Below are 68741 nucleotides of genomic sequence, written 5' to 3' on the forward strand. Positions count from 1 at the left end.
TATCAATTTATTTCTGATTGCTTCTCTAATGGGGCATTTTTTTCTTCGGTAGGACGTCTCCGTAGATGTTTTTCCATGTACAGTATTGTCCAAAATAATCCGAACACCATGGTCTCTTTCTTTATTTTTTAAAAATATTTCGAAATTTTTTTCTTAATTCTAAAAAATGAACTTTGTAAAACAATTAATTCTACACATAATATGAAGGCTTGAATGTTTAAAACAAAAGATATACATTAAACTGGGCTTTTGAAAAAGAGGTGCGTTCGGATTTTTTTGGACGATACTGTACCTCTGAAAAACCCTGTCAACAAGTATTATAAAATGAAAACATAGTTTACAATGTTTTGGAATAAAATCTTTGCTCTGCTCACTAATAATTTCGTTGAGATTATCTTCTGGGAGACCAGGTTTGTTTAGCTCAGTGTTTGAAGCATCATTCTTTGATTTTTTATTGCATCCACCTGACAAGGACCGACTTCCCAAAAACGTCTTAGAGTAAATGGATTCCAAGAGTTTGTTGATCATTAAATTAAAATTATCTTTCGTTTCCCTGCCAACGACCAGCACTTTATCGATTTCTGTTCTTTCAAGTTTTAATGTGAACTCGCTAATAAAGGAACCTGAAATATAAATCGAGTAAAATTGGTAAAAATAATGAGAAATTATTGTTACGATAGACGTTGACTTATTATTACCATGACTTTCAGCTCGTTACTCGTCGTCCTTTTTCTTTTCCCCTGGCTACTTTTACCAGTAGCATTTTTTTGCCTCAATTCTTGTTTCAAATCATTAATCTCTTTATTCAATTCTTTGATTGTAGTGTACTATAAACCATTTTCAATCTCTAATTCGTCATTTCGTTTGGTAAGTGACTCAATCTAATGGTAGAAACACTTTTCACACATTTATGCTTGTTTTTTTTTGTTTAAAAAATTTACCTGATGATTGACAGCTTGGTTCTGGGATGATGATGAATCACTTTCTGGTTGGACTCTGTTGCAGCTGTGAGAAGATGGATCGACTTCAGATTGATGTTCAATATTGTCCTAGTCTTTTGTGAACATAAGATTAGGCAACATGAGATTAAAATAACTATACTTATAAATTGATTTTCTTTGAATCATCTGCTTCCTGAAAGGTGACAATTGAACCATTTATCCATCTCCAAGTTTACTGGGCACTAATCTAATTTTTGTATTGTGGTGTCTTTAACAGCCGTCTTTAATGCCATCTCAACTTTTGCTATTTTTGATTTGTGAATGTAATTGTTGAATTGATTTGTTTTAATTAGTTATGAATTGAAACGTCTGATTTCTCACGAGTTAACTTACTTGGGAAAATGTTATGGAATTCAGTTCAAAATGAAAAGAAGAAAAAAGGATGTCTGCTGAAAATGACAAACAATATATCTCTTTATTACTCAAATTTTACGGAAATCGCTAGCTCTTGGTGACTGCTATCCATTTCCGTACAATTCAGAAATAGGAAAAAAGTCGCAAATCTCAGATCTCAGATTTTGCGATCCAGATCCGTAGTCGATCCAATCAACAAAGCAAGCCAAAACTTTTGCTCCCGAATTTTTTCCTTTTAGCAATTTGCATTTGAATTTTACGCATTGATAGCATTGATAGCTTTCATCGAGAGCTAAAGATTGCCGTAAATTTTGATTTATTCAGAGTTATAGTCTGGTCGCTAATTAATATTAAATTTTGAAACGGGCCAGTAAATTGCTAACTAGTTCGCTGCTTCATCTTTTCCTCATTTGTACGAACTGGAAACACTGTTTTGTTTATTCAAAAAAAGTTTTCTTCAGTCATTGTTCCCATTTCACTTTGAAGAGTGATCAGTAAGTGTTGTGTTTAAATCGTGTTCGCAGTGGAAATGAATTAATTTATAAACATGGTTAATTATCTTTTCACAGCCAAATCAGTTTATTTGAAAATCAGTCACAGAACTATTCTTTGTGGAAAAATTGCATTGATATGTTGTGTGTGATCAGCCACTTGTTGAGTTGCAGTCCTCACCGTTGAGCCTGTCACAGCAATCATTATCTTCCACAAAAGCCCACCATTTCAAATTACGCCTTTTACGTTTACTGCATGATTTGTTAACGAAAAGAGCAAAACATCGAAATTTTTCAGCCATAGTTATACAATAACGTAGCATGGTCATGATTATATGATTATCATGGTTATATAAGCCATGGCATGGTTATATTTTTCAGCCAATAAATAAATTATACAATAACGTAGTATAATACGCCCCCAAGTTAAGTAACATTTTACAGTACAGTTAAGTAAATAAGTTACTCTAATTAATTAAATTAAAGTTTGCTTTTCAAATATACTTTACTTTATTGCTCTACTTTATTTTACAAAATAAAGTAAAGTAATAAAGTAAAGTATAGTGTTTTCATAGTACTATGAACATTACTATACAGTAAAGTAAAATAAATGCAATTACTTTGTATTTAAAGATTTAAGTAAAATAAAGTAAAATTTGTATTCCTGATGTGCTAAACAGTCACCATAATACTTAACCGATACCAGAGTTGAACCATTATCCATGGAGTCCGTCTGCTTATACGATACCACTACGCTATTCCAACAGTTATGAAATCAAAATTTTAAAATACTATTTTTATAAAATTTAGATATTACTTGACTGGATTTGAACCACAAACCATTATGTCAGTAATCTAGTGCTATGCCACAGCGCTAATCGACACAACCTTGTTACGCAAAATGATTTAATAATATTTACAGTAATATTATAATAAAGTAAAGTAAAAAATTTTGGAATAAAGCTGTATATTCATGGTACAATGAACTTCATAATATAGTAGGATAACATAATATACATTAAAATAAAAAGTAAAGTAAATCTTGATAGACCCATACTTTAAAATAAAATGGCATTATTTTTTTATGAATTTCACCTGATTTCGGATTTGAACCACTGACCAATTTACTAGAAATCCAGTGCTATACCAAAGTGCTAATCGACATTGCAGCGATGTGAAAATAAATAAAATAAATAAAATTTCACTATTATGTATTAACGAGCAACCTGAGCCCCGTTCAAATCCGGGGAACTTTTGTCTAGCGTAAAGTCGGACTGTTTTGCTATTCGCTTTTCTGTAGCTTAATCATCTGCCCGTAATAGATTTTATCGTGGGAAATCTGCCCAGTACCTTACTTGAAGAGATTTCGTCATCACGGCGAGACATCTGGTGATGATGCTGGTTGTTGCGTCATCAAAGATTGCGTCATCACGGCGACGACATCTGTTGGTGATTTGTTTGGGCATGTTTGGGCGTATTCCATATAAAAAATAAAAGCTTTTGGGGGAGGAGCCTGTGTTGACACATTGTTGACACAGACACAGGCTCCTCCCCCAAAAATGTCCGTGACATGAATAAGCCCCTCCCCCCAAAAGCTTGTTCTTTTATTATATATGGATTATGAATTTTTGGAAACAGTGTTTTAATAATATTGACAGTATGCCAGTCTGCTACACGGTAGGGAACAGAAAGGTTGTACGTGATAAATCTCTTATTTAAGTAAAATGAAGAAAAGTGAAGTAAAGTGAGAGTGTAGTAATAATTGAGAATTAAGTAAAAAATAAAGTAGAATTAAGTAAAAATAAAATAGAATTAAGTATAGTTTTGGTCGGCTAAAATAGACTTTAACCAAAAAAATTATTTACCGATACTTTTCATTTTTTATCTTGAATCTCATTTGAAGCATGTGTGCTTCGCCCTTTAAGTCAAGCTGTAGTTTCCCTAGCTCCCACGACGAAGATGATCTTTTGTCTATTACAAATTAGGAAAGGATTTAAAAACAAATTTTCAAAGACAACTTTACAGTTAACTCACTTCGTACTTGACGGGCTAGGTCTTTTAACGATAAGAGAACAGAGAAGGAAAATCTTTAAGAGTAAGTTTTCTTTTTGCCATCATGACTTCCAGTTTTTCCTGTATTAAGTGGAAAATGTTCATGTTCATCAGTCATTCAGACCGGACCTCGGACGTTATTTTCATTTAAATTAAGATACCGTATGTTAACACTTTACAAGGTATTCCGTGAGTTTTAAATCTTTTTTTTCATTGTGGTAGAACAAAGATGCTGACATATCGTCCCTTCTTCCTATTGTAATAATGGTTTTCAAAATTATAGCTAAACAAAATCTTCCCGAGGAATCTAAGGGTATAGTGGCACGACTCATGTGCTTTTTATGTGTTTGCTCTTGGACCCTGAGTGGAAAAAACACTGGTTAGTCAGTGTCCGAAATGCAAGACCTAACCGCGAAATTTAAATAAGACAGAAATACCAAAAATTCATTGTATTATCATCTTCACACGACAATCCCAGCTGTGGGCCCTCCCGTGAAAACGGGACAAGAACCATTGTTGCTTTTGTAACAGCATCAGTAAACTCAGGCCTTTCTGAAAACTTCTTTGCCACGTTTAAAGCGAACGGCCAGTATTTAAAAATCACGTCATTGAAAAAAAAATTAGCCCCCAGTCTTAGATATCCAAGGTGTTGATCGTGCGTATGCTTGTAGGTTTCTTCTTTGAAGAGGTGGCACAACGTAAGTTCACTCTTTTTAACGCACATTTCTTGCAAATCTTACATGAGACTACACGCGAACACGTAACACATAGAATGAACTAACCCCAAATGCTTTGTTCTTTTCATGAAAAAGTGCAAAATATCTAAATTATCTACAGAAAAGCTTCTTGACTTTTGGTTCGTTTTCGTCAAAACGGGATGTTTGGATTTTAATATTTTTCAAAAATTCCCTCCAAATCTTAAAGCGCTTATAATGTAGGAATATGAAAACGCAACAAATCTGCTCGGGAGGGGAGAGTAAGGGAAAGAGGCTGAATTGATAAAGTAGATTCTCAAATTTAAATTCGTTTTAAATTCCAAGGAAAAAATCGAAATATTGACATAGTTCTATTTTTGCATCTTTTCCCGTCTTTTAATCACAAAAAATTCCCTAATAATAGGTTGCGATATTAACCAGATCTCCATAAGGCTTTCTCGTGTGTAACGACAATTGGAACTCGAATTATAAACCCCGTGATCCCGTGTTCCCGTGATTAAAAAATAAACTTAAAACACCTAGAATTTGACCCATATAACTCCCTACAAAAGACAATTGGTCACTTTCCGACGAAAACAAAAAAAAATGTATTTGGGAACTCCGAGTAAATCACCTTTTCCCATAAGGATATCTCGCGCGTCCCCGTACTACGGTAGGCACTAGTAGTTAGAAGCCAAAAGTAGTAGCCAAAAAAACCGTCAGTTTCACACGTTTGAGGCACTTGGAAATTCCGAGATGAAATTCGTGGGTCTGTAGCAAAACTTCTAATTGCAGAACCGTTGGAACAAAGACTTGCTCTCCTTTAAGCAGAAGACCGCCACTTTCACTCAAATCACGACGATGCATCCAAAAGGGATGACAATTCCTCTTGTGTTCGGGTCAACTTTTTCGAGCCAATTCTTTTACCATAGCCAAAGTTGGATGGTGCTGCCGTTGCGAATGCAAACTTTTCGTGAGACGTACCACGCCAGTGATAAGACCACCATCTTGACATACTGGTCGCTCAGTTAGGAGTCTTTAATACATTGTGGTTTTTCTGGCGCTCGGCTGTGAGCGTCCGCCACATAAAGATCTTTTTCAGGTTTGTATAACTACTTCAAACTCATAAAAGTCGCCTTCGATGGATTTCTGGATGCCGGGTCTGCATGATAGGCTTTTGGAGAATACCAAGTAATGGTTTATTATCCGAATCAATTAGTACCATATCTATCCGTAGAATTATTGGTGGAAAGTTGGAGACCAAATTCTAAAGCTGAGTATCAGTCAAGGTTCTGGGCGGGAATTCTAGGAGTTGGTTCAATTTCACAAGAACTGAACCAAAACCTATCGGCGAGGCTTCAACAGAAAAATCCACTGGAATTGATGAATCGAACAATTAGAGAACAGGCAAACTAGTCACTGCTGCTTTAATACTTTTAGAAAATACTTTCAAAGTATTGTTGTCCACTGCCATTCAGTGTCTGCTTTTAGCAAAGCTCGAAAGGGAGCAAATTTTTTAGATAGGGTATCACAAACTTATCAAAATAGTTAATCATTCCCAGGAATCTCGGAAGTTTATTTTTACGCTGTTTAAACAACGTAATCGACAAATTGCCAACACCTTCTCTGTATCTGGCTTCAAAACTTTGTTGCCAATGGCTGTCCTTGTTGAGTTTTAAATTAACTGCCACAAAAAAATCAAATAGGGACTCCAATCTAGAGAATTAAGTTCTCCAAGGGTCTACCCCACCCACCCAAAAAAATCGTCGAAATAGACTTTTTCTTCCGCATGTCACCAAATAATTCGAACATCGTTTGTTGATATGATTCGGGACTAGACGATAACCCCAAAGGCTAATCTAATCAAAAGACTAATAAAAAACGAGGCCTACCTCCTAAATAGAGTAGCCACGGTGGTTAAAACAAGTCAACTAAACCTGGAGGAATCCGGAAGTCCCATCTAATGTACTGACTGTACATTTACTGTACATGTACTGAAGTACTGAGCTCTTCCAATCCTCGAAAATATCTCTTAGACCGACGGAACTTGAAAACGTTGGTGCTTTTCTGCCTTGTTTAGATCATAAGTGTCAAGACATATTCTAATTTCCCCATCCGATTTTCGCTCCACTACCATCAGGCTCACTCATTCTTTTTTTTTGGTTTCTCACTTTTTCAATTAATTTAAGGTCCATTTAATTTCCATTCAAGTTCTAATTTTAAAAGGTATACGTCGTAGATCATCTAATTAAGATAATACCCAGAATCCACGATTAGGAATGAACGGTTAACCAGAGGTGCCAATATAAGAGGACATTCACATACTACAAGGTAGGGTTTTTACTGAATGTTGACCCCCTCCCTCCTCCCTGTAGTTGATTGAAGTACTATGCTGACCCCTCAACCCTAGTACTACGTAATATTTTACCCCCTCCGAATAAAAAATGGAGTTAAAGTTTCGTTTTTGACGACTGGAAATCAAGTAATTCGACGACAAAGACCAAGTTGGTCTTCCGCAATCCATTCAACGTTTTCTGGCCCACTTCACTTTAGCCAAAATTATCACCATTTCTCGTTGACGCTTGTGATTTTTCGAGTTCGGATTTTGACTGGGACATCATTTTGATCTTTTTTGTGGATGCGCATGTGGTTTTTGCTCACGGCCTATTTGCCGAGATATTTACTGCTAAAAAACAAAATAAAACCCTCCATTTTCTGTCATTTTCTGGCTTGTTGAAGTGATGAAAAGCAGCCTCGATTAAAATACCAATTTCATTCCGAATAAAATCAAAATGGCCGGGTTTAACCGAATTCTCTGTTTTGGTTAGCGAATCGAACTCGAATGAGGAATGCAACAGGAACTTTTCAAAATCCATTCCATTGGCCAATGCTGTCGAGAAGTTATGTTTCCCAGGGTGAACTACAATATACGTCTGTCCAGAATAGCCGAAAGCATCCGGTTTTCCAAGACCATTTGCACCAATCGTAATTGGCAATAACAATTCCGGCATACACTGAAGGAATTAGTTTGTGCCCCGATGTCACAACCCAGTTATGATCTAGAAGATGAATGTGGTACTCTAGATGCATGAGTATCAGGACTTGCTTATTTGGTGCAACAATTCCAATATCCACTCTATATAGCGTAAAATATAAATTATGATAAAAGATGAGAATAATGTAGTTTCATTGATATTCCGTAAACAATACCTTGTCTTGTCATCTTGAGAAAGGAAAATCACTTCAGAAGGTCCAAGAAGCAAGGCGAGCTGTTCCAAATTATTGATTGTAGCCTTGCAAAACCGTTGATCAGGATTACTTTTGTAATGATCATTTTGGTATGTATAAGTTGCACTGGAAATGCCGTTTCCTTCTGAACTATTGAACCGCTTTGGTTTTAATTGAAGGTAAACTGAACTTCGATTGACATCAAAACCGTCTCTGTTGAATTGGGCAATTAAGTCGTCTGTGTCAAGATGCACCGAAAAATTCAATTTCTTCTCTTTTCTTGGCCGGCAGATCCATGCATTGTGATATTGACGATAGCCTCATAAAGTACGGTTGAACAGTTTCAATTCTTGGTTTGCCAACTTCATTACGGAGTTTCAATTTCGATTTGAATTCGGAAGTGGCATATTTCAGAACAACAGCTAGATTGTCACGCTTTTTCTGATTTCTTTGGCGATTATGCCATTCCATCAATTTACTTTCAAGCATGGAGTTTCAAGTCTTCTCCCCTTTTTTTCTTTTTGAAAACAATTTCTTCGTCAGGAGTCAGCATGTCTGCATCTCGACGCTTATACAATCTAACCATAATTCATTGTTCACTTCTTCTAGTTTAGTTTTGATTGCATCTTGCGTAGGAGTCTTTGCACTTTTACTAGCCGATGGATTACTGTTGTTTAAAGAATTGGGAATTGTTTTTTACTCTGATTCAATCGATGACGTTTCTACAAATTGAGAAGAACCTGGTGGAAATTCATCTTTTGGATAGATGCAGGAGATGTGTCAGGAGGAATTTAGTTATATTTATAATTTGGTATATATATAACATGTTGGTAAGAGCAATTTGGGATTTGCAAGAGGAATTACGTTTCCAGGTAGGGATATTACGAGAAATGTGAACATTCAGAGTGAATGACTACCAACAAAAAACCTCAACTCAATGTCGACATTGATGTCAATTTTAGAATTATATTTGTTATTCAAAATTGGTTATGGGAAGAAAAGCTCTAAATAAATATGACGATATAATTTAGATGTGAATGCATGTTTTATTAAATTTTTAGCAGTCACAGCATGATAATCAGACTCAACTAATAACCTAAGAATCAAATCTCAGACCTTAGTTGTACCAAACTAAGGTTCCACCATCTGAACTATAGAACTATTTTTTCTGTTGCTGCAAGTTGAATGTGTTTTTTGCGATGAAAGCTGCAAATGCAACGAATGCTCAAGTGAAACCGCCATGGTTTCAAAAACATAACCTAAGATAATTAGCCTCAATGAATTATTTTCGACGGAACTTTTGTGATCTATTATGGGTTTTGATGCTGTTTAACGATATAGTATTGAAACTTTTGATGCAACCCTAATCAACGATAGTGAAAGTTCTCACATTCATCAACCTTCTTGCAGACCAGTATTAAGTAGAATATTTTCTTTTATTTTTAAAAAATCGGTTCATAAATTTACTCAATTTTATTACAAAAGCTTAACTGGGAGAACCGTTTCCAAAAAGCTCCAAGAGATGCATCGACGTTTATTTCTCTTGGTGGAACTGATTTTAAAATCATAGAACCATCAGACAGACCCTAAATGGGGGTCTCACAAATTCAATGGTCCTGGCTTGCGATATGATGTTGAAATTTATACCCACATATTGTTTGGGCTCACGGAGGTGTTCCGAGCGGCGAATGGCCAGACCTTCGCCTTGGAATCCAATTGTTGAAGACCTTTAACCACGAGAGAAATTTATAACCGATCGGCGATACAATGAACAGCGTTATTTTGATCTGCCCAGATCAGCAAAAATAACAAATATTGGCGAGGCATGAGACTGTAAATCGCCAAATGAAACAGTTTTGTTGCGTTTATTATAGATTTTTTCATGCTTTATATTCACACCATCGTTTTTTTCATGCTTCAACTTATAAAATAAATAAATCGCCAATTCTGATTTTCCTGCTGTAAATTTTCTGTGTTTTCGGAAAAATATTGTTGCTTTCATATTAGTTTATAACTTAATGAACACCGTAGCTCCCTGACAAACTAGGATTGATTTCCGATCAGCTGATAATTGAGCCACACTGCCGACGTGTGAAATCTACTATTAGAAAGTATAAACATCCAATCAAATTTATACAAGACGTATAAAACTAAGTGTGATTTTTTGTTGGAACAATCTTCAATAAATTTTAAAACCTGATCCATGTTTGTCACATTATTTGCTACTGATTTTGTCTAATTGGCTTACATTTTAGGAGGCTCGAGTGAAGAATTCTCGTTCGTAGGAGACCTCTATGGCTTGTTCTTGGTAATCGATGTCTCCACTTACGAGATGTTTCCAAAGCGTTGGTGTGTGACTGGACTTGTACGTGTCCGCTTCTATCAGGGCATCTGGCTTTCCATACAGTAAGAGTTTGACTGATACGGTATAGTTTGCTTTTTTTTATTTGGTTGGCGATATGTGCGCGAGCGTTGCCCATAATCGATATAAAGATAGTCCAGAAGTTATGTACAAATCACCGCTGCTATAATAGTCAGACGGAGAGCCCTACTTTTACTGCCTGCACCGACAGCCACAGTCCGCTCCGCAACAACGTCCCTTACGCAATTAACTTGTCAGAACAGTTACTACCCTGCAATCACACTCGTAAAGGATCTGACACGATCTTTTTGCTTCCTAAATTCTAACTGACTGATCTTTTTCTCTTCTCACTTGTACCCGTTCAATGATGAAACGTTTCAAATCGTCCGGTCAACGCTGTAATTGAGAATTTCAGAAGAGTAATTGAAAGAATTAGAACCAGAAAATGGGGAAAAATTAGATAACGAGTGCTCTGAAAGTAATGCAGTTGTTATTTGGAGTTCTCCCAAGATTTTTGAGAATGACTTTAATTGTGTTCAAGGGTCTTTTTATTGTTGCACATATTGGTGTTTACAACGTTTTATGATGACATTTCTATCTTGCATATTGACTAGGTCTGTCTTGGACGTCAATGGTATGGAGTCTTTGGTATAATAAGCGTTAGACGCATTTCCTTGTTGCTTTCATATTACTTTTCGCTGCATGTGTGTTGACTAGGTCTCTGCTTCATTGAGATTTCTTTTTGACGTAACTGGTATGAAGTCACTGGTATGGAGTCTCTAGTAAGATAACTGTCGGACATGTTTACTTGTTGCGTGAATCTAACTTTTACCTCTTTATGTGTGTTGACTAGGTCTCTGCTTCATTTGGATTTCTTTTGATGGCAATGGCCCAAGTTCTGCAAGTACCATGTATAATTACTTCTGACTATTTTAATCAGGTATTCCAGTTGCCTGGTTTACATCTTTCATAGTTAGCATGTTGTTTGCAACGTCTTGCATACAGCACAGACACACTCTTTGCGAAATTAGGCAAGTTAACGCATCCGTTAACACATCCGATCATAAAAAGTAATTCTTGTGAAACGGACAATAACTGTTGAAATTGTTGGTAGCTTTCACTTGTTTTTATTCACTTTACCCTTATAGTAGGAAATCTCACCGCTGATTTTTTTTTGTTTGGAGTTTGTTTATTTCGGTGCGAATGTCATTTTCAGATGGCAGGCAAAATTCGTTCGGATATCGCGACTCCAAAATGTCAAGCATTTGCGCAGGACTCTTTTTGTTCTTCTTGTCGGCTTCTCCGCAATTGTAGAGGCTTTTAATGTCACTCTGATAATCTTCCACGTACTTTGTACCGTACATTTGACCTACTTTTGGTCTCTTTCCCCAGCAACAACGGAATACAGGATCGAGATAATCTTCTTGAGTCGTGATATAGGAATCTGTAGAAACATCTGCGCTATCTGATATTGAGCGAAAGACAATATCACCAGCATCTTGTAACTTTAATGCTCTTTTCATAGCATAAGTTTTCATGTCTTTATGACGATTTAGGAAGTCGACAGTTGTAACCGCAGATGAAATAGTTTTTTTTTTTCCATTTCGCTGATCTTTTTGCAAGGGCGTTGTCAGTGAAGACAGTTATACCGGTTACTTTTCCTTCAACTTTTTGGGGTTCTACGGGGGGATTTAGTTCTGTTCCTTCAGCTTCAACATCGCTGTCGTCTGAAATAGATTGATCCGTGTCGTCTATTGATTCTGCGTTATCCAGTTCTGTGGTACACAGAACAACACAGACTATACTTACAAACACAGTTATGTAAGAAAAAAAAATTCTGAGTGAGTGACAACAAGGGGAGGAATGTTGTAAAGTATGTTATGCTGACTGGGAAAACTTTACCCGAGTGTTGAAAGATAAGCAAGAAAATTTAGGAAGGCTGCTAAAGTTTTCGTGCATGGTTTGTGTTGAAATAGGATGTTCAGTTACATTATCCTGAAAGCAACATAGCACATCGTTTGCTCTACCAACATATTTCTTTAGTTGCACATCTAGCACAGAAAATTCAACTGCAATTTTTTGCAGCCTTTCTCTGTTCAGCGTGACAGTGCAGTTATGCAATCCACCATTCGCTTTGAGATTAACAACAATTAACTTGAGCAGGAGAGACGCAATTGTGACCTTTCAGACAAAATAATGTTATTTGGTTTCAGAATTAGGCCGCGCATTACGTAATTACCTTCTTTACACCATGATATTATACGTTGCATAGAACTTTCTGAAAAACAACGAATTTTCAATGGATGGACCAAAAAAACCAATAAGTTTCATAATAATGTAGGGGAGACCGGACCCATGTTGGACACCGTCCATGTTGGAAAGGGAAAATAGTAAGAAACAATCTAAAATCTTAATTTTTACTACAATATTATCTTAGATGTAAATCTACTTCTTACAAAGTTTGATTGATCTCAGACAAAAACTACCGGAGCTATTGAAGTAAGAAAAAAACACTACAATAATTTGCAAATTTGTTCTCCGCTTTTACTCTTATTAGACAAAAAAAAACTTTAAGACTAAAATGTTTATACCACTGCATAGATAATTCAATCGCCTCTAATACTGTAAAAAAATTATTCCGTACGGTTGAGACGTACCATTTATTTCAACGATGGTAGTAGTTTGAAGTCACTTTGGAAAAATACGTGGGGTCATATTTTGCCAGTAGAGGGTATCTATAAATTTTTGTCTGTTGTTGCCTTGGGCAAACTTCGTCCCTCCAATATACAAGGCCTACCTTAAATTTGAATTCCTTTCCCTATAAGCAAACTTTCACATTTTTCCACTTATAGTCTCTAAACTTTCAACATGACATCATCATGTAACTCCCTAATTTTTTTATTTAAAAAAATATACTTGATTTTGTCCCCTTTTTTAGACCCTGTCTAACCTGATACAGGCGGCTGACTTATTTTACCCCAGCCAGAACATGGAAAAATTGAAATCGCTGTATTTTTTTTTTTAATTTTGAAGCTACAAATACAAAAAATTCAAGGGGGTGTGGGTAACAATTTCGCGTATTTTTTGGGGAAAATATTTAATTTTGCGTAAGGGGATGGAAGATTTGGGGTAAAAACCGGGACTGTCCAAGATGGGTCCGGTCTGTGTATGATAACAAACGGTTCAATCGTTGTTTGCGTCAATGTTTTTGAGTACCCACAAGATCTTGAAACTATATCACTGTAGGAAGAAAATTTGTCTCTTGCAGTATCAGCATTTAACCACCCATACTTCTCAAAAGATTACAAACATATATTGTTTCTAAACTTATTCGTCGCATCGATGAGTGGGATTTTGATTTGATAGACGGAAAAATGTTTCTGGTACCTTTCATGAAAACCAGAAGAATAATAATCCAATGAGGTTGAAAGTCAACAAACTTACGTCACTGCCAATGTTGGAAATGAAATCCTCTTCAACGGCCAAACACGATCCGGCCGTATTATCGCTCTCCCAGCTTATTTGCGAGAGTACGATCTTCGGTGTCCCCGTTCTCCCCTATGTTAACTTAAGATATTGGGAATGGGCTGGGTCTAGTAACTACCGTACGATAAACTATCTGTACCATTCTGAATCGTCATAATACAACCAAGGGATGCAAATACTTAAACTAGTGCCATCATCTTGAAAATTGAAAGCCATCTTGGCAACAAAGTCTGTCCTTTGACACGGTTTTAAGGAAAAAACACACACTTCCCGTCTGCTAATCCGTGCTTTCTATTTGCCACCTACCGCAACAAAATTAAATTCAGTTGTGTATGTATGAATTGAGTGTTTGTGATTTCCAATAAATTCATTTGATAGCCATCATCACCATTTTTTCGGTGAAACCGCATGGTGGCCGACACATACACACTCACACTTAGCCATAACTTAGCCGTAACAATTATTTTCATTTTTTGTATCGCAAACTTTCTTCTTCATTAATAGCAACTTAATTGTTTTTCTTGAATTTAATTTTACACGTGCATATCAAACTATATATTTTTCCTTCCACTTGTAGTGTTCCCCTCCCAGTAGATCTCCTTTCTGTTCTCACAGTTACTCCCGAACAGAAAATGAAGCGAGCCGAAGCTCATCGGCTCGGATTTTTTCCAGAGTGGACCAGACCGATCCTTCAACCCCATTATAGAAACACGGGAGAAAGAAGAAGGGAAGCATGTTTCCGCCGCTCAATTGTTCCGTTTGCCGAATACAGGACAGGCGATCCCCGTCCAAACCTTACACCAGAGATAGTACGAGCAGCTCACCACTGAGAGTCCAAGGAATATTAGGTGTCCAACCCGACAACCCTCTGCTGGCCCTAGAGCCAATTATCAGGAAACATCTTTCATCCCAGGATCTGGCAGAACTCCTCAAACCAAAATACTATGGAGCTATCCGGTTTACACCAAGACAAGGGAGCCGTTACATACCAACCCTAACAATCAGCATCAACAAGAGACATCCGCGGAGGAGGAACAGGATATTGTGGAGGTGCTTTGTGAAGGTGAAGAGGTTGCTGAAACCGTTGGGGAGAGCGAGGTTATGTTGGACGGATCCAGCATTGGACAAACGATCCTGTGACTAAACTATTTAGAAGAAATTCATGAAAAAATTATTTTAATGTGAAGAATGTTATTCCTTATACGAGAATGTAATTTGATGTTTCCATCTATTTCATTTCTCAAAAATTAAGAAATGTAAGAAAACCGCAATTTTTTAATATTTTTTTCTATAGTTTTTTTTGGGTTACGACCAACTAATAGCTGAAAAATTAAATATAAAAAAATAATAAAATAATAGCCTGCCCATCCCTTTATTAGTTGTGATAATTTTCAAATGATAAATGTACATAATTAAAACATTATAGCAACTTTCCTAGAGGACCATTGCTGGGGGTTTGTTTAGACAGACGCTCGGGGGCCAAAGTGGACTGCAATGTAGATAGGGAAAACTGAAAACGGCCTCTTTTTCAGACGATTCCGCCCGATTTGTCAAGTATTTACCCTCTAGTTTTAATTTATGAAAATCAGTTTTAATTAACCAGAATTCATCATTTTTTTTAACAAGAGAACAGACATTTCTCTATACTTTAATATTTACAAAAAACCAATAAAACTGTAGATATTTTTTGCTTGTTCAATTGATCACCCAAACCGTCCTGTTTTACCCCCGTTTTTTATTTTTCTTAACTTGTTACGATTTTTCTAAACTGTATAACTCAGAGACTTCTCAACAGACAACCTTGAGAAAAATAGGGAAAATGAGGATAACCATAAACTATACTTTCATCATTATTCATTGTCCAAACGTAATAAATTTCCTAATAGTCGATGAAATACCAAATTTGTCCAGGATAACCCCACCCTCCCCTACCGAAAGTGATCCCACCATCCGCAGTGGTAGAGCCACTATCACTCTAGATAAGCAGAAGCAGAGGCAGACCACCAACAAAGAAGCGATCCACATCTAGAATCAACCGGATCAGAAAATTGGAGAAACAAATGGAAGACTAGTTGCTCCTTTCATCACAGCTATGTATTATTTTAAGAATGACGGAATATTACCGATAAACACAAATTTTTTTCTTCTATTAGTTCTAGATTCGACTTTTAAAAAATCTCATATATACTCAAAGATTCAGTACCGCCAACTCCGAAGTTAACATTAACAAACCAACTCAATTCAACCTTCATGTTGAATTTAGTCAAACAAACAACTCTCTTCAACCCTTGTGTTGAACTAAGTCAAACACCATCCCAAACACATTCAATGGGCAAAGCAGTCTAGCCAAACTCCTTAACTATTTTTTTCTCAAAATTTTTTCAGATGCGAGCTGAAAACTCCCGCTCCTACACATGTGGCAAATTAGGATCGCTGCTCAAACTGATTAGCCAGTTGCACCAGGCTGTTTACTGGAAGATACCATAAAGAAAAGCCCTTTCAATTTTCGAACAACACCGTATGAGGCGCTACACTCCAAACAATGAGAACAACCAATCAAGCAGCTGACAAGCTGAAACACAGGCTTTGCCAAATCAAATATTTAAACTTAAGCAAATAAAACTAAATTATATTTTTTCTTTCCTAAACAGAAATAATGGATCTCCCAAGAAAATTAGTCACCCGAAGAAATCAGAGGACACATCACACAGTGGATAAACGATCAAGGAATATAGAAACGTGACAGTGGATCTTACCATCCACAACCTGGTGCTGGGAGCTGAATCTAACGTAAAATAAATTTTGCAGCAAATTCACTAGGCTCACTTCAGGGGTTACACGAGAAACCACAGGTGCAACCCCCAAAAAACAATTTGAAGTTGAATCAAACTACCAAATCGAGATAGAAGAAGAGGTAGGCGATGCACTCATCATCATAAAATACAAAACAGACAAATACAAAAAAATCCTGGCAAATGTAGAAAGAAAACGACAAGAACAAACGTTTCTGCTGATATTTGGCACTCAACAAAGATCGAGCGCCAGATGCTGCAACAGCTCAAGAAAGGAATTGATCGCCAACAAATTACAAGATCAACGAAACCCATTCCAAACGGCTGATTGCTGTTATTGCAGCAGGAGCTGCTGCAGTAGCTGATGGCAACCCAACTCCAGTCCCAGCTTCCTCAACAAAACTGTCAAAACGCTAAATTAAATTCGAAGTGGATGTACTGGAACGGACAACTTTCAGGGAAATAATTCAACGTTTCTGTCCACGAATCTACAATTCTTGCGGAACAAAAATTTGGCTACCAGAAAGATTATTTGAAATATGAAGCTTAGCTGTGCGTCGAGAATCTGGAGGCGTACTACACCGTAGCAGAAAACCTCCTAAAAGTCATGTTTGGAAAGCCAGACGTCCTAATAGAAGCACACACACACATAAGCTGATACACTCCAGCCAGTGAGAGATATGGCCGACACCACAGCACTCAGGTGCTTCCAGCTAATTATCCACTCGCACATCAACGCTTGGAGACGCTTAGAGTTATTATATTGAAGTAAGACACCGGTACGTTGCTGAACTGATTGAGGTGGTGACGCTGTTGTCAAAAAACCTGTCTGAACTTGAGAAATGCTACATATATATTCGTCTGCTAGCTCTGACACGTGTATAGTTACTACGTTCTGTGCTCTACTTCTTAATATACGTGCTGATTTCCTTCTACAATCTCGTGTGTATTATTAAACTAAGACGTAACTTCAATAGGAGTACCAAGAACAAGCCAATGAGGTCTCCTAGGATCGAGAATTCTTCGCTCGACCCCCCTCAAACTTCAAGCTGAGTGGAAAAAATCAGCAACAAATAAGATGACAGACATTGATCAAGTTCAAAAACTTATTGAAGATCAAATAGAGGCTGCAGAGCGACTCAGTCGTTTGACGGTTGAACTCCGAAGTTGGTACACTCACTTCCATAAATAACGATACAGGCCAAAGCGCAAAACAACGCACCTATTTTGGCTTTAACCAAAATTCTTCTTTCTTACAAAGAAAAAAAAGTAACTCTTCCCTCTCGATAACAAACAACAAAGGCTGTACACCACTGTGTCCAATATAGGTGCGTTGTTTTGCGCTTTCCCCTGTATCGTTATTTATGGAAGTGAGTGTACAAACACCACAACCAGAAAAAGCAGCAACAACACCAACAGCTTCTCAGCTCGGAGTAAGCAGCAAGCCGACTCCTAATCTAAATCTCTAAACAGACCCAGGAAAAACACCATTCCACCTCCCAGGAGAGAAGCATCAACTAAAAAAGCCAACGCTATCCTGCGTGTTCTGCAGAAAAATGAGTTGGGCTTCCAATAGCTCAATGGCGCCTAAAAATTGGTATCAGTGTTAACAAATGAATAAAAGGCTTTCCAAACATGACTTTTAGGAGGTTTTCTGCAACGGTGTAGTACGCCTCCAGATTCTCGACGCACAGCTAAGCTTCACATTTCAATTTTTCAAAATTTCAATTTTATTGCATTTAACAAGCGATCTCCCACTCAACCGGACCGTTTTGGTGGAGGTACTTTTCGGATCGTAATCCGGAAAAGGACTTTACAAATCCGGACTAGGTCTATTCTGTTCAGAATCGCATGGCGATTCCAATGGAATTAAGTCCGGATTTTTATCTTTTCCCGTTCACGAGATAATCACGGTTGAAAATCGTGAAATATCACGAAAACCCAAAGTCTCCCCCTCCGACTATATCGCTTTTAGCCGTATATTCGGCTTATACAAAAAAACTAATTTATACAAAATGTAGCCCTTTCATCCCTTTTTCAGAATCCAAAAGGATTTTCTATAATTCTGTAAGATGTCCGAGATATCACGATTTTCGTGATACCCCCATTTCGACATATTTTTCAAGCATTTCATTCGGCGTTGCCGATTGCCGTATATGTGCTTTTCGCCCCCTTTTCTGTCCACTCCTTCCCTTTTTCCCTGTTTCCTATGTATCAAGGCCTTGTATATCGATACAGATGGGACTTGATACATAGGAAACAATGGAAAAAGCGAAGGAGTGGGGGCGAAGTCACATATACGGAAATCGGCAACGCCGAATAAAATGCTTGAAAAATATGTCGAAATGGGGGTATCACGAAAATCGTGATATCTCGGACATCTTACAGAATTATAGAAAATCCTTTTGGATTCTGAAAAAGGGATGAAAGGGCTACATTTTGTATAAATTAGTTTTTTTGTATAAGCCGAATATACGGCTAAAAGCGATATAGTCGGAGGGGGAGACTTTGGGTTTTCGTGATATTTCACGATTTTCAACCGTGATTATCTCGTGAACGGGAAAAGATAAAAATCCGGACTTAATTCCATTGGAATCGCCATGCGATTCTGAACAGAATAGACCTAGTCCGGATTTGTAAAGTCCTTTTCCGGATTACGATCCGAAAAGTACCTCCACCAAAACGGTCCGGTTGAGTGGGAGATCGCTTGTTAATAGATCAAAATTGAATTACAAAAATACCCTAATTTTCAAATTTTCAAATTTAAATATTAAGAGAGGGTTATGTGAGAACATTAACAGGATTAGTCGAAATAGTGCTCATGAAAAAAAATTGTTTCAATTTGCTTGAGATTATCCATACATTTTTGGTTATTCTGACCAGATCAGAGATAAGGAGATGGCCAACTCAATGGAAGAGCCAGCCGACGACGCCGCCCCATTTATTCACCTGACCAGAACCCACCCTAAAACTATCTCCCTACCACCCTCCGCGCTAATACGCTAGCGCCACTACTGACCACTGCCCGTAACATTGTCGGCAACGGCGGCGATCTTTAAACAAGATGAAGGGGGGAAGTTTCGTCTTTGAGGAATTGCGTTGCCCACAATGTTACGGGCAGTGGTCGGTAGTGGCGCTAGCCCTTCAATAATTCTTTTATCGATATTTCTTTTCTTATACTATTCTTAAGAGAAACTTAACTATCATTACTAGATGGTAGCATAAGGTAGAAAAACGTACTTGTAGATAGTTTCAGCGCGGTATCATATGACGCGCCGTTTGGCTCACTACCCCTGGCTGACTTGGAAATACCGTGGCGCCACCTAGTGAGCGTATGTGTAACTACCATAGGGGATGCTCCTACACCAGCCACCGTGTAGTGTAGTGATGGTGGATGGCGTAGTGTAGTGTGGTGTAGTATGGTAAAATCCCGATTACACTTGCCTGGTCTCCCATGTAGTGTAGCGTTTGGCGTAGTGTAGTGTAGCATAGTGTAGTGAAACCGGGTTTTTTCAAATTTTCTGACTCCTGATATAGTGTAGTGTATGGTATAGTATAGTATAGTATAGTAGAGTGAAGACGGAACTTTCTACAAATGTGTCCTTCCCCTGATATAGTGTAGTGTAGCTTAGTATAGTTACATATAGGAACTATATGATTGGATTGGATTGGACTCCGGCCGTCTTGGATAATTTTGTCACATTCATCTCTTCATCTATATTTGGCGGAGTGTTCCAGAACGAATTCACGTCAAGTCATGCCTTGCATTGGCAAGATCATTCGTTTTATACTGAAGGCGCTCGGCCGCTCGCCGACAAGAAATGTTTGTCAGAGACACTGCCCTGATGCGCGCCGGACAGCGCATTGTCATATATCAGGGGAAGGACACATTTGTAGAAAGTTCCGTTTCAACTATACTATACTATACTATACTACACCATACACTACACTATATCAGGAGTCAGAAAATTTGAAAAAACCCGGTTTCACTACACTATGCTACACTACACTACGCCAAACACTACACTATATGGGAGACCAGGCAAGTGTAATCGGGATTTTACCATACTACACCACACTACACTACGCCATCCACCATCACTACACTACACGGTGGCTGGTGTAGGAGCATCTCCTATGGTAGTTACACATACGCTCACTAGGTGGCGCCACGGTATTTCCAAGTCAGCCAGGGGTAGTGAGCCAAACGGCGCGTCATAGTATCATGACGATAGAAATATAACGGGAAAGGGGTTTCGTTTCGTCGAGACCCAGGCCCCAGCTGACAGGTGCTTGCGATACATTCAAGATTTGAGTTACATAATGTGAACATGAACATGGCGTTTGTTAGTAAAATTCGCTTTTTGGTTTTAGTTAATATTTTCTACCCCGTGTTTGTGTCGTCCGTTTGGGTTAAGAATGTAAAAAGCGTTGTACAGTGTTCCAATAAAGACGATACTATATCCGCCGAAATCTACGCGATTGAATCATCAAGTTTCATATTAAGAATGTGCGGGTGCAATGGGTACGACATTATCCCAAAAAATTTCCGACAAGTAACTGTGGCACACAAATCGTGTGAATTCCCTGTGATTCGTATTGAAATTAATCGGAATACATCTGAACTTAATTGTGTTTTGTCTAAACCTATTGATATCGATCTTTTTCGCTATAACGGACTAATACTTTGTCCTAGCGAAAACAAAACTTGGGACACCGCTGTGGTTTTAAAATCGACGTTAAGGTATTATTCAATTCATCACTTGCCGCTGTTGTACACAGAAAATCAAAATTGTCTGTCAAATTAATATTTTAAAGTTATTTCAACTGTATTTTTTTCACCATGAAGTAATTAGTTCTAGATTTCTGAAACGTAAAAATGACAAGTAGGCCTATAATAAAGAATAATGTAATAAGTGTCTTGATTGTCGTTTTAATGGCCTATTTTGTTTTTGCTGGATATGCGATTATGCGGGTTACGATACACAAAAACATTTAATGCTTGGCCGAGCAAGGTTTCACCGCTGATATAAATAACGTATTCCGTATTCCGTATTTCTATATTAAACGCTTATTAGTAGAGAAATTTCATTTTTCGTCAATGCATGTACCGGTAACGAATTTCTTTACCTACATAGCAAATTAGTCGGGAATTCGTAAGGCTGAGTAGCCTATATTGTTACATAACTCAGTGATAAGAATGTTAGAATAGTTTTTTTTTAAACAAGTTAAATTATAAGTATATTTCTTTGCAAACCTATTGCTTGGGTAACCTTGTGTTGCCGAGGAATTCAATCATCAACTCGTCAACAATATTCTTTTCATCGGAAGAACTACTCTCTAAATTGTGACTTTCTTGTTCCGATGATGATTGTGCTTGGCGTGAATGCGATGTGAGAGTTGCTTAGCCAATAGAACCATTTCAATTACAAAACAAGTTGAAAACAAAAATGTTTCAATAGGACAAACTTGCTGCTGACTCAACACAAGATCTTGGTCATCTTGTTAATGCTTATTCTTGAAATCGGCTTCGCAGACCTCCGGCAAATCGCTCAGCTCCAGACATTGAATCGATCGTGTCAACAAGAGCTGACTTTCGACCGGCCGTCATAACAGGACTGCGCGTTGAGGAGACAGCTGAAAAAGAAGTGTTTTATGAAGACGGAGTTTCAGTCTTTCTGGCTGGTACACTAGTAAGGTTAATCTATAGCTTAATTTTTCTTCATTTAAATTTTAAATTCCATAAATGTTTTATTTAAATTTAATTTTTAGTTTAGTTATTTTTTTTTGTTTCTATTAGGGATACTTTTAGGCTTTTTTTTTTATTTGTTTTGACATAAGTAAGATACAAGCTCGAACTTTGCGCTTTTGCAGGTAATACAAAAAAGCGTGCATGACCAGAAATTCATGTGATTCATTACATAAATGCACTTGGTATTGTTACTGTGCACGCAAAAGTCTTTGTATTATTTCAATTATTAAATCGTTGATCGTTGGTTTTATAAGGAAAATATGGCATACTTTCACGTAAATTATTTTTGGACGATGTGTTGCATCGTTCGCCTTATTTTATTGATGGACATGCTCGTGTCAATTGTTATCTTCGTTTTCTTAATCAAATAAATCTAGGTAGCTGTGCGCTTGTTTGGCTACGACTTCAGCGAAACTTCGGAATTCCGGTTTGTTTTTGTTCCCCGTGAAAGAGGGTCGGACTGTGAAGATTTGCCCTTCACAGTCACAATTCAGGTAAATTAACAATTTGAATTTTATTTACTTGATAGCATTGTTTAAAACCATCCTGTACACAGCTGAACAATGGATCGTTGACTACGCACTCGTCTTTAGTTCATTTTCGTCTGCCCATCTCAGATCAAATTAACAGTGGAAATTCGGAAGAAGGATCATCGGCGTTTTATGTTTGTACTTTAGCACGGTTAAATGGTTTGAACCGGTGGTTTCATCAAGGCAAAGAACCTGGATTGAAACTGCGAACTTACCAGCGTTCTCTCCCCATATGGATTCAAGTGTCCATCATAACCATTTTGTTATCCTTATCTGGACTTTTCTCTGGTCTCAATTTAGGTACTATATATCTGTTTTCATAAAAACTAATTGCGAATTTTCTTCGGCTTGAAGATGCATAGCTTTCCTGTAGTTCAGTGAACTTTATCGTGGACATTTAAAAAAAAATTAAAAAAGTTCAAAAATATTTGCGTTACTCATTCTGTAGGTTAGGTTAGTTATATGAAAGGTTAGGATATGAAATTGGGTCCACACGGCTAAGCTATATAACTTATTCAATGTAACCTATTCGTTAGTGTGTGTGTATAAAAGTATCGTTTTTGTAGGACTCATGGGTCTCGATCGCACCGAACTGAAAATTTACGAAAATACTGGATTAGAAAGAGAGAGACGTTTTGCTAAGGTAGTCAACTTATCACCCATAGTTTTCGAAAAATTGTCTGATTTGTCTGTCTGTCTGATTGTCTGATACAGACCATAATCCCTATAAGAAATCACGGAAATTATCTGTTATGCACTTTACTTCTGGGCAACGTACTCTTCAATTCTACACTTACTATCCTATTGGATGATTTAACATCTGGTATTATTCACCGTAATATGCTTATTAAGTCACTTAACGATATGTATTGAGCTAAAAGGTCTCATCGCAATTATCGGATCAACCTTGGGAATCGTCATCTTCGGTGAAATTATCCCTCAGGTAATGAATTCTTATGTTGATGCAATGATGCCTTTGCGCGTTATTTGATTTATTTATTTTTTTTTTTTTCAAAAATATATATAGTCGTTATGTTCACGATTTGGACTAGCCATAGGCGCGCATACGGTTTGGATTACAAAGTTTTTCATGCTGATTACCTTTCCCATGGCATATCCAATCTCTTTGATTCTTGATCGAATTCTGGGAAAAGAGATTGGTGCATTTTACGACCGAGAAAGACTGAAAGAGCTGATAAAGGTATTGATGGTATTTATTTGTTATTTCATTAGACAGGAAAATTTTTAGTTACTTAAATGTTTAGTAGCAGTAGATTTATAGCCTACTCTTATCGCTTTCGAAGGGTTTTGCATTTTAAATTGGATTCTCTGGAAACCGATAGTTCAAGTGTTTTGTATTCTAAGCACGCATTCTTTCGTATAACGAGGTCTAACCAGTTGTTTGTTTAGTTGTAGAATTGTCTTGATTAAATATCAAAGGCCTTATTGAATTGCGCATTTTTGTTTTAAAATTTAAAACGCCTCATGCCAAGTGAAACAGAAACCAACAAAGAACAAACGCATATACTTATACTTACCGTTCCGTTTTTTTTTTTCTATTTACTTTTCTTGATACAAAGGTCACGAATGAGTATCATGGCTTGGAGAAAGAAGAAGTTAACATAATCGCTGGGGCTTTAGAACTCCGTCGGAAAACCGTGGGAGATATTATGACGAGGTTGGAGGACGTTTTCATGCTGAGCTATGAATCAGTTTTGGACTTCGAGACAGTTTCAGAGATAATGAAGCAAGGTGTTGCCGCTCAGTGAACCATGAAAATTCGACATCTTAAAAAAAGGACTAACATTCTGATATTTTACAGGTTTCTCGCGAATACCCGTCTACGAGGAGCAACGCAATAATATAATAGCTCTGTTGTTCATAAAAGAATTGGCTCTGGTAGATCCTGACGATGCAACTCCGTTGAAGACCTTGTGTCAGTTTTACCAAAATCGATGTAACTTCGTCTTCGAGGACACAACACTTGACGTGATTTTCAACGAATTTAAAGAAGGCCACAAGGGTCATATGGCCTTTGTTCAGCGAGTGAATTGCGAAGGAGACGGTGACCCGTTTTATGAGACGGTGGGATTGGTAACTCTAGAAGACGTCATTGAAGAATTGATCCAGGGTTAGCTATATTGCAAAAAAAATATAAATACAAGTTGTAATGATTTTATTAATGCTTTTCTCATTTTTGTTTCAGCTGAAATTGTCGATGAAACTGACATATGGAGTAAGTTATTTCCATTTCAATTTTTATTACTTACATATAGTTCTGTTCTTTTTAAATTTTAGTGGACAATCGAAGTAAACGTCGTCGAGAGAAGGGTTGCAAGGTTTTGCAAGACTTCAGTAACTTTGCTGTGCGCCATCGCGTGAAGCCTGCTCATAAAATCTCTCCCCAGTTAGCTTTGGCCACTCTACAGTTTCTCACTTCCTCTGTCGATCCATTTAAGACTGAGTGGATATCTCAAAATATTCTTCTTCGATTAATACAGCAAAGTTCGACCATCCGATTTATTCGCGTTAAGAAAAAGGACAATTCAAAATCTGATCCGGAAACGCTACTGTTTCAGCAGGTCAGCAACATGATTATTAATGCATTTCTTAATTAGATTTGAAAAATTTTCTCCGTTCTAAAGCCTAATTAATTCATATTTTTTTTTAAGGGAAAGCCCGCTGATTACTTTATCCTTATTCTTGAAGGCCGCGTGGAAGTGACAGTTGGAAACGAAAATTTGTTTTTTGAGAGTGGACCATTTACCCATTTTGGTGCTCAGGCCTTGACGTCATCCTACTCATCGGCTACGGGTTCGTATAATTAATGCTACTACAAATTACTACTCATCTGAATTCTTAAATCATCTTATCGTCCGATGAGGGGGCAGGAAAATTGAAATGAAGAAAGTTATTTAAAACTAAAAAGTTCTGTCGAGTTTTTTTACCGACTTCGTTTGTTTTTTGCCTTGCATTTTCATTTCATTAACGTTATTCTCTGTTGAAATTTTGGGATGGGTACTATTGCTTTTAACTATAACATGGCAAAAGATGAGCTATATATTGTAGGGGGTTTAATAACTTTACTGCATGGCGATTTCACCAATGGTTTAATGTTATTATGTATCAGGAGAATCGTCATTTGCCAACCAGTTCTTTCATGGCAGCGTACAATCAATTCACTCTCCAATCATCGATGAATTTGACATTGGCGATAATGGAAGCAAAGCTGCACGTGGACAGGCGTTTGTTGTTGATTATACTGTTCGTGCGGTCAGTGATCTAGTGTATTTTCACATGAGCCGATCCCTGTACCAAGCAGTCAGAAGTGCTACCGTCCTAGAGCGGGTACAGCGTGAAGTTGTGCCACGAACGACGGAATGCGAATCTGCTTTCATGTCTAGCAGAGAAGATTCTGATACGGTATGGGATTCCTGCAACTGAATTACTTTTATGTAGATGATAAATATTGTGACTAATCCAATTTTTTTTTAAATTGCATTTTAGTCTGTAAATTTGACGAACGGGTTTTCACCTATTGAGTTACAACCTGACAGTTCTCGTTGTAATTCTAACTGCCTCCTGACTAGATCTGATCCGGAAAAAGAAAGCCTACTAAGTAGTTCACGAGGTAGTTCATTACCTAGTACCCCAAATGTTTGTGTGGTCGATAGTCGATACAAAAGAAATGACGTTTTCAGTAGTTGTTCACCCCAGACCATCATTAATCATCAAAATGATACTGGAAATTACTCTTTTCCACACCGTTCTGATCGATAATTCCTTGGATAATTCGATTTAGTGAAATATTTGATGAAAACTGGGAAAACAGTTGAACAAATAGTTCGTCTACAACCGCTGGCGTGCTCAAATATTAGTGAAATTGTCGGAGAACGATTAATGTGGATGCATCCTATAAATGTGGTACCACTTCTTGACATTCCCGCTGATAAAATAATAATGTAGAAAAGGGAAGGTGCAAGACGATGCGCACTACTATGGTTTGTTGTTTTATCAATCTAAATTTGTTTTAGTAGTGATTGAAAATCTAGAACTTTCATTGTCAACACATTCACACAGTCGATTTTTTTATTGGTTATTAAAAATAAACCACAAACATATGTATTCCTTTAATGTACTGTAATTGCGTAACATAAATCGTGTGTGGAAATGTAGGAAACCAGTTATGTGAGGTGAAACAAAGTAACCTATTTCGTACTTTTTTAAATTAACAAAATTTCGCGGGTTTTCTGATCAAATCGGGGGAGGAGCATAAAAATCGACACTAGCGACACCACATTGAAAACGAAGAACTATCAACCTGCTTCTTCTGCTTCTTGCATCTCGATTCTCGAGTAAGAATCCAACTTCTGCCGTGTGTCCTTGATTAGTTGATTTTAATTGTGTTGGGGGAAAAGCATTTGTAACTTTGGAGGTTTTCAAGAGTCGAATAGAACAGAGCAACTCTTGTTACGGTGGCAGGTCTCACCAAAGCCAAGTACAAGTAGCATTTTCCACAGTAATTGAAAAAAATCGTTGGAAAATGACAACTGCTTCGCGACCAACATTTGCCCCTGCTACTGGAGGACAAGGCAGGGGAGAAACGTCTCTCAGTTCTATGAGTAAGCAATATTCGAGTCGAGATCTTGCATCACATACTAAACTAAAATACAGGTAAAATTTAAATTTAATTCAAAATTTCTGACATTCTAATTTTATTTCTTTTGATAGGGATATTGGTCAGGGATCATCAGAGGAAGTTCGCAACAAGGATCTAAAAAGAGATCTAGAGGAACGTGAAAAATCTCATAAGGAAAAAGGAGATCGCAAAGACAGAGATAGGGCTGTTAAATCAGCTTCGTCAGTATCTTCCCAGTAAGTCTGAAAAACATTTAACTTTTTTTTCCCTATCTCTAAAAACTATTTCAGTTATGGGATTAAAGAATGTGTTAACACTTTGCAGGAAGAAATTACGTGTTGATCCTAGTAGCTTGGATGCAGATGATCCCATTGAAGACGAAAGTGATGACAGTGTTGATGAAGAAGATGAAGATGACACTGCTGAATTAATGGCAGAACTTCAGAGAATAAAGGCTGAACGAGCATCTGAATTGGCCAAAAAGGTATTATCATTGACTTATATGCTCTTGTTTGTCAAATATACAAATTGCTTGTTTTTCAGGAAATGGAACAGAGACAAGAAGAGGAACGTATCAGAATGGAAAATATTTTAAGCGGAAATCCATTGTTAAATTACGCTGGGAAACCTCAGAAATCTGACTTGCGTGTCAAACGACGATGGGATGACGATGTTGTCTTCAAAAATTGTTCCCGTGCTGAGCCGGAAAGGAAAGAAATCACTTTTATTAATGATTCACTTCGGTCTGAATTTCATAAGAAATTCATGGACAAGTATATTAAATAATTTTTTATGTTCCATGCATTTGATTAAATACATTTCCTGTCTTAATTACTAAGTTTATTTGTAAAAAATTTTTTTATGGCTGATGCGTTAAACTTTGTAAAGGACTAAAGACACTTTTATTCAGTATACCAATTCTTCCTTTAAAAAGTTTCCTTATTCATTCATTGGCATAAATTACAATATAAGAAAATATTTCTAAATTATTTATTCCTCTTTGTTCATCAAATAGAATTTTATAATTCTAAATATTAGAAATTGTTGACATAACAATAAAAAACCCTCGATCACTTTTTATTATCGCGACGTGACGACTCTAGTCGTCATAATCTTCGATGATGATATCAGCGTCCTCGTCCCGATCCTTTTTACCATTCGAGTTTACGAAGTCCACTACATTTGCTGAAAAATCAGTGGATTGACTAACTTGAAACTGGTGGTAATTAAGCTGACCTGATGTTGATTTTAACCCTGCATCGATTTAATTAAATGAATAATAATAAGAAATTTAAAAATAAAGAGAAATGAGATCTCACCGTCTGTTATTTTAGATCCTGATCGAATAAGGTTGATAAACGGCAATGTTTCAGAAAAAAAAGAGGGTCCACATTTATTACCATAACCGTCTTGTACGTGCATGTGCAATTCTTGTTGCTGTTGAAGAACTGAATAATAATCAGGTTTTCTCAGAGGACGCCAAGCACTACCTTGAGTTTAGGAAATTACTTGTCAAGTATATAAGTGTATACACCTTTTAACGCAACCTCATTACCGTTAACGCTTGTGTTGCTAAACAACAGGCCTCGCACACCAGTTAAAAGGGACCATTCATCAAAAATATCTTTATACACCAACTGGTTACCAAGTGAGTCGGCTGAGCTCAAGTATCCTACAGCTTTGGACACATCTTCAATTCGGTTGAAATAGAGCGGATAATTCTGGTGTAGGTACAGCAGAACCTTAGAGGAAGCTTCATCAATATTTTTAGTTAATTCATTAACATCTTCTTTCAATGGCAGCCGAAATTCTTCTAACAAATGTTTCGGTAATTCAGGCAAACTTCCCTGAACTTGATCCAATCCTATCACGTTTTAAATAGAGACCAACGTATGACAATAAGTTATATGCGTTAAAACATATGAAGTGATTACTTTTTGAATGGAGAATTTTTCCAATTGCGTGCATGAAATCCAGCGATCCATCTCGGACATACATCGTGTTTAATGAATCTTTCTTTTCAACGGAAGCAAGTTTCCTCTTTTTCGAGTAGGCGGGCGGTTTTTTAACGTTGACATTGCCTAATTAATAAAATGTAGTAAGTTTGTTCACGAATAAAATTATTATGAAATATTTACTTGTAGTTATCCAGTGCATCGCATTCAAAGCACTTCGCAGGTCGCCATTGCAAGATCCAACAATACCTTCGATCACTTCAGGTGGAGTAGCTTGTTTAGATTTAAGTGAAACTCTTTGTAGTGCTTTTAGTACAAAAGTATTTGCAAGACCTGTAAAGCTGCATGGAAGGACAAAGAAACTTGGTATAAAAAATTACCAAACAATAACCCAAATGAAAGGTACTTGACAGTGGACATCATAAGTCTTTCTGACAAAACAGTTGGAAAAAGTTTTAGCTGAGTGCTGTTGAAGGCTTTCGTACTAGTTAATATGAATACAGCAGGTGTTATTGTTCTATGTGAGTACTTCCTAAACAAATTGTAAACAGAAATTACTAGCAGGATTCTATATAAAATAACATGCTCACAAAACTCAGCCTACATACAGGAGGATATTGTGCCATCTTTCAAGATTTTTGAAAATCATAGGGGGAAATTCTTTTATGAGAAGAATTTTTCTCATGTTGGAATTGTGAGCAACTGAACCTTTAGCATCTTTCATTTTAAGAGTGGAAAAACGATTTGCTCTTTCCAAAAACTCTTCTAGGTGATCATAAAAATTGACATCTTTTTGCTTAGGCTCTCTATAATGGTGAGGATTATCTAAAGATAGAATATCCTTAATGTAGAACTAAGTAATAGACTGCAATATTTTACAAACATTGTTCATATTCCCATTCACTAGCTTCAAAATGCTTGATTGGTTCCTCCCAAGCTAGTATTTCTATGTTTAATTCTTTGCACAGTACACTTAAAGTTTGATATTTGCCACATCCAGGGGGGCCAGTTAAGAGAAGAAACTGTCCCTGAAAAATTAAAGATTTTATCAATAAAACTCCAAAGGTAAGTGAATACTGTCAAACCTGCTGGCTTTTTGAAAATGCTTGTTCCAACCAATGTTTCACTTCTGCAACTTTTTTCTTTTGAACTACAAGTTCACTAGAGTTTACTGGTGTTGACGTACATTCTGTAGATTCTGTTGATTGTTTCACTCTTGCAGAATCATACATAAGTGATTTACTGCTGCATTGTTTCTTTGTTGAGTGTGTATAGCCTTCAGATCCCTTTGCAAAATCTGGTTTCACCCACCCTTTCTTTATTAAATTGAGGAAATAATATAATTATTTTTACAATGTTATTTATTATTTTTACCTGAGACATGGTTTCAATTATTTCCCTTTACCAAAAAAAATTTGTTTAAACTAGTTAGTAGTTAACCAGACATTAATTTAGTTAACCAGCAATCGTCGAACGATACAACACAACCACTTCCAAAACAATCAAAATAAAATCATAGGATGACTGAAAAGTTGGCCATCAATCTCAACATACGAGTGAGCCCATTTCTCGCGTACGCTTCTGCCATCTAGCATTTCCAGCAAAAACTTAGCCTACTGTCCTTTTTTCAAAACCACACTAGACACATAATTCACTAGTAATATAAATAAGACTACCGGTGGATTATTTTATTCCAAAAGCAACGAGGATTTTAAAAATTATACATTGATGTTTTATTTCATTTCATTTGATCAAAAATGAACTTCGACCATTGTCTCTAGATGGCACATTTAACAATTTCGCATCAAAATTGTTATATAAGATCCCCGGCCATTGTATTGAATGCAGTGGTAATGTAATAAGCTCCGAAACTAAACTAAACTTATTACCTATTGAGTATTGACCACTATTGAGCATCTACCTCTACTTTCGGGAGATCAATAGTTTGTTTCGTCTTACGTAGCGAACACATTGTTTAGTTTGAAACAATAACGAATAACTCTCATAATTTTCTTCAGTTTGCTTTCCTTTGTGTTGACGGGTATTGTGTGGATCAAGTCTAAGAGAACATCGATTGGCCTTCGGTCATAATGGTCGCGAGCTTACAGACAAAATTGGACGAACTAAAATTCGTCGAATAGTCCAAGAAATCCGCCCTGTATCTACTGTTTGCTGTTTTTGCTAGGAATTTCCAATCATCTTTGAAAAGGTATTTTATTTTTCTCTTTAGACTTTGGCTAAATAAAATAGGAGTAGAAATACAACTGGACTTTGTTAATGGTGCAAATTTATTTTACCCAGAATCTGAACAATAAGTTTAAATAAAATATGATTTAAAATACTATTTTTGTTTTGTTTTTATGAATTAAATGTTCTTATTATCTGAAAAAGTAAAAGAGATTTAAGGTGTGTGCTAGCCTAATCTTGTCCACATTTTTTGTTGTTGTCTAGATTTTGAAATTCATGATAAAGTTTATTACTTCCATTACTCAACCTTCATTGATCTCCCAACAGTGTCTCCTTTTAAGAACAACATTTGGGTATGCTGAGTTTTGGTAACATTTGGCAAGGGGCTTAGGGCCCACTTTGTTGTTTGGGAAAGTTAAATGGAAAAATTCCAATAGCGCTGTAGCGCCATCTGGTCACAATTATTTGGTTTTCGTTTCTTTTTCCGTTAACTCATTTTCATGCGATATGACAAAATCATTTGGTATCGCAAAATATTGTGCGTCAGCTACAATAGCATCGATTATCCTTCCACTGTGCATTGCTGGATTGCTTTGAAATCCATATTTATTAAGCAGAAAGGTTATCTACTCATTCAAAAACTTACTAGTATAAATGCTGTTGACATTGGCCTAGTTAATGTCTTTTTATTTGTGAAAACAGTTGATTCATTGCAGATTTCCTTTTTGTATTATTATTATCCGTTAAAAACGTTAAAATGATGATAAATGTTGTATGGTTGCAGGTCACTGCACTGACTACTTCGTTAAAATCATCATCCAGTCGAACAGTACGCGTCGTTTTCAGTGAACTAGGAGATGAAGTCTTGATAAATTATCATGGCCCTAAACCAAGCTCTTTGTTGGTATCAACATAAAATCGGCGCCTACGACAAACAGATCTGGGAAGAAACAGTTGAACAACGTATACTTCATGGTCTCTCGCACGTGCCAAAGAAGTCTGGCAAACTCAAGTTAGACTACATAGATTTGGACGTGGTTCGAGGATCCTCTTTTCCTAAAGCTAAGCCAAAACACGGTTTGGTCTACCTTAGTCAGCTATGTGTTCTACGTCTTCTATTTTTACCTTTTCACCGACATTGGTGGATCCAGCAAACTTCCTGCGGTGTTTTTCAGCTGCTCCTGATTCTCTATGGATTTCAAATGGTCAATATGGTCATATACTTCACTAGACCTCAAGGGATCAGCGATCCTTCTATTCGGATAAACAATGAGACAACCGACAATCCTGAAATAATTTATCACGATGTGTCAGCGGAAGAGGTACTGGTACCCGTATTAATGATGTGCATTCTCAGCCTTCTTCTTTCGCAGGTAATTATTATTATTTCCTTCTGGTTTACAATCAGGATTTTTCGAGAATTTATTTTGTAACTGTAGATGGTGTCCACCCAAGCTAACACTCATTTATCTCCTCGACGACCGAAAAGTAAATTGCGGACTAAGCGAACTAAAAGAAGAGTTGGTCGGAGAATAGGAACTACGCCGTCTGATTCAAAATCATCCCTGGAAAATGTTGAAACGCAATCTCCATCACCACCTAGTGATCAGAAACCAGACGATATCATAATTGAGCCTAAAATAAAGAAACGTTCTTTTTCGGAGGAGAGACAAACATCTCGAGTCAAAATAGGGCAACGTTCGTCATCATTGCAATTGGATTCCACACATGTCTTACAGCAACCTTTACGCGTTTCTCAGTTAGGAGTTGCCAGGAACCAGCAGCCAGTTGTTTCCAAAAGAAAAGCTTGGTTTTTCTCATGGCCAGTTCGCCTCGTTGTTCCTAACCGAGTCACAATCGAAGATGAGGGATTTGATAGTTTTCATGGCAACAACTCCAGTTCAAGCGATTGCGAAAATGAGGAAAATGCACTGCCTGAAAAAATAGCCCAGTTGAATCCCCTCGGAGTTGTGGGATTGACTGAGATCAATGCGGACGACAAAGTTGAATCCCCAACCGAAAATTTTAAATTGGAAATTAATGGTAGTGACTCAGTTCCCAGTTGCAGTTCTGACAGTGCTGCTGACGGCCAAGGTAATTTACAATTCGAGAAATCAATAAGATTTGCACGTTAACGTTAACAAGAACTTGTATAGCAGAGACTGCCGCAAATGCTATTCAGCCTCTGTTACGGAGACGGCGAAATTTACCGTCGATTGCTTTGAAACTCATTCCCCCAGAAGCAAATCAATCTTTCGGGATTAACTCAGAGATGGAATCAGAACGACCCCCTCGAAACCCTAACCCCAAATGTGTGACAATCATGAGCAATGAGAGGTATTCGTTTACGTTATTTTTTTCCAATAATCTTCACAGCAAAGATTTTATGTAGACGTTGTGATAACTCAATATTGGCTGGAGAAAGTAGTTATCAGAGTTCCTGCGAAAGCGATGGAGACGCTCACTCTTCAATTGCTTCTCCAAGCTATAAGGTATGGTGTCTAAAGAAAAATTTTGACGTCGAATCAGAATTGTACATGCATGGCGCTATACATTTTAAGCTATCGGAACCAAGCACTCCCCTGGATTGGACAGGAGTGACAACCAATTCGGAGGAATGTTCTTACAGTTCCGAGTCTCGTTCCGAGTCGGATGAAAATGAAACAAACCGCTTTGCCAGTGTAGTAGGTGATATAAATTGGAATGATGAACTTGCTTTTTCGTGGGAAGCTCATGGAGTGAGTTGACGTTGATAATTTATTCAGCGAACATACTTATTTCCACTGTATTTTCTTAGACTCCTACATTAAGTTCGTCGTCGGATAAAGGTTAGTTAAAAAAAAAAAAAAAAAAAAAAAAAACATGTGGTAAAATAAAGAAGATTAACCTAAAACAAATCGAGCGATTAAGTAACATCTTTCGATCTTTTCACTTTTTCTGTTGTATAGTCAGCTGTACCGTTTGGGAAGGATTGGAGGTGAAGAAAGCTGATCTCTCCGTTCTTGACGTAGCAGCAGCCATCATAGCAAAAGTAGATGTCATGCCGGAAAGCACGGACTACCTGTGCGGAGGTAAGAAAATGAATGAAGAGTGATGCTCTTTTTTTTTAATGTGTTACTTTTATTAATGCAAAATGATCTGATTGGTTATATCTTTGCTTGTTGAATAGGTTTAGTCATGGCAGGAATCTTTGCTCTTTTACCCATCATTTATCGAATAAATAGCGCCGTTGGGTCAGCCGTTGTTGACATGCTTCATCCAAGCTCATTTCGCAAAGCGCTGCATAGTACCAATATAATATGCAATATCCTTTTTGGATCCTCTCGATGGTAATTTCAACTCCAGAATAATCATTAGAAAATGTTTTGGGGATGTATTTGAATCTTTTAACTCAAAAGGGAAAAGATTATTGTAGTCACTGCAGCAATGGAGCGCTTCGCAATGGCTGCGTTCTTTCTCTTTCTCCTAGCAGTGGCCGAGAGAACATTCAAGCAGCGCTTCCTCTACGCGAAACTCTTCTCTCATTTAACGTCTTCGCGTAGAGCACGAAATTCAGACCTTCCACACTTCCGTTTGAATAAAGTTCGGAACATTAAAACATGGCTTTCGGTCCGGTCTTACTTGAAGGTAAACATTTGAAATCAGAAATTTGTTCATTTCGATGCATTTTATTAATGTTGGCATACTTTCAGAAACGCGGCCCTCAACGTTCGGTAGATTGCATAGTTTCAGCGGCTTTCATTATCACACTTTGTTTGGTATCGTTCTTGTGCATGGAATTGCTTAAGGTATGTCGAAACACTCGTACTAATTGAAACTAATCAAATCAATTGATATAATATTGATCGTGAATAGGAGTCTCAATATCTGCATCAGTCTCTCTACAATTTAGAAGTCCTCTGTTGGTGCCTAGTTTTAGGAGTGTTTTTGCTGAGGTTTATGACACTTGGCTCCAAGATCAACAAGAAATATAGGAACCTCTCAGTTTTGATAACTGAACAAGTGAATTATTCTACGAATTATTCTTATTTTCCCGTATTTTCCACATTACTAATCTTAATTATTTTGGTGAAGATAAACCTCTATTTACAAATGGAACAAAAACCCGACAAGAAAGAAGAATTAATGTTGGCAAACAATGTGCTGAAGTTGGCTGCTGATCTCTTGAAAGTAATCCAACGAAGTTAAACAACATTTTATCCGAATTGTAACCGAAATGTTTTATGATCTAGGAATTGGAGAGCCCATTTAAAATATCTGGACTTTCTGCTAATCCTTATCTCTACAATCTTACCAAAGTTGTGGTGCTTTCTGCGCTCTCTGGAGTTTTATCAGAGATGTTAGGCTTTAAATTGAAACTACATAAAATTAAAATACGTTGACTAGGCTATTGAGTGAGGGCTAGACAGTCTTTCATAGCTGTGGCGTTTACTCGTCCAAATTAACGAAATGAATTTCAAATATAACAAATTGGGTCGTAATTCTTTCCGTCTATTCGATACCGTACATCGAGTACATCTGTATTGTATCTACACCTACTAACCTGCAAAGTTTGCTGGATAAATTTTAAAAGTTACCTATAACATTTTGTTAACCCAATTAAGTGCAGAGCTTTGGCTAGTTCTAAACTTTATAAATAGTAGTGTTCATGTTAACCCGATGGATTGATCTGTGATGCCGAGCTAGGTTGAAAACCGTAATTTGATCTTAAATCGGAAACATGATAGCTATTTGAAACATTTATGGAACGATTCTGCAACAGTTGAATGTAATCCACAACCTAACATAACCTAATAGTGTTGTAAAAATGTGTTGACGCCTTGAATACTATTGGTTGACTGAATTTTTGAATCTTCATTTTTTTTCGTTTCAAATAGTAAATCTCAACAAATATTAAGAATGCATCTTAACACGTCATTAATTTGTTTGTCAATAACTGGCTTAATTATTATTTCTCTATCTTTGTGTGGGAGAAAGTAAAGGTTTATTTTCCGTTTTTTAAACTTGCAAATGCGCAACATATGTTCCGTCCAAATTAATGAAGTGTCGAGTTGAGACCAGATCTCTTGAACTATTTTCCTGTTTTTCACAAGGATTGTATATACAGTATTTATATCTTTTTTCTGAACGAGTACTAGATCATGCCTGGAAAGAAGAATAGAGGGAAGCAGAGGGAAGTTAATAAGGGAAGCGGGGCATCCCCCCAGATCGATCACCCTTGCCCCTGATATTGATCATCTATGGCAAGAAAGTTCATAAAAATGAACCTTCGCCGTAAAAATGCTGGTGAAACGTGAAAAGTGCATCGTACAGAATGAAGGAGCTAAATATATAAGTATTTTCTATTAAAAAGATTTGCAAGACTGCAAGAAATCAAAAGTTCCGTTGAACGCTATGTAGGCGGCTTTTAGGGAATGATGACGAAAACGCACCTCGGTTCAAAGCCAAATAATAAATAACGGTTACCAAGGTTTAAGAATGGAGACCACAGCTTTATTTTGATAAATTACATTATTTTTAAGTGGCTTAGTTGACGGGAAAACTGATGGGGATGGGGATAAAATGGGGGGGAAAAAACGATTTTTCGGTTATTTTTAATAATTTTCTCGTAAACGACAAAACTACGAGATTGCGATTTTCAATCGTCTTGGCGCAAAATTATTAAATAGAATTAGTTTTATTTTCAACCCCCGTTAATCATAAATGCACTGTATATAATTTTAATTGCAGCTCTTGAGATTGCACCGCGAATAATTATGGAAGAATTATGGATTGAAATAGAAACATTTTCGTTACCAAACTATTGCGAATCAAAAGATTCAATTTCAAATGCCAACGTCAAAAAATAGATTGAAGTTGAAACACACTTTCTCTCTTTTACTGATTTCCTAATAGCTCGATTGCCATTAGCAACGAACATCTATCGACCAATCAGTCCATTATTTTTTCAAAGCACTTCCTCATTTTAGAATCAGAATCTCAACGCTTCTCAGACTTAAACATGAAGACAAATGAAATACTTTCAATTGCACTCAAAATTGTGTTTGATCGAACTGTCGACCAACTTATTTTCCATGAAATGATCCAAGATGGCAATTCTAATTCCGAGTTCTCTAAATGGAGGTATTTTAATTTGTCGCAATTTTCTAATCGCACAAATATTTATTGGGTGTGTTCGATAAATAATTGACGCCGTATTTAGGTTCTCTATTGAAAGTAATTTAAAGTCGGTTCTTAACGAAGCCCCGGGAAAAAAAATACCGTTGCTCTCCGTTCATATTGCGGAAATGAAAGAACAAGAAGAAATGGTGATGTCGGAAAAGCTACATCTAGAAGACGTTCTAGGGCAAATTGAATGTGATGAACAAGATTTAGTCAATCATAATATGCAGCTACACAAAACGAGTGAAAGTTTGAATCGACAAATTTGTGAACTCAAGGTTACCACTTTCAACTTCCAATTCAAATAATTACTTTTCGGTGTTTTTGTGTGGTATTTAATTATTTATTCATATTTTTTCGTCTATTAGGACGAGCTTGATAGAAGAACAGAATCTGCCTCTCGAAGCTTCGAACATTGCCAGAATCACGAAGTGGCTAATGTAAATAAATTTTTACAAAAATTTAATCAAGACCTAGAAGAATGGAGTGGGAAAATCGCTACTTTGGAAAACGAGATACAATTGGAGACCCAGCGAAATGTCGACGAAAAAATTAAACTTTGTACTGAAATTGACGTACGTAATTTCGTTCGTTCAGGCAATTTGTTCAGCGTTTTTGAAAAGATGATTTCAGATATGTTGTCGAATTTAATTAATGTTTAGACATTTGCATATTAGATGCTTACGGAGGCCCTTTTGGTTTTGCGTGCCAATTGGGAAGAATCTTCTTTTAAGCTTACCCAAGAAGGCAATGAAGCAACAGAAATACGCGAATCTTCCAGACGACAAATAAGTCTGATTTCCAGCGAGGTACTGAACATTCAAATTCATTTTATGTAAAAATTTAATTGTGATTTTCCCCATCAAAAAGCTCAACAAAAGAAAACTAGTGGTAAATGAATACCAAAAAGTCAAACAATTAGCCGAACAGGAGAACCTAGCATTGATCAAAATCACATTGGTATGTAGTCGTCGTATATGGCTGAGGTTTTTCTTAAGATTTCTTTAAAGAAAATATGCGTTATGATTTTAGGTTGTGATACGAATCCAATCATGGTGGAGAGGCGTTATCGCTCGGAGAGACTACGCTAGATTCAAACTTGCCTCCAAAAAGAAGCCCAGAGCAAAAGCGCCAAATGTGACATCAGTAAGAACAGGCCGTCAGAAATAATCCAACTGAAAGTGGATTTGTGTTCGGCACTGGTGGTCGGTAACAGCTGTTCCTTCGTTGAGTTTTGCTTCTAAAACAAAATACTACTGTGGAGAATCGGATTGGACAAACAATATAATGTTCATGCTCCTGTATATTGAAACACACAAAAATGTTTGAAATGTAAATTAAACATCGATTGTTATTTTCGCCAGCTTTCCACAATGAATGAATTTAGTTAATGTAAGATATTTTCGTCTTTGACGGCCATTGAGCTCAAAGTTACGAAAGCTGTCTGAAATAATTTTACCAATAATTGTTATAGTATACAAATACATGTTACAAGAATAGAATAAGGATAGTTACTAAATGACTACCGTAACTTAACTTACAAGCATTTGTTTTGAACATGAAGAATTAATACAATTGTTTTACGATCAATTCATATATTTCTCGCGAGCGCAAGGCAAAAAGCGATGTTGATCATTAAGAGTATTAAATTTAAAGAATTAAGTAAATGGAGCAAAAAACTAAGACGCATTCAAAAGCTAACTCACTGAACTTGGTTGGGCCTTAAGATAAACATATGCAACAAAAAATTATTACCAATGTACGATAGATGCATTCAAAATTGTTTCGTGACCATCCGGACACATGGCATCTATTTCGTTCTTCCTTTACGAGTCATGGCTTAGATACTCAAAAATCAAGAAGGAAAGCAAAAGAAAACAAAGGACTATTATTGAGGAAAGAAACCGATATTTTTTTTTTTTTTTTTTAGTCATCCTGGTTTTGTAAGTAAGAAAATCTGGTTTGCAATAGTAGTAAATATTTTTTTTTTATCACACCTAGAGTCAGTTATCCAGTACACAGCATAGTGTATTCAAGTGGATGGGGACACATTTCGGTGGTGGTGCGAAGGGTAATTATGAAAAGAGGTAAAGATTTATCGATGAATCATTTTTAGAACCGTTACGATCTCAAAGTGTTTTTTACTTTTTTTTTCGTGAGATATACTGTCAACCCCACTTGTGTTGTTTGACATCGAACGTTTCTGGGTTTCTTTACTTTGTTCCAGGGCAAATAAACAACCTTTCCTGTTTTCTCAAACAATCGACGCAACTTCTTTTAACAGCCACCTTTCACGTACAATCGATTTCATTTTTTTCTCTAGATTTCTCCCGAAAGTTTCAAGCTGTGGTTCCATTAATAGGTTCTTCGTGAGCCTTCGTATCGACAATCTGCTTGCGACTACCGCTCGGTTTGTCGTATCTATTGCGTTGATCACGCGAATGAGGAGGTCCAGAGGCCGCAGCAGAATGTGAAGATCCAGCATGTGTAATATTTTTAGCAGTAGATTCGGCAGGTGTCCCTTCTTTACTAGACAAGGCCGAATGCAAACGAGACCCACCAGATGAGTTGTCCATCACAACTGAAGTAAGAACCCAGCAAAAGATACTAAGATTATTATTTGATTAATTAGATTTGATTAATTTATATTACTGTTGGGCCGTCCGTTTGTTTCCGAGTCAACTTTGCGTGGTCTACGACGACGTTGACGGCGGCCCGGTCCTGATTCTTCATTGCTTGAGCCGGAATCTAAAATATGAAAAATGATAGTTACTGAAAGACCAATGCATACAAGAAGAAAACGAAAATCATATCGTCAGCTCATTACCCCTGTCTAGACTAGCAGCACTCGAAAGATCTTGACTATCTGGCGCCGATTCCTCTTCACCACGCCGTTCAGAATCCATCATGCGATCTCCAAAACCACGTCGGAATCCTCTTGATCTACCTCGAAAACCTGAAAACGATCACGTGGAAATTAGACCAAGAACACCGAAAAATGCAGTCACATAAAAGAAAAAAAGACAAGCAGTTCAGGTTTGAACTAGAACAAAATGCTTTCATTTCCCCTTTTAACTTCGCACAAGAAACAACTTTTAACCACTTTTCCATTAGTCATAGCATTTTCAACACATCCCCTAGTCTACGAATCACAACAAATTACTAGAAGACATGACAACATCTGCCCAAATGTTTTCCCATCCTCCAGGGAATCGCAAAACTACTGTAGGTCATAGATATTGGAAAAGTGTACGAAAAGCACACATCATATCATCCCCTTATGGGGAAGGACGGATACTGTGTTAATCAATGGACATAACATTCTCCTCAATTCAGTCATGAAAATACACACGTGTGTAAAGACTCACCGCTGTCGCGATCTCCTCGTTCAACGTGCTCATTTCGTTCCAGACGATCAGCCCGTTCTCCTCGACCACGAGTTACTCCTCGACCCCTCACCGATGATGCAATCCCACTTCTTTCCACATTAAATCTTTCCACAAAACGACCACTGCTGACAGGTGCTCCTCTCCCTCCACCTCGACCCCGACCACGTGTCATGTTTCCTCGGTCACGATTTCCTCCATTATCTGGTTCAGCACTATACCCCCTAAAAATAAATTTAATTGGAGTAAAGCCAAGAAATTTAAAATAAAACAAACATACAAACAGCCAAAATACCTATCAATGCGTCGTGGAGGTGGGAAGGTAGGGGCAGATGTTAGGTTGCTATTGTGAATAGAGCGAAGTTGCTGATCGATCTCCAATTTCTCCATGCGTAATTGTTCCACTTCCTGGAAACAGTCAAAAAAGAGTAATTAATACAGCAGCTTAAAAATCTTTAGGGGGATGACAACTCAATGTATGATTGTCTACTGCTACAGAAAGTAACCATGTCAAGTATAATTAATACTGATTTGGAATCAACCATGCTGAATGAATAGAAACAAAAACGTTGCAAAGAGAGGCTACAAATGGTGATACTAGGAGGAACTAGACTAAAATTTCGTACTTTCAAATGTGCTAGATGATACTCGAGAAGGACTTTGGCATTGGCTATGGAGTCCACTGTGCCCACGAACACAAATGGAACCAATCCATCTTCGCGAGGATGAGTCGGATTAGGTTCGTTGTCTCCTTCAATTTTAACCCGGACAACATTACTCTTGTCGACAATCTCTTGAATGACACGCCCGTTCTTTCCTATGACTTTTCCGACCAAAAACCGAGGCACCTGAATGGATTCTTCGCCATATTCCAGCATTCCACGAGCTTTTCTTACTGAATCTTCAATCTGAAATTCGAAACCACCAATTACAACAAAACCACATGAAATAAAATAAGGCGGTAAATGAAATACTTCTCCGTGTATACGAAAGGTACAGGAATTCTCCAATAGCTCAATGTTGGTTATCCCATCAATCTTTCGAGCTTGTTGAATGTTGGCTCCATGCGCTCCAATAGCCAATCCCATCAAATCCTCCCTCACCGTGAACTCCTCCGTAAAGCTTCAGAAATAAGATAACTTAAGTAAGAAATGCAAAAAACTGTTGACGCTATTCACTCACCCTCCGCTAGAATGTGTTCTTGTACATTCGAGCTGTTTAGCAGCTTCTTCAGTTCTTTTGAGCAGCACCACTTTTTGCGTCAGGTTACGAAAATGCATATCCTGCAACAGACCAGCTCGCTTTCGACTGGATTCGTGCCGTGACTGAACAATCAAAAACATTAATACATTAATACCAGATCAATAAATAAAGAAAAACAAAACTTACCATAACACTAAGCATTCCTTTATCGGGTACATATCGACAGACGGCTGCTTCAATCGCTTTTTGAAATTCCTTGTGTACTCCATCCCTCTTAGCACTGAAACAGATAGTGGTGCAATTACAATTTGGTTTAGGTTTTTTTGGTATACACCAAATGAATATTGTTTTTCTCATTTCATTTGAATAATTAATACTGTTTTGGGTTTTGTTAAGTTAACAAGTGTAAGTAAAACTCACTATTCCCGTAGTTCTTCAGGCACCTCAATTTCAAATTTGAAAAAGTTGGCTTTTGTTAAAGGTGAATTGGTGTTTGATGGACGAATTCTCTCACCAGGTACTATTTCCGAATATGACATCTCCCAGCCAACATATTCCACGACATAAAACTCTCCTCTGATCATCTAAGAATAAAATAAATACCAATGAATTTCAATGTATTAATTCTAGATCATCTTTCAGAAATATTTTCTTGTTTCCTTTAAAAATGAATTAATCAAGAAAATTACCTTAATAACAGCTTTCCACCAACCAAATGCTTCCTGTTCATTTGCTTTTGAGTAAACTTCAATTTCTTGGTTTTCTACAAATGTAAATGGACCTTTGCTGTCCTTGAGAGGTAAGCGGGACCTTGAAAATAGAAACTTTGTTTCTGGCTGCCAACTAATAAAAAAGGGTAATTATTAGTTTGGTAAATTCTAACTTATTTAATATACATACTCATTCTCAAATGCAACAGAAATCTCATCTTCATGAACATCAGTGACAAATGCCTGTAGAAGATGGCATAAAATTCAAATAGTTATAACACAAAATAAGACAAACTAAACACAGCTATGAAAATTTATAAAAAAGGACGTAGAGATTTGCATCAAAACAGTCGGTAAATCCTTAACAAAATTTACAAGCCAAGCCATATTATCAAAAAGGGCAGGGCCGGTTCATTCGCTACCGATTCCAGCCTAACATTTTCGGACTTAAAAGACTATAAACAATATTATCGTTATACATGATGAATCCAGAAGAAATAATTCAAATTTATACAGAATTGACATTGCTACAGAAATTAATAAATATGTATTTTATTATTCACCTTATACCAAGCCCCATTTTCACCCCGGACTTCAACGGCAAGATCCTCCATTTTCCTCGGGGAGCTCGAACACCGTTGCCAAATTGCTCAATTCCAAATTGCAATGCCTATGACTCGTTTCCCCTTGCCAGATTTATTCTAATGATCAACGTTTTCTCAGAGTTGGTTTTCTATTGCCAATCGTCAGTTTTCGTCACGTGTCGCTTTCGTTAAACTACTGCATCTTAAAAAAAATTAGAATACAGACTAAAACTATATTTCATTAGATAATGTAAAATACAATTCCAATTTTATGGAATGTTGCTAAAACGAAAGCGATCCCTATTTGTTTTGACATAAAATCAGGTTAACACTTCACAGTTGGGAATTGGGATTAATAAGATGTTGATGGTTACCTATCAACTTTTACGAAAGATCGTCTATCAACTTCTTGCTCTCTATTGAGCCTAGAATAATGTTTCAAAAATTACCGGTGGTTTGCATTTCTTAAGAAAATTCCTTAAGTTTCTGTGTAAATTTTAAGAAATCTTATGCTATCCCGAGGACTCGGAATTTATCATTTCAAGTCAAAACCATAATGGATGTAAAAATATGTGAATAATCGCATTCGAGCTGATTCTAATGGAAAAAAAGAAAACATTCTAATGGAAAACAATTTATTAGAATAAAAATCCCAACCTCAATTCGTCTCAATTAAAAAAAAAAGAAGTTAAATAGCAGAAAAAGAAAGTGTTACCGCTATACTTGAATGATATAGGCACACAACTAACGGTCACGACAGCTGAAGCTGATAGTTTGCTTCTTTCCAAAAGTATTTTATCACGCCAATTTCGATTATACTTAACAAAAACAAAAAGTAGATTTATTTGCTGTAATCTTTTGATGTAAAAATTCAGCGTGAATCGAAATGGATACCCAAAACCGAATATTCATAAAAGATTCAAATTGAGTTAAACTGAATCGTGATTTGGCCAATTCGAGTCGAGACCATTGAAAAAAAAAGAACTATCCAACTCAGGAAAATTACCGCAGTTTTTGGAAGCTTCGGAACAATTCTCCGATGCATATGAGAATATGCACCTCTAGACCTTTTTATTGTTACTTAATCCACGGTACCAACAAAAGTAGCATCCGTAACCCGAACCCGATGCCAAATTTTAACAGCACTTTGTCTGCCCTACTGCATCAGTTTAAACGATAAATCAATTTAATACATGATTAGGTTAAACTAATTAATGTTACAAATTCACCAAAAAATAATTATCTGATTACCAAATTTTACTTAAATTTTTTTTTTTAAATCACACGAAGGAACGCTCCAGTATCACTCATTGGTGTGCTTACATGCTTACAAGTACATCACAATATCAACTTGTTCATGGAAGATAAATGAAATAAATACTAAAACTGGGCACATCATTTTTGTTTTAACAGCTTAATGATTCTGTTTTGAATTTCAAGCCTACATCTTGAGAGCAATAGTTTCACAAAAAATTACACATTATAAAACTTCTGGGTCTCTTCCAAGGCTGTTAAGAAATTGCCTAACAAGATCAGCCAAAATACGACGCTTAAATCTGAGACATTCGCTGATAACATCCATGACTACAGATTTGCGTAAGTCCAACGACCCTTTAAGACGGGAAAGTTCATTGAAAACGCCACTAAAATCTGCAATATAAAATTTGTCAAATATTTGCCAAGATTGAATAAGACTGATTACAACTCACTCCTGCCAGGTCGTTTAATTGCTCGACATGCAGCAGATTTGACTTGAAGATTATGTTGTTGTATTTCTTGAATTTCGGAGCGTCGTAAATTTCCATTAAGAGACAGTTTGTCGCCAACGCCGGTGCAATTAAGAAAACTGTAACTGCTATTCTCGTGGTTTCCGTATACGTCTAAGGAATATTTGTTTTAAAAGTGAATATTTAACTCAAAGATTTCTTTTAAAACACCAAGATAGAGGCAATTACCTTTAATATCACCATTAACAAGATGATTGGTCATGGTAGAAGCAAGAGTGTCAGGACTCCCTATTGTACCATTTTCAGTCAAAGTTTGGAGTGGAAAAGGCGTAACTATCGGATTATCAATTGGAGGATCTTCCATAAGCGTGCACTTTGAAGTTCCATTTAGAAGAGATGTCTCAGCCGGTGGATCAATACTATAATCAGCTATGACTAGTGAATCAGATTCATCTTCGCTGTCTACATGCCCAATCGTTGGCGAAGAGAATACAGGAGAATTAACACTAGGCAAAGGACTATCAGGTCTGATTTCCATGTCTCCAAGCAACATTGGAATAGGAGAAGGCGGCGGTGAAGGAGACGCCGAAGACAACGGTGAGAACGGTCGTCGAATATACAAATCACGAGGCAATGGACCAGCTTTCCGTTTGGACGGCCTAAAAGGAATCGGATTAGGAGATTCAGAAGGACGCTTGGCTCCTCGTCCACCACTTTGTGCAGAACTGCCACCAACTAGGTCAATATCAGCTTCATCCACCATCATCCGCTACAAAATAACAATAAAAAACAAAAACAAAACTATAAGAGATCATCTAAATATAAAATGCATAAACATATTTAACAAGAATTATTGCGAGTAGCATAAACAAACCAATGGGGTACGTAACTAGAGCAAACCGCAACTAATTCATCAAATTTACGAAAATTGCTATGATAATTCATTTCACACAAACCTTGTCAATTTTGAAGGGGTTTCCAAACATATGTTGTCTAACTGGTGTCGATTCTATCTCTCTCAAAGGAGGGGCTATTCGCTTCAAATATTCCTGATAATTTCCCATCTGACCAACAGGCATACTGTGTACATCATCTATAGGAAATTTTAACAAAAACATTTCATCGTGAGAAACAACAAATTAATTAATTTGTAACTACCTTCGTCTTGCAATTTTGTGTGAGCTAGAGAAGGTTGCAAAAAGTTCGCCCTCATTCTGGCAACTTGATCCAGAAGCGTGGATCGAGGAATATCAAAAGGATTACGAAGATTTTGAGCTCGCATTTCTCGTTCTTTCAAAGCTAAAGCAAAACCAGGAAATTCATTCATCTGCTCACGTAAATTCAGAAATTTGTCTACGATAGAAAGAACAAAATTAATGCATTAAAAAAAAAAAAAATTAAATATACTAGACCTTACCAATAAGGTTGGGATTGGTAATAAAGTCTTTACGAAACGCAGATCTTGGAATGACCTTAATAGAATCAACAACGACCTGCCGAGTTCTTCCAACTTCGGAACAAACTCTGTCAAATTCAACCTTAGCCTGATGTTTCAACCTTTTCAAATAATTAACTATGCTATAACTCAGATTATTGTCCAATGATTCAGGTATCAATGTAGAGGCTAAATTAGGGGCACCCATCCTGGTCAAAGCACGTCGCAGTGGCTGTGAGATAAGAAATAAAACATGAAATAAATTTACACATGGAATTTTTTAAAATTTTCATCTTACTGCGGCATAATAAGGTGGCATAGTTCGCAGGTAGTTTGCGAAATGCCCTCGCCATTCAGCTGTTGGTCTCAAACGATGCACTCGGAAAAGTTCGTCCAAAAGTGGGAGTAATGCAGGATAATTATAAGGCATCACAAAAAGATTCACCGATTGAAGATTTGTGCTTGCTTTAAGATATCCAAATGGATGTCCAGACTCAGAACTCCTGTAGCTGTTGGGAACAAATACCTAAGTAATGGAAAAGAGAGAATTTTTGCTTGTAAAGATATTGAACATAGTTATACATGTGCGAATAGTGCATCTTTAGCCTATAAAACAAAGTCAAAGAGTCACACCTGCCAACACGTGGACGCCTGCTTTCTTGATAGAATGTATTGAGTTAATGGACAAGGTTCCACTTCATACTTGTCGAACGGAAGATTTTCAATTATCATAGGTTCTTGATTAGTGCATGTAAACTGGACAACGGGATGAGCAGTTCGAGGAGACTGTCGTGGAGTAACATGAAAAATAATTAAATACAAAACTGAAAAAAAAAAAAAATGTTTACAAACCAGTGAGGGAGCATTCACATCTGGCCAAAAGGCCTCGGGAATAGGCCAAAATCCAACAGCAAAACCTTTTTGAGCTGAACGTGGGACATATATCATTCTTCTACAAACCTGCCAGGATGATCCTGCAAACACGGCTTTACTATCGTCATCAAGCAAAACTTCACTACTTGAACAATCTCCTTTTCCTGTATAACAAAACTTATTACAAAATGTATGGGAAAATTATAAAAATATTAAACCTTCTGCTAAAAGTGGAGGATCGGGTCCAATTTTTTCGAAATATATAACTACGCCACTTTGAATCTTTTGAACCAAGCTATCAACACACTGCATTAGCATACGATGCGAGGTTATGGCATACGAACGTCCTCCTGTCACTTCACACATTGTATCAATAGGAGAACCATCACTAGGCACCAATCCCATAGGATCTCTTTCAAGAGGAGGAGTTCCAGTAAGTCTTAACACTAAGCTAAACAGTCGCTGGTCCCAACGAAACGGCTCACGTGTCAATTCAGCACCAGGAATGTTGTTGTTCATTGGCAAATTCAACTGTGCAAGGCAGAAATAAAAAAATAGTGTAAATCACAGAGGCCTAAAGTTTGAATATTAGAATTAGATGTAAATAGAAAAAAAAACTATTACAAACCTCTTCGTGGATTCCTCCATTGTAGGCTAGCTTTCCACCATCAGTTATTGCTACTATAACAGCAGGCTCTAGAAAAAAAGGATGCCTTCCTTGACCATACATGTCAATGCCTGTTTGCATTCGATTGACATTTAAAAGGTCAAATGCACTTTTTAGTGCAACCCCCAGTGTTGATAGTCCAGTTGCTTGAAGATTCTTCAATTCATTCATAAATGTTCCCAAATTTTCCTTCCAGCCAGCCTGAGAACCAAATTGCAGATATTTGAATGTAAACAAATCAAAATCAAAAGAAACTTTGAATTAAAGCAACAAGATTACAGGTTTAATAAAAATTACATTTAGACGACATTAAATTTTGTCAAGCAATAATCAACTAATTTGTTTAAAGGATAAACTTGAAAATGTATTTACCTTAATATTGAAAGGAGGTTCTTCAAAAGTGAGAAGCATGTACCTATCACCACGACTTTCTGGAGACCTTTGCCTGATCTTTGAGGAAAAAAAAGTAGTTTAGTAAACTTCCTGCTTAAGAATAAGTTACTGAAAGTATTTCACTTCAATAATACCAACTAACTACCATGGATAAATGAACACTTGTGCATTGCATTTGTGGACATTTGATTAAAGATTTGGGATGAATGATAAAACATGTAGTTTTGTTACTTAGATGCAATGTGATTTAATAATAATTTGAACTATTTTCCGTTTGTCACAGTCATGAACACTGTAGGTAATATTAACCCAAAGATGTTGACCAAAACTTTTCACACCAATCAACTTTTAAAACTAGTGATACAATCAACAAGCACACTATTTACTTTTACGAAAGTCTCAACAGCACCCTTCGCCACGTCCAGCAGTGAAGGACGCCCTCCTAGATAGGCACGTTGATTCATAGAAGCCGATGTATCAACAAGGAAGACGATTATTGTCATTTTTCAAGCTTTTGAATTTACGAAGACGAGTTAATCTTTTATATTTATGCTGAAATCTTCTTTTCTTTTTAAATGGCTTTAATGCCTAGAAGCAATATCCGCCTCAAACATATCAGACTTTTTTCAAACAACTTACAACCAAACACAAACACCGATCTACTAAGACTGAGCTTTCAGTCGTCAAGAAAAACGAGCAAGGGCTAGGGGCTAAGGCAGAGGCAAAGCGCAGAGCCAAGCTGCCAGTTCTCCATGAGGAATATTGCGATTGCGAAAAGCTGGATATTTCAGACCTGGCAACGCGGAAAAAGTCCAAATTAAAATTTTAATTTTTCATTTATTTTCAGCCATGGCCACCACGTTATAATTAACCTTGACCATTTATGTATGATTTTGCGGAAAACAGGAATTTAACAAGCCGTCTACGGTGTCCAGACGATTCGGCACTGACTTGTAAAAAAAAAATTTCGGCACTATCTATTGACAATTCGGCACCGTCTTTTTACCGATTCGGCACCAATCCGAATGAAGTAGTCATTTTATCATCTAAACCTAGAACAACTTACAAAATATTACAATTACAAATTTTTTAAATGATCACTATTTCTATTTACTTTTTAAGTTATTAAACCAGGCCAAATTCGGTCTATGTAATCGTATACATAAATTTGTAAACAGGATTTGGGAAATGGGGGCTTCACTATCAAGGTTTAAAATAAGCGCTCGCGAAAATAGAATTTTCTCCTCATTGCCTTTAGGGTCTGTTGGGGTGACCACCCTCCCCCCCCCCTTATTGATAGGTGTAGACTGACGCTATGAGGGAGACCACCCCAAGGCAAAGAGGGGGAAATGTTGTTTTCGCGAGCGCTAGGTGGCTTATAGGATGAAGCCCGGCATGGCCAAAAAACGAGAAATTTTGGGAAACTTTTTCAAAAATTTCAATCATTAGTATCTCGGCTTCTAAGCGGAGTATTTAAAAATTATTAAAATGGTTTGAGGAGACGGGCTATCCCATCATTTTAAACCAATTAGATTTTTTCTAGGTGCAGCAGTTGACGAGAAAACTGCTGCACAAGAACCAAAAAAAAAAACCTCTCAGTTTTTTTTCAAATATCTCCTAAACTAAAGAAGTTAAGCGATTGCGATTTTTATCAATCGTCTAAGCGAAAAATTTCGCATAAAACACATATATTTTTTTATTTTTAGGACCCCCAGCGATGGTTTCCGCAAAATCGAAAACCCCCCAAACGATCTCTTTGAGTAGTAGACGGCTTGTTAAAAATGTGACTTTCGTAAAATGGCAACGCATGTGGCCTAGGTATAGGCAGCTGAGGGTGGGTGGGTGGCTTGACCAAAATTGAAACCCAGCAGAGCTATAGAATACTGGTACCGCCACTCATATGGCGAGCCCTTCCATTGCTTTTTTCTCTGGAAGTGAAGCCTGCTTGCCTGCCCTGCTCCTTAGCTATAAGCGCCACGGCGGGTGTGTGGGAAAGTAGGGTAAAGGCATGGTAATAGAAATGGAGGGAAAAGTGGAGGAGTGGCAAGGAGCGAGATCGATATTTAAGCTCCGATTTTCAATATCGATTCGTAAAGTTGGCTTCAGCCCCAGAGAAAATTTCCGAGAGGAGGAGTTAACATGGCAGTGGCACTACCAGTATTCTATATAGCTCTGCACCCAGGGTGAATCTGTGCTCCGTGGCCGTAACTGTAGAAGGCTATGCTATCGACAGAGTGATAGAGATTATGGCGAAGCGACGCTGTAGGAATTCTCCATAAGGCTTCGTCCGAGTAGTCTCCCTTATATGCGCTAGTGACACCTTGCGGATTTTTCCAGAAACATACAGTACCTACCGAAAGTCTTTGGAAGCCCGAGAGGACCCTCTCTCGCGCCAACGAAAAAACAAAGGGGTGGGTGCGGAAAAAAGGGGAATTCTACTTTTTCGTTTTTCAACTTCAAATTCACCTTAGATAATATCAATAAAAAAAATTGAAAATCAGACCTGATATAAAGCTAACGCAGGTTTATTTTTGTAAAAAAGTCGCGTTTCCCTAGCCCTAGCCGTTCAACTGCAAAAAAAGGCCAAAGTGGCCTAATTTGCATAAGGTCCTCTAGGCATTCCAAAGACTTTTAGAACCGGCTAAAAGTACTTCGGAAAATGAAAACAAAAATCTGAAAAAAATCAGAGGGGTTTTCACTACCATTACCTATGTACATACCAAATTTGAAAGAATTTGGTCAAAAACTGTAGTACTTAGAGGACTGCAAATACATCGTTTTTGCATAAGGTCCTCTCGGGCTTCCAAAAACTTTCGGTAGGTACTGTATTTGAACACGTTTTTTTCAAAGTCCTTGCCAAAGAAAACAAATTCAGATTTTGTTTAAAAAATGTAAAAAAACTCGCATTTCTTACAGAATCTAGGCATTTCATCTATTTCGCTTTAAAAATATAGAAAAAACAAGGAAAAATGTTTAAAATAGGATTGTTTCATGCAGAAAGTTGGGGCAGTTCGTGCATTTCTTATGGCGCTGCACAAAAAGGGCCCTGTTTTTAAAAAATCATAAAAAATAGCCGCTAGACTTACGCCCTTCTAGTTTTTAGCAAAAGATGGAGAATAAGTTAATCTACATTTATAGTGCTATAATTTGTTATTTTGTTAAAGTTTAAGGGTATTAAAAGAATAAAAATCAAAGTGGGGCATAAATTTTCCCCGAATGATCGGTCTCTCTAGTGGTAGGCATAGCAACTACTTGTTCAGAGAGGGCAAATTTTGCTGTCTTTGTCTTTTTATTCTTTTTATACTTTACGTATATAATGAAGAGCAACAACAATATCTTCTTCAAGTTATCGAAAAACATCGTCAAGAAATCAACTTGAATGGAAGAAAACAAGACTTGGGCAAAATATAATAATCTCTATCTGTGAAAAAGCGTATACGATTATAATAAAATCATATTTTACCCCAGGGGCACCATAGGCGTAGAGTTCTCTAAATCCCGGGTGGGGTGGGGGCCAAACCAAAATTTACCATCCCCCTTCAGGGCCCCAAAAATTTGCCCGTAGGCTATAAAAAAATTCGAACTTTCAAACTGGTGAAAGTGAAACTGTATTGAAACAAGAAGCGCATGGCGCATTGATTCATTAGGATGTATTACATCACTCAGACTATCTGAAAGTAACTCTTACCAATGAATTGTAAGAGCTTAGAATAAAAATAAGAATGTTACGAGTAAAAAAACCTTGGTCTGTTAACACAGATGGTACGGTTCATTAAAATCGTCGTGAACGTCAACTTTTTCACTGTTACTACACGGGTCGAGGATACGGTAACAGTTGCTTGGTAGTGATTGAAAATTAGAACTGTTTTTTTATCGGATAACGAATTTATCAATTTCACCATTAAAACTTACAAAATAATTTTAATATTACAATTTCTGGTCGGTCACTAATTCACTATGGCTACTCACTTACACGTAAGACGTAATAATAGTAAACCGCAAACACTATGGCTGGCCTGGCCAGCAACATAAAGCCTCAAATTTACTGAAATACAACGCAGTTTTCACGTGCATTGTGCTAACATAACAAGCAAGAATCAACTATAGAAATTTGAAAGAACAAAATAGAAGTAAATAAATTAACAATAGGTGTCCCAGGGTTGCCAGTTTCAATTTGTTATAGCCAACACGTCTACTTTAATAGTTTTCAGCCAAATAGTAAAACAAAATGTTTTAAAGGCGAAAAAGCGTAATTATATTTTAATTTGATTAAAAAAATTCTATTTTTGGAGGATTTCCCGGTGGGGGCGGTCGCTCCCACCGCCCCCACTGTGTCTACGCCTATGAGGGGCACCCTTAAGTTTTCTTATTTAAATTTTTTATCCCAAAATATTCTGTAGTGTACAAAGCCCCGAATGTTTTTGGATCCGGGGCAACTCCAAATTAATTTTGTTAGAAAAAATATCAGCTCTTTTTAGGGTCATAACACACCCTGATTTCGTTCCCCTAAACAAAAATAAAAAATTCGATAAAAATGGGACACCCTAAGGGTGCAAGGTGCCTAATAATAATAAAATAATAGTTTGTATTTATAAAGCGCTTTTTCCAATTAGTTATGCTCAAAAGCGCTTCAGAGGCAGGGATTACAATCATCAGTCGGGGTAGGCAAGTTTAAATAGATGGGTCTTCAGTCCGGCTCGGAAGTTCTCGATGGAGGGAGACATTTCTAGATCGATGGGGAGGCTGTTCCAAATCCGGGGCGCTGAAGTGAAACTACGAGACCCATACACCCCCGGTAGCGTCACCGGAACCTCCAAATCACGTGAGATCTCACTATAATTCCTGAGGCGACGATTACCAGGCCTTGGGGGTACAAGTTTACATAGATACGATGGGGCAGTACCATTGACACACTGATAGGCCAAGACAGCAATTTTGTACAGCATCCTACAAAAAAATCCGAACGGCAATTTTTTTGTTTTGAGCCATATATTTCGGGAAACTGTTTGGCTTTAGACCTAAATTTAGGAGGCAAGGAACAAAGCGAATGGTGGGAACTGGGAAGAATGAAAAAAGGAGTTATAGGCTCAATTAGCCCTTGTCCATATCTCCAAACCCATCCCCCCCAAAAATATGAACAAAATCAGACAGGCTGTCTGGAATTGTCATAGCGCGAAAAAATGAACAACGAATTCTTCCCGCTTTATATGCAAGATTTCGGCAGCTTTAGGTTTTCTCGTCACTTGTCCAAAAATTGACAACGAGCCTAATGCTATTCCAGACATTACTTTCTTCCCACCTTTCGCTTTGTTCCTAGCCCCCTAAATTTAAGTCAAAAGACCAACACAGTTTCCCGATATATGGATAGGTGGCTTAAAACAAAAAAATCGCTTTTCGGATTTAGCCAATGAAGACTTTTCCGCTTGCTCGTAATGTGCTCACGCTACCTAGTCTGAGTTACCAGACGGACAGCTGCATTCTGCACAAGTTGTAGTTTGTCAAGTAGGTAATCCGGAAGGCAATAGAGCAGGAGGTTTCCGTGGTCAAGATGGGGGATGACGAGGGCACAAACAAGCTGGCTACAGGCGGCTGCGTCCAGAAATTTTCGAATGCGCGAAATGCGACGAATATGATAGTACGCATTTCGGCCAGCAGTGTTCACCTAGCGCTCCATGTTCAAATGGGAGTCAACAATCACGCCCAAGTTTTTCACAAACGGAGAAGGAGTGATTGGCTCGTCACAGATGTCCAGGGGCGACGGTACCGGTTTTGGATTTTCTGGAGCGGGCTGAGGAAGCAATGAGTACGTCCATCTTACCGGCGTTCCGCAGGAGTTTGCTTGTCATCATCCATGAGTTTCCCCAGATAGCACACTGCAGTCCCAAAGACGTCTCAAACACGTCACTGTGAGACGTCTGAGATGTACTTGGAACGTAGCAGATTCCCAAGTTTACATTCCTTGGACGTCTTTTACGTCTAGGCAATGTCCGTTTCGCCGAGATCCGATAGCGGTCCCTATCCCGTCCCATGGGATGGACTTTAGACGTACTTGGGACGGAAAAAGGAAATCAAGAAGTTATTAATAATAAATCTTTTTCTGGACTCTGAATTTCGTTCGTTTTTTCTTTACTCTTCTTTTTCTTATGAGTGTTTGTTTTGCCGACATTTTTTCACGAACGCTGATCCGGATATCCGGACGACAAGTCTATTTGTCAAAGTATGAAATGGGTTACCGGTAAAACTATGAATCGACTGGATACGAACGGCATATCTGAATAAATATGTAACCTGAACCGGGGATCGAACCCGGATCGACGAGGTGAGAAGCCAACACTATACAGATGTGCCACGAATTCTTATTCGCATTTTTGAAGATAAAGATAATTGTAAAATTTTAGAATCAAGCTTTGCCGCGAAAAGACAAAGGCAGTTTCTCCGAAATTTTCTAATTGTCGAGAAGGAGCCAAAATATAAAAACGGGACGCATCAAAGACTTCTAAGAGAGAGAGTAAAAAATGATGTATCCGACAAGATGAAAATGAGTAACGTGTTCAAATAAGGGCTCGCAATGGGACATCTTAGAGATTCCCCTGTGCCGACCGCACCATCCGCACGGCTTTGGCCCCGCCTTGGGACAAGAATTCCTATCTTGGACTTAACACAGTCAGACAGGCAGGAAAAAGCGGAACACTGAGCGGAACCGTCGGCCAAGATACGAAATCTTTTGTAAAGTAGGGTGTCATCCGCAAAGTAATGGTGCAGCACCTCAAACAGGGAGACAATGTCGTAAAGTGGGCTGAGATACATAGTGAATAAAACTGAACCAAGAATTGATCCTTGTGGGACGCCTAATAGTAAAGGCGATGGTGTTGAAGACTCCTCACTGATGCGGACTGACTGCCTCCGATTAGAGAGGGAAGAGCGAAACCAGTCAAGAACGACACCCTTGAGCCCAAAACGGTACTCTAAGCAGCTCAGTAGCACAGAATGGTCGATGGTGTCGAACGAAAATCCAAAAGCACTAATGCTGCACCATCCCCTTCGTCAAAGCAGAAGATCGTTCATAACTAGCAGTAGAACCATCTCTGTCGAGTGGTAAGCCCGATATGCTGATTGAACTGTCACCATCAAGTCGAACGATAACATATGAGATGTTAACTTTCTGAGCACAACTCGCTCAAAAAGTTTAGACAAAAATGAAAGGACAGAAACAAAATGAAAGATTGATAAGGCTAGCAAAAGGTTTAGCAAGAACATGAATAATTTTCTTCAGAATATTGGTGGGAATGGGATCAGCAAAGGAAGACTTGGCCGGACATTCGTCAACAATTTCACAAATCTCGGTGGGTAAAACCGGCTCAAACACGGATAAGAAAGTTTTCGGGGCAGATGAAGACAAGTCGGCTGAAGGGGCATTCTCGGCATCCAGGTTTGCACGAATGTTGACAATTTTCTCATCGAAGTATGCCTGTGGTGATTCGTTGAGGACTGCTTCACCTTTGATCGAAAAGCCGAACTCCATTTGAGAGCATTACCCCTTTATCGACGCCAAATTTTGTTGGCCGAGCTTGATTGAAATTAAATGTACAGATTGCTGAGGACGTCTCTAACCATCAATTAAAACGAAATAAAAAATTTCTATTTTTACTGTACTTTTCGTGTATTTTTGTTTTTTGTCCCCGTCAGGAATGTCTCGAGCAGCACTTCAATCACCGAAAAATGGCCAAATTTCCAAGTGTCAGCCGTCCGCTGGGACAAAAAAGTCCCAACAGTAACACACAGCAGCTACTTTAAAAAATTTGCCCCGTCAGACGGCTCGCACCAAAAGTCTTATGGGTTGCAGCGAGTAGAACGCGAAATATGAAAAAAAAAAAAAATGATCCGACACTTCGGAAATTTTTCGCCTTTCATCTTTTTCATTTTTCTCGGCCAAAAACCGAATCAAAATGAATCCATTGGAAGCGGCGGGAGGAAAGGAGCTTTTCCTCGAAGGAATAAACTACTGAACCGTTCATTTTCGCTTATTCCAAACAGCTTCTTTCCGTGGAGACTACTAAGAACGTTTCGCCTCATTCTTTCGCCTCTTTCGCTTCTTCGATCTCTCCAACCGCGGCTTCAAATCCATTTCTTTTGATCGTTCCTGTTTCAGTTGGTATCAATTGCTAAGTCTTGGGCTTTCGCCTAATCGTCGGTAACCACTCAATTAGATCCCCGAAATCAGTAAAATAACAATTTGATACAACAAAAAAGTTTATTTTTGCCACTTTTCTTCATCTAAAAACAGACCATCACTTACATTAAGTGTCATGAAGAATAAAACTCCAAAGGATCCTTTTCCACAGTTTTGACTGCGATTTCCTTTACGGGATCGACAGCGTAAAGTTCTGCGTCAGCAACAGCCTTTTTCTGAGTGAGTATCTCTTCTTCGTGAAATTCCAGAAAGCAGTTTCTTTTCTTCGATATGCAAAGAAAAATTTTGCACTTGTTGCACTTAGAGAATGGTCGAGATTCCTTCGTATGACCATTGGGTCTTCTCTTGGTCCTTGCTTGGCATCATTCGCATCTTACCCTTTTCTCGACGAAAATAGGATGATGGATTCCGACCTGACTGAACCGTATTCCATCTGTCACGCTCAGTCTATATTTTCTTCTTTTGGCACCGGGCTCCACCGAAAGTTGAATGACCTCCATTAATCTTGCTTCTATTGCATCTTCTTTGCGGCACTTGTCTGAATTCAGCCCGTAAAATAGAAGAGCAAGAGTCAAGCTTCGCTTGAATTCGAAAAGACTCAAAAAGCTTTTGTCTTTCAGGAAGGTTTTTCCTTTCCGGTCCTTGACTGTCTGGAAAGAAATTGAACAGAAAATTGTTGAAGCTTGACCCTCAATCAATAAAATGTCTGAACTCACCACCATATCGCAGTAAGTTATCTAGCTATTGACCATCCATGTTTCCATAAGGGAGTATAGAAGAGAAAGGTTCCACCATTTTTTGGATTTGCGTTCTCTCTTGTAGTAGGAACGCAGCTGGTTCGCCGTGTCTACCCCGCCCATGTTATCGACGTAATCGCCAATAGCTTTTGGACAAGACTTTTTTTCGGAACGAACCATCGCGCTGCTTCCTTAGCACCTTGACGACCTCTGAGCCGTGGAAGTTGGAAGCGACCCAAAACGCTTTAGTGTCCTTCCAGATGAAAAGACCCTTTCTTCCCGTTCCTGGCTCACAACGGAACTTAAGAACAAATTCGTCCTGCGGGAGGTTCAATCCGTTGACAGCCATGATGGCTTGCCCCACTCTTCCCTAGTTTTAAGAATCGTTCCAACCGCATTGATCCCCCTTTTGTCGAGTTCGTCCAAGAAGGCGATACTCGTAAAGAAGAGATCAAAGGCTACTACGTGTCCCTGCTTTGCTAAGGGCTCGCAAAGATCAAGAACTACTCCTTCACCAATCGTAAAATTGGAATCCTTGGGTGGTTTACCAATTCGAGACCCATGATAGTTCTCAAACTTATAGGCGTAGTCTCTACTACAGTATCGACTCCAAATTTTGAAGCGGCCCTTTTATGGGTTTGCCCTTTATTGTTTGCCGGAGCATGGATAGACCTTTCAATTTCACCATGCATTCGTCTATACTTTGTTATCTGGAGGCCAGCGACACTCACTAAATTGCTTATTGAATACGTCTACCAACGGTTGGATCTTCTGAATCGGATCCTTCCGCACCTTCAACTGTTTATCCTTGTCTAATTCACCATGTTCAGCGCAAGCTAAGTGTTTTGAAATGAATTTAAAACGCTCACGTGTCGTTGCTTGATGAACGATTCCAAGGCCGTAACCAGAATCTGGTTGCCATCCCAATGCATGTAAGTATGTATGTAAAATTTATTTATATAGCGCACTTATCATGCAAGCATGCTACAAATAACGCTATTACAGTCATCGGTTATTGGAACACAAAATTTCGTTGGGAAAATGCGATACAGAGGAGGTGGGTCTTTAGTTTCTTTTTGAAGGAGCCGAGGGTGGGAGAGGTAGTGATGGTGGGTGGGAGAGAGTTGAAAAGTGTAGGACCAAAAAAAGAGAAAGATCTTTCGCCGTATGATGCAAGACGGGCACGGGGGACCAGGAGGGAGGTAGTGCTAGAGGACCTTATGGATCGTGATGGGGTGTCATAATGTGTATTCTCATAATCATTCACTTGGTAATCTTCATCCACATTAGTCCATTACTTCAATTCATTCATATTCTTGTTGATGGCTTTATGGTGTGCGATTAATTTAGAATCGGTCTTTCGTTGCATTCTAAACTTCACCGCATCAGAATTGAACTTTTTAGGGGGATAGATGTCCTTTAGAAATGCGAGGACCTGATGTCTCAATTTTGCATTGGTCAGTCCGTTTTTTTTTGAGCGAAGAGATGAGTCACTTCGTCGTCGGGATCTTGACCGTCAGAAGAGCACCCTCATCCCTTGGCGGATGACCGGGTCATTCCTCTTTTTTTAGGTGGTGACGAACCACATTTAACATCAGCATCTTATGCTTTCTTATTTGTTGCCTTCGATTAAAAGCCAGGCGGTTCAACCTGACGGACACTTCTGGCATTCTGAACGTTGGCTTAGCTTTACCCGAATGATTTTCGTTGGCACTCTATTTTTCTTCTTCGGCAATTCGTTCCTCCTCATCAGCTGGCACCTGATAAAGAACCAGCTCCCTTTCAGGCGCCAGCTCCTGACCAGGCTCCTCAACCGGCTCCTTGATGGCAACCAATTCCTCTTCACTATTTTGAGCATGATTTCTGGTATCAGTATCAATGGACGCCTCTTGATTTCCAGCATCTCGTTCAATGTCTTCTTTTAATTGCCTCCTTTTTAATGCAGAAGCTTCAGCGGCTTTCTTGGCTGAATTTTTAACCGCTCTCGACTTTGAATATCTTGGGTCTCTCATTTTATTTCTCGCCATTTTTAATCAATCTGAAAATACAGAATCGAAAAAAGGCATGATTAGTCTTGTGAGATAACCAAAAGGATAACGATTATTCTTATGTCCTAAGCCTTATTCGATGGTCTTATTTCTATCATGCAGGGGAAGAGCATGCATATGCGGGAGTTACCGGGGCTGATTATTATCCAGCGCCTTTCACCGTTTCGCAAGAGTGACCTTACGAGACAGCAGTGATCGAGGCACGGATGAGAAAGTACAAGAGGCTTTGTGTAATATTTAATTACACGGGCACAAATCGAACAAGAAGCGCTCAAACGGGATAAAAATCCATGCGAAATGGTGGTCAGAAAGGAGCATTACCAGGAACTCCTCGTAGAACGAAGTTTTGAAACGAAAAGGACCCGAAACATCAGTTTTCTTTGCCTCCCCTTCGATCAAGCTTTCCACCGCTTCGGATTTCTTTCGGTCGCTATTTCGTTTTCCTGTCGTCCTAAATAGTGCTCTACGGCTTAAAAATCAATTCATTAGAAGCGTTGGACGGAAAAGAGCTTTGCCAGGGAGAAATGAACAACTGCCGCATAAAAACCAGACACTACCCGTTATGTTTTCGCTAATTCCCAGTGGAATTCATTTCCATCCACCGCTTCAATTTTCTTTCATCCATTTGGCCCATTTAATTTCTGACATTTCTGATTTTCTGAAATCTCTAACCAGGGCGGCTGGTCAGCTTTTCATCAAATATCGACCATGGCTCACAATCTCTAATTTTGATAAAAGTTAAATGCAATTACTAACGCGATAAACCGGACACTTCCGTAGAGCCAGCATCACACTGGCGTTCTCCCCTTTTCGTATCATACACTCACGTATCAAAACGCTCGTTACACTAGAGAGCTGACCGCTAATCAATATTCGAAAAAAAAAACTTCGCCTAACCGACTGATGGTTCACATCTGGCCAGGCTTTCCATAAATTGCACCTGGAAATTTCTGACTGATCTTTGAATTTCTGACATATATAACTGGACATTCTGGTCTGGCTCAATCGAATTTGCAACTGCCTGCCCAGATAGGAATTCTTGTCCAAAGGCGGGACCAAAGCCGTGCGGATGGTGCAGGGGGCACAGGGGAATCTCTAAGATGTCCCATTGCGAGCCCTTATTTGAACACGTTACTCATTTTAATCTTGTCGGATACGTCATTTTTTACTCCCTCTCGTAGAAGTCTCTGATGCGTCCCGTTTTTATTTTTTGGCTCCTTCTCGACACTTAGAAAATTTCGGAGAAACTGTCTTTGTCTTTTCGCGGCAAAGTTTGATTCTAAAATTCCATTATTAGCTTTATCTTCTATCATCAGATATGATTTCGTGGCACATCTGTATAGTACTGGTCTCTCACCATGACGATCCGGGTTCGATCCCCGGGTCAGGTTCCATATTTCTTCAACTATGATGGTTATATGCAGTCGAATTATGATGTGTTTGAGACGTCTGAGATGTACTTAGTACATAGCAGATTCCCAAGTTTACATTCCTAGGACGTCTTTTACGTATGGCCAATGTCCGCTTCGCCGAGATCTCATAGCGGTCCCTATCCCGTCCCATTGGATGAACTTTAGACGTACTTGGGACGGAAAAAGGATCTCAAGAAGTCATTAATAATAAATCTTTTTCTGGACTCTGAATTTCGTTCCTTTTTTCTTTACTCTTCTTTTTATTATGAGTGTTTGCTGTGCCGACATTTTTCACGAACGCTGATCCGGATATCCGGACACAGTTTATTTGTCAGAGTATGTAAAAGGTTACCAGGCACACATTATAAATCGACTGCAGAATAGTTGAAGAATTAATGGAACCTGAACCGGGTATCGAAACCGGGACGTCGTGCTGAGAAGCCAGTACTATACAGATGGGCCACGAATTCATGTCTAAATTTTGAATATAAAGCTAATAATAAGATTTTAGAATCAAACTTTGCCGCGAAAAGACAAAGACAGTTTCTCCGAAATTTTCTAAGTGTCGAGAAGGAGCCAAAAAATAAAAACGGGACGCATCAGAGACTTCTACGAGAGGGAGTAAAAATGACGTATCCGACAAGATGAAAATGAGTAACGTTTTCAAATAAGGGCTCGCAATGGAACATCTTAGAGATTCCCCAGTGTCCACCGCACCATCCGCACGGCTTGGTCCCGCCTTGGGACAAGAATTCCTAAATTCTACGATTTAGAACTCGGAAGTCTATGAAAGTAGTAAGAATTCCAAGCTGTTGTGGTTGTTTATTTTAAATTTTTTTTATTAAACCGATTTTTTTTAAAGCAAGCGGTCTTCGTCTGTCTATTCTTTCACATTTAGTTTCCCCCTTTATTACTTTCCATCAATATTACCATGGATCATTTGCAATGATTATTATTTCTTTTAGATCACCAATAATATGGAAAGTATATGGGGCACACTGGAATGACTGGCCGCATTTGCGAAATAAAATTTAAACACATGAAAGCACAGTACAAGAACATCAAGAAAAGGAATGGCAAAACAGGAAGAGGAGGACCTCCATCGTGGCCTTACTTTGATAAAATGGATGAACTTCTGCGCCACGACGTGGCCGTTTATCCACAAAAAATTTCAGAAATAAAAGCTGCTGGATTTAACTATATTCCAAGACGAGCAGTAAGATTTATTGGTAAATTTCATGTAAACTGGGACTTGAAGATTTATTTGTAACTTTTTGGACCATTATGAAGTGAAGGATGAAAAAGACGATGAAAATGAGCCTCCCGCTTCAAAAAGAAAAAACAAAATTCTAATGGAGAAACTATTCAGATGATTATGACTGCGGAGGACGAGCGGTAAAAGATTCTTAGACGTTCTTAAAGGAATAACAGCTCAAGGAGATGAGAAGGTAAAGCTGATGCACCAACTGGTGAAAGACAAAAAGTCAAGCGGGAAAAAATAATAGATCCCTTGTGTAAATGTAACGGTGTTATCATTTAAAATGTGTCTTCATGAAACTATACACTTAAGGATCGCTGAATTCTATTTATAGCTTCTGGTTATAGTTTTCTCTCAGATCACGACAACAACCATATTGTTCAAGTCATTTCGTTTTTTATCAATATTACCAAAAGTATAGTCGAAACTTCTATCTATTCTTACTCGAATGAATTTGCAGTGTATTCTTATTTTTTACTCAATTCAATTAAATTCATGGTATATTGTCTTATTTTTTACTCAATTCAATTAAATTCATGGTATATTGTCATCGGACACTTAATGATTTCTACATATTGTGTCGTGTTTTTCGACTCCAGCTTCATCTTCGTTTTGATCATCATCGGGTTCATTATCGCTATCTTCTCCGTCATCCGATTCGTCTCCATTGATATCAGTGTCCTCGCCTTCAATATCTATTATAAAGTTGTGCAGTAAACAAGCGGTGATGATTATGAAGGGAATGTATTCCAAATTTGTAATATCCAAATATTTCAACTTCTGCTATTTTCATTATAGTAACCCAAATGACCTTTCAATTAAAAATAACCGGGATTAAATGCCTTTTGTTGAGGTATAGGGTGTTATAAGATCTATATATGTGGATTTCTGTACCATCTAAATATCCAAAAACAGACATTTTTATACAATATTAGTGGAATGAAAGTTTGCGCACAAATGAATGTTTACTAATTGTACCTGGAAATTCAATTTGTGACGCAGTTTTTCAAGACTATATTGGCTCGATCAACGTATGTATTTTTCCGCCCCTGAGGAAAGGCCTTTCCTGAAGGAAGGCATTTTAAAAATTATTTCGAAAAAACGCTCCAGGGCTGAGGAGAGGAGAAGAGTTCGCTACACAGGACGTGTCTGAAAGAGTCGCATAACCCACTGTGTCACCAAAAATTTTTGTAGAAATGTGTAACAAACAAACAAATATGGAATTAACAAATGGGGAATGCAAGACTTTTTAAAAAAATTATCAAAGACGAAATTTAAAAAAAAACTTTCAGCATCATCAACATTTGACCTCAAAATAAGTGTCGTCAAACTGCACGTAACTTAAAAGAAGTTAGTAAATCCCAGATATTGACACTTTCACTAGTGTCCTCTTGCGTACATTATGCTGCCCAGATTTTTTTACTTGGGTGTCCCGATTTGTTGTTATGGGTTTTATCATCAGCAAACTTCACGATCAATTTTATGGAAATTTTTTAGTTTTTCTTGCATTTCTATGAATCTAGAGATTCTGTCGAGTTCTTTATTTTAAGACTAAATTCAGCTCAAAATAGCCCCTAAATATCTTAATATGGATGGATTTCAAACATTCCAAATCTAGCCTTTTTCTAATTCCTTTTTCCCAATATATATATTTTTTTATATCTTAAGAATTTGTACAGTTACATTGACATAGTTGAATATAAACGTAGATCTTCAATTTCTTTAATTAAAAAAAAACGTGTTAGTTTTCATATTAAACTAGAAAATGTTTTCCCTCCCAAATGAGAAATTTTCTGGCCTGTCCCAAATTAGGTACTTTACCCTAATAACAATCTTTTGAGTTAATTAAAGAACCTCACAGCGTGAGTCTTATATGTCTAAATTTGAAAATCCGACATTGTGAAAAAATTTGTAAACATTAGGAGCGTCTCTAAAGTCGTCTTTGGATTGCTTTGATATGTAAGTTTGTTGCATGCTTGCCAGATTGAAAAATCAATTGTGCGATTAAGAAGACTAAGAGTAGAGTCTGCTAACAGAAGGTATTCAAATTAAGTGGCAAACAATCACGCTGATATTCTGGCTCAGTTTCTTTTAGCCGATGGCGATATAGAAATAATTTTTCTTGCATTTTTTTATTGGCGGTCAATTAATTCTTATTTGAATTTGTGGCTTTTACGAAAAGGACTTACTTTACAGCGAATTTTTGAGGAAAGACGCATTGGGGTAGTCAATTATCTAATAGATGTCATAACAATGTACCATACTGTTCAGTTCCATGAAATTTCAGGATTACTCAATCCACATTTGAGGTTTGTGACGAACAAGTGTAATTTGCTTAAAAAAATAGGATCTCGTGATAGAAATTGGTGCGCGCGGAGAAGATGTAGAAAATCAAGGGTATAATAAAGTTTTGCCTTTGCGAAAAATTCTTCTGATAATTTTATGGTTCAGGTAATGCATATCCTAATGGTATGTCAACATGTAGGATTCTATCTGATAGCATCCCAGGAAAGTTTCCTGGGATTTAATCCAAGGCCCAATAAATATATTCAAGGGCCTAGGCGGAGTCTGAACCCACTGTACCATCGAAACATATATTTAGTTTCCAATTACCTTCAACGTTACGTGATGCATACCAATGAGATTTGACCACATGACTAATTTAACGGGTATCTTATTCACTGTGTTATAAATTTGGGACAGCCATAAGGCGATTTTCGAAATAATTTTCAAAATTCCCTTCTGTAATTTGAGCTAAGGACCAAAAACGATAACCTATTTCCCATTCTGTCATTGAACCCACTGCGCCATGAATATCTGTTTAAAATGATCTCTTATATAGAATACATTTTAGTAACGTAGAATTTAGTTTAAGAGGGATGCCAACGGTTTTAAATACCATTGCTCTTTTGGGATTCGAACCTGGACACTTGGCACACTTACCTACTCTGAGGCCTTGAGTCCTTACCTTATTATAAATTTCCAATTGAATTTTTACGTCCGCGTCCCTTACCCAAGACCTGGAGTCGTTTTTATTTTGACAAAACTGCGTTGTGCCGGAAGACGACAATAAAAAAGACATGCCAATGCCGAACATTAAGAAGAGAAAACGTCGCCAAGTGCTCAATCCCAAATACCAAAGGTTGAATTATGAAGAATCAGCACCGGAAAGCGCTAAACCTCGTATTTCAGATGTGGAAACATCCGTGGAAACCTCTTTCCCTCAGCGACTGGGAAGAAGAAAAAAAGATAAGCCCATCAAACTTGAAAATGTTTCCTTCTTGAATTTTTTTGAACGTTTACCCACCACACTATTAACGTTTCCCGACCAGAAACTTTTGAAAGGAGAACCAAAAACCATAATTTTAAAAAAATATATTTATGAGATCCTGAAAAATTCCGTTATAATTGATAAACTGAAGAATTCGTTAAGAAATACCCGGCTCTCCCCTACTTTGAGACATTTTGGCTTGCTTCGTGAAAGATGTTTTCATATTTTTCAAGAAATCTGACAAAAAAGAATCATGAAATGGCATATTTTCAGTTGTGCAATATAATATTTAAAGTCTTATACCTCTTAAGCGTTTTAAATGGGTCTTCTCCTCCTGGATATAACTTTCAAGTTGTTTCAACAGTTTCCGTACGAAACTTTTAGCTAGTTCTGTACTAGAAATAGCTACAAAGTTAGGAGAATTTAGCTAGGAATTTTCAGATCAAAATTTTTAAATTCCACATTGGGAATTTTAGGGTAGTTTTAGCTTTTTTTCTAGCTGGGAATCCGAGAAGAAAAAGATTCTTTGTGCACGATTTCCCTTTGTATGCAGGGTCACCCATCCATTTACTTCTCAAGTCATATTAGCGGCACTTACTTACTTTTGATCGCTGGTTCTCCGGATCTGGAATATATTTAATGGTATTAAATATTTGATCGTATTATAGTTGTGTTCATAATTCTTCACATAGACTGGTGAATAAAACTAATGAAGAACTAAATTAAACCATTTTTAATTAAAAAAAGACATTTCCAAAATTTTTGAAATCTAGATTCTATAAATTAAATTAATTATAAATTTCTGCCTAGTTTTTATTTGGTTTCGTAATTAGTTCAAAATTCTATTTAAAAAAACTAAAACTAGCAAAATTGTTTTTGTATGTGTTTTAATTATTTCGTATTTCAAACAATATCTTCATCTAATCTCCAATCATATAATTTATTCGAAGTGTATATCATATGTCATTTAGTAATTATTATAGAAAAACGATAAAAATCTAAGCTAAGTTAAACAGGTTATAAAAATAATAATACCCGGGCGAAACCCTAGCTTAAAAATTTCATACTAGAATTAGCTGAAACAGTTAGGAAATATATTTAGGGGGGAAAATTCGAGCTGATTTCAAGCTTAATTATTTCAAGCCAGATAAAAAAACTCCCTAGCTTGGAAAATAAAAGCTGATAACTGCTAAACAAAGTGGAGCGAAACCCTAGATTAAAACTTCCATACTGGAATTAGCTTACAGTTAGGAAATATAATTAGGGGGGAAAATTCAAGCTGGTTTAAAGGTTTATTTTTTCAAGCAAGAAAAGAAAACGCCCTAGCTTGGAAAAAAAGCTTATATCTGCTAAAAAAAAGGTGAATTGTGTTAACTTGAATTATTTCGAGGTGATTGCAGTTCAAAATCTAAGCTAAACGTTTCGTACGGGTTCACAATCAGATTTCCGCTCAGTCAAGATGCGTAACACCCAAACATAAAGAATTCTTCACGGATATTCCAATATCAGATAACGCTCCCATACAGTTTGAAAGGCATAAATACTAAGATTAAATATGGATAGGTGACTCAGCTTTGGTGTGAGCTGTGTCTTTCTTATTCCATACGATTTTTGCTCTTTTAACCTTTTCATGACAAAAATGTGCTCTAAACTTTTTCTCTGTAAGTGCTCTCCACAATATATGGAAATAGAGATACGTGTACAAAATCTCTGATTCGATTTTGATTTAGATCGGGCCAATAATGCCATAGAAAGGGACATTGGATTCTTTTGTGTATACTAATCAGAAACGATTCCCTTCCGGTGTTCCGTTTCTCTCTTTAGATAAAGGAGCCATAGACATTTCAGTTAACATATACAAGGATAAGGATTGCATCTTTAAGTCTAAGGTAAGACAATTTTAAATAGTCCAGCTTTTCTATTTTCTAGTGATGTTTGATTATATTCAAAGAGTAACGCAGAACATGCACCACGTAATGTCTCGAGGGTTAACTTAAAATTAAATTAACACTGTATTCTGAGACGTTAATTTTTAAAATGATGAATAGCGCTTAATTTGGTACCTTTCATGATAGGATTGGGCTACTCAAGATTGCGATATAAACATTGAAGTCCTCAGGCTAATCTTTTTTGGAAATGAACATTCCGAGATGGATAACATCGAAAAGTAATCAAGGTTCAAAACGTAAATTTTAGATTCAAATCACCCTCCCTGATAGATTCCCTTTCTCCTCTAATTGATGCTAAAAGGCAATTGGATTGCTGATCTAAAAGTAAATCTTTTGCCTGATCCCAAACTATATGACCAATAATGTTCTTTTTGTTCTATTGGCAATGACAGCGCTGGAAGCTCTCAGCAAAAAAGAAGGAGGTAGAAAAATGCGTGGATTTTCCCCCAGTTTACTTATTTCGTTATACTCACTACCTTGGACAATGCTGCCATCCACGAAAATCAGGATTTTTATCTGCTTGACAATCTTCTGGGAACGACTGAAAAATCCACGCTGACGACCGGCATAGACAGTTACAGTGAGTAGAACTCAAATTAGACTTTTATTGTTTCAAAGCGGTTATAAAAAATCTGATTATGTAATTTTAGGCTTTACTATTTATGTTCATAGCCTGTGTCAAATGGTGCTGATCACAAATATTGGCTCACCCCATGCCAATTGTGGTGTTTTAACCCGCGCAAAATAGGGCCTACGGTGTTTCGCACGGGAATTTTTTTAAAAATACTTATTTTTATCGTAGAGCCATCGGGATTTTTTCATCAGAAAGATAAAGATTTCTACTTTATTTTTCTGATTTTTATTTGTAATATTATTCACTGGTTTAAGGAGATATTTGCTAGACATCAATTATTGGCTCACCTACGAGAAATGTAGCTCAGCGTGTCCCTACCCGCGGCATAGCCCGAGGGTATGGAGGGAAACAAAGAAAGGGGGGAATGGTGAAACAAACGTTTTTCGGGCAATTGTCAACTAATTCCGATAGGGGCGCTAGTTTTCGCTAATTTGAAACTTATTACACACTGCTATCATCATAACATTTTTTTCATTGATATTATCTCAGTTGAATTTTAAGTTGAAAAACGAAATTTTTAAATTCCCCTTTTTTCCGCACCCATCCCTTTGTTTTTTCGTTGGCAAAGGTTAAAAAA

General features: G+C 37.5%; 7 protein-coding genes across 14 annotated transcripts; 4 read left to right on the plus strand and 3 right to left on the minus strand.

Annotated features, from left to right (window-relative positions):
- The first annotated feature begins 20718 nt into the window (after nucleotides 1–20718).
- Nucleotides 20719–26877, plus strand: LOC124351033 (unextended protein-like). Of its 2 annotated transcripts, none has more exons than XM_046801787.1 (15): nucleotides 20719–21205; nucleotides 21998–22154; nucleotides 22591–22707; nucleotides 22770–23043; nucleotides 23310–23386; nucleotides 23458–23566; nucleotides 23625–23686; nucleotides 23771–23944; nucleotides 24324–24495; nucleotides 24566–24874; nucleotides 24950–24979; nucleotides 25042–25325; nucleotides 25416–25557; nucleotides 25874–26166; nucleotides 26251–26877. In XM_046801787.1, the coding sequence occupies exons 1-15, from the start codon at nucleotides 20793–20795 to the stop codon at nucleotides 26521–26523; spliced, it is 2886 nt and encodes a 961-aa protein (XP_046657743.1). In that variant the 5' UTR covers nucleotides 20719–20792; the 3' UTR covers nucleotides 26524–26877. The 2 variants fall into 2 exon arrangements, with proteins under 2 accessions (XP_046657743.1, XP_046657744.1); XM_046801788.1 differs by having other exon boundaries at nucleotides 21077–21205; nucleotides 21924–22146.
- Nucleotides 26878–27068: 191 nt separating this feature from the next.
- LOC124351035 (spliceosome-associated protein CWC15 homolog) lies at nucleotides 27069–28216 on the plus strand. The gene is made up of 4 exons (XM_046801792.1): nucleotides 27069–27417; nucleotides 27475–27618; nucleotides 27707–27866; nucleotides 27926–28216. The coding sequence occupies exons 1-4, from the start codon at nucleotides 27287–27289 to the stop codon at nucleotides 28166–28168; spliced, it is 678 nt and encodes a 225-aa protein (XP_046657748.1). The 5' UTR covers nucleotides 27069–27286; the 3' UTR covers nucleotides 28169–28216.
- Nucleotides 28217–28364: 148 nt separating this feature from the next.
- On the minus strand, nucleotides 28365–30874 carry LOC124351034 (cell cycle checkpoint protein RAD17-like). 3 transcript variants are annotated; one of them, XM_046801790.1, is made up of 10 exons: nucleotides 30712–30872; nucleotides 30423–30649; nucleotides 30221–30365; nucleotides 29946–30162; nucleotides 29744–29869; nucleotides 29521–29678; nucleotides 29317–29463; nucleotides 28938–29246; nucleotides 28702–28872; nucleotides 28365–28636 (listed from the first exon to the last, which is right to left on the minus strand). In XM_046801790.1, the coding sequence occupies exons 2-10, from the start codon at nucleotides 30567–30569 to the stop codon at nucleotides 28482–28484; spliced, it is 1575 nt and encodes a 524-aa protein (XP_046657746.1). In that variant the 5' UTR covers nucleotides 30570–30649; nucleotides 30712–30872; the 3' UTR covers nucleotides 28365–28481. The 3 variants fall into 3 exon arrangements, with proteins under 3 accessions (XP_046657746.1, XP_046657745.1, XP_046657747.1); XM_046801789.1 differs by having other exon boundaries at nucleotides 30423–30653; XM_046801791.1 differs by lacking the exon at nucleotides 28365–28636 and having other exon boundaries at nucleotides 28712–28868; nucleotides 30423–30653; nucleotides 30712–30874.
- Nucleotides 30875–31172: 298 nt separating this feature from the next.
- LOC124348643 (protein PHTF2-like) lies at nucleotides 31173–36367 on the plus strand. Of its 3 annotated transcripts, none has more exons than XM_046798875.1 (14): nucleotides 31173–31546; nucleotides 32309–32897; nucleotides 32964–33618; nucleotides 33681–33861; nucleotides 33917–34016; nucleotides 34086–34262; nucleotides 34322–34352; nucleotides 34473–34595; nucleotides 34694–34853; nucleotides 34923–35151; nucleotides 35217–35312; nucleotides 35380–35526; nucleotides 35599–35694; nucleotides 35757–36367. In XM_046798875.1, the coding sequence occupies exons 2-14, from the start codon at nucleotides 32403–32405 to the stop codon at nucleotides 35904–35906; spliced, it is 2640 nt and encodes an 879-aa protein (XP_046654831.1). In that variant the 5' UTR covers nucleotides 31173–31546; nucleotides 32309–32402; the 3' UTR covers nucleotides 35907–36367. The 3 variants fall into 3 exon arrangements, with proteins under 3 accessions (XP_046654831.1, XP_046654833.1, XP_046654832.1); XM_046798877.1 differs by having other exon boundaries at nucleotides 33684–33861; XM_046798876.1 differs by lacking the exon at nucleotides 31173–31546 and adding an exon at nucleotides 31739–32145.
- A 91-nt stretch (nucleotides 36368–36458) lies between these two features.
- LOC124348645 (dynein regulatory complex protein 9-like) lies at nucleotides 36459–39045 on the plus strand. Its single transcript, XM_046798880.1, has 6 exons — nucleotides 36459–37647; nucleotides 37727–37964; nucleotides 38055–38261; nucleotides 38364–38495; nucleotides 38557–38646; nucleotides 38719–39045. The coding sequence occupies exons 1-6, from the start codon at nucleotides 37526–37528 to the stop codon at nucleotides 38854–38856; spliced, it is 927 nt and encodes a 308-aa protein (XP_046654836.1). The 5' UTR covers nucleotides 36459–37525; the 3' UTR covers nucleotides 38857–39045.
- Nucleotides 39046–39696: 651 nt separating this feature from the next.
- LOC124348644 (fragile X mental retardation syndrome-related protein 1-like) lies at nucleotides 39697–43690 on the minus strand. Of its 2 annotated transcripts, XM_046798878.1 has the most exons (13): nucleotides 43549–43690; nucleotides 43176–43228; nucleotides 42965–43118; nucleotides 42696–42859; nucleotides 42462–42555; nucleotides 42255–42397; nucleotides 42047–42194; nucleotides 41699–41980; nucleotides 41368–41480; nucleotides 41055–41296; nucleotides 40514–40642; nucleotides 40339–40434; nucleotides 39697–40267 (listed from the first exon to the last, which is right to left on the minus strand). In XM_046798878.1, the coding sequence occupies exons 1-13, from the start codon at nucleotides 43597–43599 to the stop codon at nucleotides 40026–40028; spliced, it is 1911 nt and encodes a 636-aa protein (XP_046654834.1). In that variant the 5' UTR covers nucleotides 43600–43690; the 3' UTR covers nucleotides 39697–40025. The 2 variants fall into 2 exon arrangements, with proteins under 2 accessions (XP_046654834.1, XP_046654835.1); XM_046798879.1 differs by lacking the exon at nucleotides 43176–43228 and having other exon boundaries at nucleotides 43549–43651.
- A 1126-nt stretch (nucleotides 43691–44816) lies between these two features.
- On the minus strand, nucleotides 44817–49363 carry LOC124348642 (integrator complex subunit 6-like). Of its 2 annotated transcripts, none has more exons than XM_046798873.1 (13): nucleotides 49051–49363; nucleotides 48644–48721; nucleotides 48233–48472; nucleotides 47823–48135; nucleotides 47584–47768; nucleotides 47365–47517; nucleotides 47030–47257; nucleotides 46714–46963; nucleotides 46455–46649; nucleotides 46253–46389; nucleotides 45525–46065; nucleotides 45279–45449; nucleotides 44817–45219 (listed from the first exon to the last, which is right to left on the minus strand). In XM_046798873.1, the coding sequence occupies exons 1-13, from the start codon at nucleotides 49165–49167 to the stop codon at nucleotides 45050–45052; spliced, it is 2778 nt and encodes a 925-aa protein (XP_046654829.1). In that variant the 5' UTR covers nucleotides 49168–49363; the 3' UTR covers nucleotides 44817–45049. The 2 variants fall into 2 exon arrangements, with proteins under 2 accessions (XP_046654829.1, XP_046654830.1); XM_046798874.1 differs by lacking the exon at nucleotides 49051–49363 and adding an exon at nucleotides 48810–49021.
- Nucleotides 49364–68741: the final 19378 nt, after the last annotated feature.

This window comes from Daphnia pulicaria, chromosome 7 (assembly GCF_021234035.1).
Source record: "Daphnia pulicaria isolate SC F1-1A chromosome 7, SC_F0-13Bv2, whole genome shotgun sequence".
Classification (NCBI taxonomy): Eukaryota; Metazoa; Arthropoda; class Branchiopoda; order Diplostraca; family Daphniidae; genus Daphnia; species Daphnia pulicaria.

What these genes read in the sequence shown, in the direction of transcription:
- LOC124348645 (XM_046798880.1), top strand. Translation starts at nt 37,526, where the DNA reads ATGAAGACAAATGAAATACTTTCAATTGCACTCAAAATTGTGTTTGAT. An exon ending in TCCGAGTTCTCTAAATGGAG is followed by an intron (nt 37,648 to 37,726) that starts GTATTTTAATTT and finishes CGCCGTATTTAG; the next exon opens with GTTCTCTATTGAAAGTAATT. An exon ending in CATTGATCAAAATCACATTG is followed by an intron (nt 38,647 to 38,718) that starts GTATGTAGTCGT and finishes TTATGATTTTAG; the next exon opens with GTTGTGATACGAATCCAATC.
- LOC124351034 (XM_046801789.1), bottom strand. An exon ending in AAAAATTCTCCATTCAAAAA is followed by an intron (nt 29,247 to 29,316) that starts GTAATCACTTCA and finishes AAAACGTGATAG; the next exon opens with GATTGGATCAAGTTCAGGGA. An exon ending in AGGATCTAAAATAACAGACG is followed by an intron (nt 28,637 to 28,701) that starts GTGAGATCTCAT and finishes AAATCGATGCAG; the next exon opens with GGTTAAAATCAACATCAGGT.
- LOC124351035 (XM_046801792.1), top strand. Translation starts at nt 27,287, where the DNA reads ATGACAACTGCTTCGCGACCAACATTTGCCCCTGCTACTGGAGGACAA. An exon ending in CATACTAAACTAAAATACAG is followed by an intron (nt 27,418 to 27,474) that starts GTAAAATTTAAA and finishes TTCTTTTGATAG; the next exon opens with GGATATTGGTCAGGGATCAT. An exon ending in GCTTCGTCAGTATCTTCCCA is followed by an intron (nt 27,619 to 27,706) that starts GTAAGTCTGAAA and finishes AACACTTTGCAG; the next exon opens with GAAGAAATTACGTGTTGATC.
- LOC124351033 (XM_046801787.1), top strand. Translation starts at nt 20,793, where the DNA reads ATGAACATGGCGTTTGTTAGTAAAATTCGCTTTTTGGTTTTAGTTAAT. An exon ending in TTCAGAGATAATGAAGCAAG is followed by an intron (nt 24,496 to 24,565) that starts GTGTTGCCGCTC and finishes GATATTTTACAG; the next exon opens with GTTTCTCGCGAATACCCGTC. An exon ending in ATCCTACTCATCGGCTACGG is followed by an intron (nt 25,558 to 25,873) that starts GTTCGTATAATT and finishes ATTATGTATCAG; the next exon opens with GAGAATCGTCATTTGCCAAC.
- LOC124348642 (XM_046798873.1), bottom strand. Translation starts at nt 49,167, where the DNA reads ATGACAATAATCGTCTTCCTTGTTGATACATCGGCTTCTATGAATCAA. An exon ending in CTGTTGAGACTTTCGTAAAA is followed by an intron (nt 48,722 to 49,050) that starts GTAAATAGTGTG and finishes TTTTCCTCAAAG; the next exon opens with ATCAGGCAAAGGTCTCCAGA. An exon ending in TGCCACCTTATTATGCCGCA is followed by an intron (nt 46,964 to 47,029) that starts GTAAGATGAAAA and finishes CTTATCTCACAG; the next exon opens with CCACTGCGACGTGCTTTGAC.
- LOC124348643 (XM_046798875.1), top strand. Translation starts at nt 32,403, where the DNA reads ATGGCCCTAAACCAAGCTCTTTGTTGGTATCAACATAAAATCGGCGCC. An exon ending in TGTGCATGGAATTGCTTAAG is followed by an intron (nt 35,313 to 35,379) that starts GTATGTCGAAAC and finishes GATCGTGAATAG; the next exon opens with GAGTCTCAATATCTGCATCA. An exon ending in TGGCTGCTGATCTCTTGAAA is followed by an intron (nt 35,695 to 35,756) that starts GTAATCCAACGA and finishes TTTATGATCTAG; the next exon opens with GAATTGGAGAGCCCATTTAA.
- LOC124348644 (XM_046798878.1), bottom strand. Translation starts at nt 43,599, where the DNA reads ATGGAGGATCTTGCCGTTGAAGTCCGGGGTGAAAATGGGGCTTGGTAT. An exon ending in ACGAGGAGATCGCGACAGCG is followed by an intron (nt 40,643 to 41,054) that starts GTGAGTCTTTAC and finishes GATCGTTTTCAG; the next exon opens with GTTTTCGAGGTAGATCAAGA. An exon ending in TGCTGCTAGTCTAGACAGGG is followed by an intron (nt 40,435 to 40,513) that starts GTAATGAGCTGA and finishes TTCATATTTTAG; the next exon opens with ATTCCGGCTCAAGCAATGAA.